This window comes from Equus asinus, chromosome 14 (genome assembly GCF_041296235.1).
Source record: "Equus asinus isolate D_3611 breed Donkey chromosome 14, EquAss-T2T_v2, whole genome shotgun sequence".
Lineage (NCBI taxonomy): Eukaryota > Metazoa > Chordata > Mammalia > Perissodactyla > Equidae > Equus > Equus asinus.
Window position 1 is genome coordinate 8,355,162 of NC_091803.1, and position 71,447 is coordinate 8,426,608.

Sequence of the window (71,447 nt, forward strand, 5' to 3'; positions counted from 1 at the left end):
GATTAATTTTAGATAAACTGTATTTTGCAAGGAAATTATCTATTTCATCTGGGTTTTGCAAACTTTTTGCATAGAAGTGTACTAAGTAATCTATTATGATTTTTCAAATTTCCTCCACATTAATAGTTACTTTCTCTTGTCACTTCTTTCATGTTTGTGTTTTCTCTCTTTTCTCCTTAGATCAGTTAGTAGTTTGTCTGTTTTGGGGTTTTTTGTTGTAAATAACCAGGATTTTTATTTTATGAATTTAGTCTTCCATTTTACTGTTTCCTGCCTCATTAATTTCTGCTTTTATCTTTATTTCCTGCCTTGTATTCTCTTTTCATTTACTGTGCTTTTTCTAGCTTTTTGAATTGGTAATTTGTGTATTTTTATTTTTTATTGATATATACTTTTAGACCTATAAATGTGTGCTCAAGAAGGAATCGTCTCTATTCTCATGTTGTAGTGTTCTATATATATACAAAAGATCTACTTTATGGATTATGTTCTTCAAATCTTTTATATCCTTGCTTATTTTTTGGTCCGCTTTGTCTCTCACATGAAAGTGGAATGTTAGACTCTCCTATTATTAATGTGTTTATATTTTCCCCTGCATATCCAGTAGTTTGTTTTATATAGGTGGTTGCTGTGGTATTTGTTGCATAGTTATTCATAATTGTTTTAACTCCATTAAGAAATGTGGCTTTTAGCATTATTAAAGTATTCTTGTCTCATTTAATGCTTTTTTAGTGTTGTCTACTTTTTTAAATATCAGAATCATAACCCCTCATTTCTTGGTGTTTACATTTCCCTGGCAAATCTTTATCCATTCCTGTGTTTTTCAGTCATTTCAATCACTGAATTTTAGATGTCGGATTTTTTTTTTACTGCATAGAATTGGATTTTGTTTTATGAGCCGGTTTGAACATATTTTTTAAGATGCGTACTTTTTACTCACATTTATTAATATAACTGACACGTGTTATCTGTTCCTTTATATTATCACATATTGTAAATATTACCTGTGTTGCATCACACCGATGTTGCTGGTCTATTCTGTGTGTCTGCTTTGCTTTTTCATAAATTATTTTGGTACTTAAGAATGTTTATTATATTTTTTACTAGTGGTTTCCTTTGCATTACTAATTTTGTTGTGGTTTAATCCCCTTTTTGCTTACTTGACCTTATACTAATTGGTGTGCCACTTTTAATGGTATCAGTGGATTCCTATCTCTTATGTATATGTCAGGCTCTCTATATACTATATCTAATATATACTTACAATATACTTTCTCATTCTCTCTTCCTTTTCCCTTCATATTTGTATTCTTTCTATTTTGTCAGGACATGTTATGTTTATATATTATTCAGCCATGCTTCTATCTGGGTCTTCATCTAGTTCTATAATTAAATATACAAAATGTTCACCATCAGTTGTTTTGCTAAGCTTTCCCAGTCTTCTCATTGTTGGATGATGCTCATTCTCTAAGAGTTGCTGAACAAGGGCTCATACATACAATATTTTGTAAATATGTAAAACTGCTTTTCTATCACTTTGATTCATGAATGTCAGCTTGACTGGATATAAAATCCTTGGTTTGTACTTCTTAAGTTTCTTGAAAATTTTGCTCCACTGCTGTCTTGTTTCGTGTATTGTTTTTCATAAGTCTATTGGCAGGATAATTCTTTTACCTTTGTAAGTTATTTCATCTTTTTGCTTGGAGACCCTAAGGATTTCTTCTTTATTTTTAAAGTCTAATAGTTTTACTAGGAAATGTCTCAGAGTTGATTTTTCCAGATCAATTTCCTTGGTACCATGTGGGTTCTTTCAATGTAAGAGTTAGAATTTATTGTATATATATGGCTTAAGATATTATTTATGTTGTATTATTTTTTTCTTCTTAAGAGACTTCAGTTATATGCATGTTGGACCTCCTTTGCCCATCTGCCATTTCAACCATGCTTACTCTGACTCTTTTTATTTCTATCTTTATCTCATTTTAATTATCTTATCTGTTTTCATGCTTTTATTCTATTTCTGTCTTCAGTTCAATTACCTCTTGTCATTTCTTCTTTTGTTTTTAATTTTTGTGTGTGTGTTACTTTTCTAAGTGTTTTTTACTGATTCGAGGTATGTTTTCATATCCCAAATGTTGAGGATATTTAATTCAGTCTGGAATATTGTTTATAGTTTCCTCTAGCTTTATGGTTGGCTTGTGGAGAAGAATTTTCTATCAGAAAAGTTTTTCTTCTTTTTGTCGCAGTAGTATCATATGGATGTAGTCTGCTTACTTAAATTCTGTACTTAGTGGTCAGAGTTCCTGCTTCAAGAATGCTCTCTTCTGTCAGGTTTGTCCTCTTTTATGCAGTTTCTTTTCCAGATAGTACTGTTGCGGGTGTGTCTGAGGAAATTGGTACGTCTTGTTTTTCTTTAATTCCTGAAGGATTCTTTCATTTCCCCCCTTATTACCTTCTTTACCTTCACTGCTATGCCACTTCTCTATATATCTGAGCCTCCCCAAGAAGTGATTCTCTAAGGCTGCCACCTCTAATCCCAGTCACTTCAAGATCCTTCACTGTAGCTGGTGCTACCAACTGCCTATTCCTGATCTCCATTATGTTCTCCGTTTTGACACTTCACGTTGGAATTTCTTTTTATGGGGTGATTATAGCTCTGCTTCGTTTAAGTCTTCTGTGCCTCCACTTTTTTTTAATAAGGTGAAATTACGTAACATAAACTAATCATTTCAAAGTCAATTCAGTGGCATTTAGTGCATTCACAACGTTGTTTGTTGTTCACATATCTAGCAATTTATTGCCAAATCCAAGGTCATAAAGATTTACTCCTATGTTTTCTTCTAAGAAATGTATAGCTTTAGGTCTTACATTTAGGTTGCTGGTCCATTTTGAGATAACTTTTGTATATGGTGTGAGGTGTGGATCCAACTTCATTCTATTGCCTGTGGCTATCCAGCTGTCCCAGCACCACTTGTTGAAGAGACTGTTCTTTCCCCATTGAATGGTCGTGGCACCCTTGTTGAAAATCAATTGACCATAAATGTGAGGGTTTACTTCTAGGTTCTCTATTTAATTCCATTGGTCTATGTGTCTATCCTTATGCCAGTATCACATTGTTTTGATTACTATACCTCTGTGTAAGTTTTGAAATTGGAAAGCATGTGTCTTTCAACTTTGTTCTTTTTCAATATTGTTTTAGCTATTTGGGGCCCTTGCAATTCCATAAACATTTTAGGATCAATTTTTCCATTTCTGCGAAAAAGGCCGTTAGAATTTTGATAGGAATTGCATTCCATCTATGGATCACTGGGCAATATTGTCATCTTAACAATGTTAAGTCTTCCAATCCATGAACAAAAGATGTCATTGTATTTATTTAGGTGTTTAATTTCTGTCGGCAGTGGTTTCTTTTTGATTTTATTTATTTATTTATTTGCTGAGGAAGATCTGCCCTGAGCTAACACCTGTTGGCAATCCTTTTTTTTTTTTGCTTGAGGAAGATTAACCCTGAGCTAACATCTATGCCAATCTTCCTCTATTTTTTTTTTTTTTTTGTATATGGGACACCTCCACAGCATGGTTGGTGAGTGGAGTAGGTCCATGCCCAGGATCCAAACCCATGACCCCAGGCTGCCGAAGCAGAGCACATGGAACTTTAACCACCTGGCAACAGGGCCAGGCCGGGCCCGGCTGGGCCCCAGCAGTGTTTTGTAGTATTTAGCATAGAAGTCTTTCACCTCCTTGGTTAAATTTATTCTTAGGTACTTTATTCTTCTTGATGCTATTGTAAATGAAATTTTTAAAAATTTTCCTTCTCAGATTGTTCATTGCTGGTGTATACAAACAGAAATTATCTTTGTGCGTTGAACATGTGCCCTGCAACACTGCTGAACTTGTTTATTAGCTCTAGTAGTTTTTTTGTCACTTCTTTGGGATTTTCTATATATAAGATCATGATATCTGTGACTAAAAGTAGTTTTAAGTCTTCTTTTCCAATTTGGATGCTTTTTATTTATTTGTCTAATTGCTATGGCTGAAACTTCAGTACACTGTTGAAAACCAGAGGTGAAAAACAGAGGCATCCTTGGCTTCTTCCTGGTTTCAGGGTAAAAGGTTTTATTCTTTTCACTATTGAATATGATGTTAGCAATGGGTTTTTCATAAATGCTCTTTATCATGTTGAGGAAGTTTCATTCTTTTCCTAATTTTGTGAGTATTTTTATCCTGAAAGATTGTTGGATTTTGTTGAATGCATTTTCTGTGTCAATTGGGATAATTCTATTAATGTGATTTATTACATTAATTAATTTTTTAAAAATTTTGGACCACCCTTCCATTCCTGAGATAAAACCCACTTGCTCATGGTTTATGATCCTTTTAATATGCTACTGGATTTGGTTTACTAGTATTTTCTTGAGGCTTTTTGCATCTGTAAGGGATATTGGTATCTAGCTTTGTTTTCATGCGCCTGTTTGTCTGGCTTTGATATCAGAGTAATACTCACCTCAAAGAATACGTTGCAAAGTGTTCTCTCTTCTTCTGTTTTTGTTGTTGTTGTTGTTGTTGTTGTTGTTGTCAGACTGTGAGAAGTATTGATGTTAATTCTTCTTTAAATTTTTGGTATAATTGACCAGTGAAGCCATCAGGTCCTGGACTTCTCTTCGAGTTTTTTGATAACTGATTCAAACTTTTTACTTGTTATATGTCTGTTCAAAATTTCTATTCCTTCTTGAGTCAATTTTTGTAGTTCATGAGTTTTGAAGAATTTGTCCATTTCATCTAGGTTATCTAATTTGTTGGAGTACAATTTTTCATAGTCTTCTCTTATAATTCTTTTTATTTCTGTAAGGTCAATTGTAATGTCCCCACTTTCACTTATGATATCTATTTGCATATTCTCTAGTTTTTTCTTAGACCATCTAGCTAAAGGTTTGTCAGTTTTGTTGATCCTTTCAAAAATAGATAATTTGGTTTAGTTTATTTTCTCTATTGTTTTTCTGTTCCACTCATTTCTCCATTTTCACATTTATTATTTCCTTTTTTCTGCTAAGTTTGGGTTTCGTTTACTTTTCTTTTTCTAGTTCCTTAAACTATAAAGTTAGGTTATTGGAGATCTTTCTTCTTTCTTTATGGAGGAATTTATAGCTATGGTTTTCTCTATGAGTGTTGTTTTCTTTGCATCCCCTAAGTTTGCTACGTTTTCATTTTCTTTCCATCTCAAAGTATTTTCTAATTTTCCTTGTGATGACTTCTTTGACTCATTAATTTTATTTATTTGTTTGCTGAGTAAGATTCACCCTGAGCTAACGTCTGTGCCAATCTTCCTCTATTTTTTAGTATGTGGGCCGCGAGCACAGCATGGCTGCTAGCAGAATGGTGTAGGTCTGCACCCAGCAACTGAACCTGGGCCACCGAAGCAGAGTGTGCCAAACTTAACCACTAGGCCTCTGGGGCTGGCCCCTCATTAGTTTTTAAAGAGTGTGTTGTTTAATTTCCACGTATTTGTTAATTTTTGAGTTTCCTATTATTGATTTCTACCCTCATTCCATTTTGGTTGGAGAAGATACTTTGTATGATTTTAATTCAAAAAAACTTCATGAGACTGCTTTATGGCCTAACATGTGATCTATCCTGGAGAATATTCCATGTGCTCTTGAGAAGAACGTGTATTCTGCTGTTGTTGGGTGGAATTTTCTATATGAGTTTGTTAGGTCTAGTTGGTTTTATAGTATTGTTCAAGTCCTCTGTTTCCTTATTGATCTTCCGTCTGGTTGTTGTATCATGTTACTGAGTGTAGGGTATTGAAATCTCCAACTATCATTGTAGAACTGTTAATTTCTCCCTCCAGTTCTGTCAATGTTTGCTCCTTATATTTTGAGGTTCAGTTGTTTGATGTATATACAGTCACGTGTTGCTTAACAACAGGGATATGTTCTGAGAAATAGATCGTTGGACGATTTCATTGTTGTGCATCAGAATGTACTTTCACAAACCTAGATGGTATTTTTTATGGTAATTTTTTTTAATCCATTCTGCCAATTTCTGTCTTTTGATTGGAGAATTTAATCCATTTACATTCGAAGTGATTACTGATAAGGAAGGATGTCTGCCATTTTGCTTTGTTTTCTGTACGTCTTATACCTTCTTTGTTCCTCATTTCCTCCTTTACTGCCTTCTTTTGTGTTTAACCAATTTTTTGTTGGTATATAATAATGATTCTCTTCTCAATTCCTTTTGTGTATGTATTTTAGGTATTTTCTTAGTGGTTACCTTGAATGTTACATTTAACATCCTAAATTTATAAATCTAGTTTGAACTGACACTAGCGTAGCTTCAATAGCATACAAAAAGTCAGCTCCTGTATAGTTCCATCTCCCTCAAGTTGTTATAGTCACAAATTATATCTTTATATGTATTGTACAGTCTGTGTATTGTATTCCCAATAACACAGATGTATAATTGTTTTATACATTTGTCTTTTAAGTCACATAGGAAATAAAGAGGAGTTGCAAACTAAAAGTACAAGAATACTGGCTTTTATATTTACCTATGGAGTTAGCTTTTCTGGAATTCTTTGTTTCTTGGTATAGCTTTGGTTACTTTCTCCGTGTCCTTTCATTTCAGCCTGAAAGACTCTCTTTAGTGAATTTTATAGGGCAGGTCTACAAGCAATAAAGTCCCTCAGCTTTTGTTTATCTGGGAATGTCTTAATTTCTCCTTCATTGTTGAAAGATAATTTTGCTAGATATAGAATTCTTGACTCACAAGTTTTTTCCCCTCTTTTAGCACTTTAAAAATTCGATCCTACTCCCTCTGGCCTCCATCCTTTCTGATGAGAAATCTGATGTTAATCTTATTGAGTATCCCTGTATATGATGAGTCACTTCTCTCACTCCTTTCATGATTCTGTCTTTTTCAACAATTTGATTTATGATGTCTTTCTTGGAGTTCATTGAACTTCTTGGAGGCATAGACTCATCTTTCATCAAATTTGGGAAGTTGTTGGCTTCATTTCTTCAAATATTCTTCCCGCCTCTTTCTCTCACCTCTCCTTCTGGGATTCCCATTATGAGTATGTTGTTAAGCTTGATGGTATCTCACAGGTCCCTCAAGGTCTATTCATTTTTCCTTTGTCCTTTTTTCCTTCTGCTCATGAGACTGGATAATTTCAACTGATCTCTCTTCAAGCTCACTGATTCTTCTGCCCACTCAAATATGCTAATAAAACCCTCTAGCGAGTTTTTCATTTCAGTCATTATACTTTTCAGTTCCAGAATTTTTGTTTAATTCATTTTTACAGTTTGTATCTTTACTGATATTCTCTATGTATTCATACATTGTTCTCCTGGTTTCCTTTAGTTCTTTGTTGATGATTTCCTTTAGTTCTTTCAGCATATTTAACAAAGTTGATTTAAAGTCTCCGTCTGGTATTCAATGTCTGTGCTTCCTCAGGGACAGTTTCTGTTAATTTCCTCTATGAATGGGCCATACTTTTTCTTGTTTCTTTACATGCTTCATAGTTTTTTTACATGAAGCTTTACATGTCTCATAATTTTTTTGGTTGAAAACTGGATATTTTGGATATTATATGTAGTAACTCTAGACATCTGATTCTTTTCCCTTCTCAGGATTTTTTTTTCTTGATGTGAGTTGAAGCTGTTTGTTTAGTGACTTCTAAACTATTTTTGTGAAATCCATATTCTTTGTCATGTGTGGTCTCTGAAGTTATTGTTCCTCTAGTTTGTGTTCAGCTGGTGTTTTGACAGAGATCTTCTTGAGTGCCAGGAATACAAAAAGGGAGAAGGAGAGGGAGGGGAAAAAAAAAGTAACAGAACTCTCCCAATCTTTGCAGGTTAGCTCTGTGCTGGGACAATCCTTTAAGACTTGGCCAGGCTGTCTGCAACTCTTCCTGTCTGAGGTGGGAAGAGATCAGTCAGAGGTGAAAGCTTAGTGTGTGCTCAGGACTTTTCTGAGGGTGCATCCTCCCCTGTGCGTGCTCTTGGTTTTCTCAATTCCTCAGTATACACAGGTGCTTTTGAATGGCCTGATTTCCTGAAGAAACTCTCTCCCCAGCTTTTCCTTCCAGACTTTGTGCTCTATTGTATGCCTCAAACTGTATCCTTTTTCCACAGGTAGCCATGATTTGTTTGACCCCCTTATAGTATTTGCAAGGAATGTCCACCATTTTTCACCCTGAGTGAGTTCCATGTTAGAGGAAACAAAGGCAATCACCTTGTGTCAGTCCTTTAGGCAACCCCCAGATGATACAGAACACAGTTCTTTGAAAATGAGATCTGCTCTGCTCCCTCCAGAACCAGGGAGCAGGGCCCCAAAGTAGGAATGTGGGCTGCCGTCTTCAAGACTGCCACTGAGCTAGGGAAGAGAGTATTGTATTGCAAGGACAATAAAAACGCCACAGAGCTCTCCTACAATTTTTCATTTGCCTGTTTCTTGGTTTGGTGTTCACTTGCTTGCTTTAAACCTTTGCCTGCTTTCTGGAGTTCTGATGAAGTTGATTCTGGAGTCACTTTAAAGGTTTTGCTTGATCTTTCAATGTTTCTGTGAAGGGAAAGGCCCTCAGATGTACCTAGTCCACCATTTTGGCTGAGGTCACTCACTTTCCTCACATTTGTTGACAGGGCATCTTAAGCCTCATCTCCTGACTGCATTCAGAGGATTGCAGTGGTGGGCAGGTGGCTAGAGCACGGTTGGAATTTGGTTCATTTTGCCATTTACAGATAATTTGAAGGCCACGGTATTCTGTTTCCTAGTGGTGCTGAAGGCATAGGTTGTCTACACTTTTATTTGCACTTCTTGTTGGGTTTATGTTTTGGAGGAGGTGAGTAGGGAAATTTGAAACCAGAGGGGAAGGGGAGCAGCATGCCATTGTTCTCTAAACCTGGCTGGAAATCTTCTAAAAGGATGCCTTTTTCTTAGTGCTTCTGTCTAATCCATCAGCAGGTCTTGTCACCCTTCTGGACTTTGCCCCCTCCTTGCCTTCTCTCCAGCCACCTCCTTAGTCAAAGCCACTACCAGTTCTCTGCCTCGCTTGTTGCCCTTCCCTCTTCCCTGATCTGTTCCCACTCCTGCCTCTTTTCCTCCATTCTTCGCACAGTAGCCAGAGAGAATTCTTTAAAGTAGACCTTGCTGTTCTCCTCCTTAAAATGTTCCAGCGGCTTCCTGTCACACTGTCTTGAATCAGTTTCACTGGACACAGAGCCCAATTTGGGAATCCCTGTGCAGGTCACTTGTCGAGGAAGAACTCCATGGCAGGCAGCTGGGAAGCTGTATAGAGATGTCCTCAGAGTCGTTCCACCAGCTGCTAAGGGAGTTAGGGTATTTATCTCCCACTGCTGAGGCTGCCCCTCAGGGGATTCACTCTGCATCCTTTCTGGCCTGTCCCTGTGTGCTGCTGAGCAGAGCCCTGAGGTCAGAGATAGTGCTCACAAAAGCATCTGGTAAGGTTTGCATTAAGAAGCCTTTGGTGTGTATGGAACGTGAGTGCTGAGGGCACATGGGTGAGGCCCCTGTGCTGCCTGCGTCTCCTTGAGAACAGGGACAATGTGTTCTTTACCTCTGTGTCCCCTGTGCCTGCCATACAACCCTGAGGTGCTTTGCTGAGCTGCCTGACCCACCCGCAGTCTCAGTCTCTTCCACAGCCAGTTAACACAGCCATTCTTCCCTCTGCTCTCTGGAACAGGCGATTTCCTAAGTAGTGTCGTCCTCTTTTCTCCATATTTCCTCTGATTATTGGAAATTCCTCATGTCCAAACAGTTTGACTCCTGGGCCCATTAAGAGGCCAGCAGCATTGGAATGGGGCCTACAGGGCCGTGCCGGACAGATGCCACCTTGTCTTTTCACAAAGTGGTGTCTATGCAAACTGGGGGTGTCATAGCTGAGCTCCCCTCCGGGCCCCTTGCCCTCTCCTTGCCTCCCAGCACTCCTGCAGCCAGCAGGGACGGGGTGGGGGAGCCAGGCTGAGCTGATCATTTTTGACAATCAGTTGTTAACATAATTTTGACGTTAAGCCTCCCCCCAGCTCTGGGGTGGCTCTGACTGTGTCCAGGCTCCAGCTTGGGGAGCCATGGGGAGCCTCTCAGCCCCGGATCTGGCCTGGCTGGGAGGCGGCCTGGGAAGGGACCTGTGTTTCTCGAGCCCGCGCCCTCGGGGCCTGGGGGGTGGGGCCCAAGCAGATGTCTGGGTTTGGTGGCCAGGGCCTGGAGCCGGATGCTGAGAACGAGGCCTGCAACTCATTTCCCCATTAAACATTCTGAGAACATCTACACTGCTTTCCAAGGCTTCTCCCTCACTAATTGCTTTGATTATTGTGTGAAGTTAAGAACTGGCACATTTCCGTGATGTTGTGGTGAAGGTGAAAAGATCGTTCTTAATTAGATTAAAAACATTTTTTTCTTCCTCTGTAATTTCGCCTTGAAAATCAAGGCCACTTTTTTGTTTTCTTCATCCGAAGACCTCCAGAAACTTTCCTCCCCACCTCTCCAGAGGTTTCTTGGGAATGTCCTGTGAGCTCAACTCTTGGAGAAGACAGTGCTTAACCCAGATTCCATTGTATATTAACATTTCCTGGGGCTGCTCTTGCTGCCGGGAACCGTCCCCTGGAACTGTGTCTTGGGAGACCTGGACAGTGACTTCCTGGAGCATGGAGACCCCGGAGGGTCACCCGATTTGTGTGGGTGGCTGTGTTGCTCCCTTTCCGTTTCCTGCACTTACTCAGGGTTGATCCTGTCCTGGCTCTGTCACTGCTTGTCCTCCTCAGCGCCCCCGCTATTTGGACCCAACCCTTGGGCCCACAGAACCATTTCTGTTCCCTCTCTGATTTGCGTTTTCTGAACCCTGTAAGCCCCAATGTGAGGGGCAGCACTGGGGCTGAGGGTCCTTAGTGCCCTCATCTCTGGCAGTGTGGATTGGTCAGGATTCCCAAGGTCACCACGGACCATCACATCACTGTTGCTTGTGCTCGTGTCAAGTCTACTCTGCAGGCTATTGACTGGCTGAGATCCAGCATGTTTTGCAGCTTGCTTCAAACATCCTCTTACCCCAAGGTGTGGAGAGGGGGTTGGCATCACAGCAGAAAGCAGGCCACCAGCTTTAGGGAGCCGCTCCCCAAGAGCTCCCTGGCTGGTTGCAGAGATAACTTCTTTCCCATCAGCTTTCGTCCTCTGCCCTGTGCTCCCCAAAGCGCAGGGAGGGAAATTCGAGTAGTTCAGCTCTTGTGTAACCCTGCCGCCCCAGACCCATTCCCTCAGGCTCACGCCTCACCCCCAAGTTTGTCACACACATTCCTAAAGACTCTCTCGGTGACAAATGATGGAACCCCAACTCAAACTAGCTGAAGCAAAAAGGAGACTTTTTTTTTTAGCTCACACATCTGGACCCAGCTGTTTCAGGCACAGCAGGACTCCAGGCTGGGATGACCTTGCTTGCTTGCTCTCACTCTCCCCCAACCCGCCTTGTTCTCTCTTTTGCTCCCCTCCCCCTCTCCCTCTCCCTCTTGGCCCCTGGGATGGCTTTGTCCTCAGAAAGCCACTTTCCAATGGAGGCAAGATGGCTGCCAGCTCTGCAAACCCAACAGAAAGAGGCCCTCTCTTTGCCCATCATTCCTGCCAGAGCCTGAGGCCAGGCTCACACTGGCCCCAAGCAGGGTATGAGCCGTCCTCAGACCTGCCTCTGATGTCCAAGGCCTGGGCCACAGGCCCCCTCTGGGAACGGCCAGTGGGTACCTGAACCCTGCAGCCTGGGATGGGGGAAGGCTGTACCCTCTCAGGAAGATTTGAGAAACTGTTCCCAGAAGCCAAGCCTGGCTGCTGGACAGGCAAAAACAACAGGTGTCCACTCAAACAAGGTATTTTCCTGAGCAGAACTGGGTGCCAGCTGTGACCATACATTTTCACTCCACTCTTTGCCCTGCTCCTGGCAGCTGTTGTGGGAATGGCTTTTACACTTTCTGTCTGTGTCTCTTACTTCTCGCCTCTGAGTGGAGACACAGGTGGCAGTGTGGCCATGCTGGCTTGGGGACTGTGAGCCGGGCATGGGCAGCTGGCATAGGCCTGGGGCTGCGGCTCAGCAATGTCACGCAGGGCCTGGCTGCAGCTGTCCGGATGCCCTGGGGAGGGGGTTCTCATTCACGGTGCAGGATCTGCAGGGCTTTGGCAAGTCTGCCAAGAGCTGGGTGGATTTCTTGGGCGGGGAGGGGGGCAGCCAGGGAAGGGGCTCTGACTTGGGAAGGACATGGGAAGCTTCTGTTTATCCCTGTGGGGTGTGAGCTGGCTCAGGCAACGTGCCTGTGCCAGGCCCTGGAGGGACATGGGGGAGGTGGAAGGCGAGGCCCCCGTGCTGAGGATCTGGCATAGACCTGAGGGCAGGCACACATAATAAGCCCCGCGCCCATCCAGGGGAGGGGGCAATCTGCCGAGCCTTGGAAAGCTTTGTGGAGGACTTGGGTTACACCTGGGAGATTAGACAGGATTTTAATCAGTCACGAGGCAGGGTGGGCCGGGTGAAGTTACCAGGGAGGGCCCAGAAACCGGAGAGACTCTCCCAGGGCAAAGGGCAGAGGGCAAGGGGGGGTGGGGGCCTTACAGCAAGTTTGACTTAGTGCTGGAGTCCTGGCCTAGTCTGTGTGACCAGGGGCATGATTTATAGCCTTTCTGAACCTTAGTTTGCTCATCCAGAAATGGGGATCAAAGCTGCCACTCCAAAGGGCTGCTGTGAAAATGAAATGAGGTCACAGTTGAAGCAGAAGGTGGAGAAGTGGGATTTCCCTTCCTGCATTTCAGGGCAGCCAAGTGTGTCCCAGTGCTGGGGATGAGCTGGCCTTGCTGTGAGAGCGAGGGACTGGAATGGGCAGGGGGCAGGGGCTGGATAAGGAACCAAAGTAAGTGAGACCAGGCGCTCCTGGGAGTGGAAGGCCTTGAGGACGTTTGTGGCGAGAGACGGCTCTCTGCAGCCACATGGACTGCTGCAGGCTGGCCGGAGGGATGCAGGATGCTCCGACAGACTCTGGTAACTCCAGGACAAGACGTGCAGGGCCATGGGATGGAGAGTGAGGCACAGATATGGGAGACTGCCACAAATTATTGTTTCCTGACTTGGAAAGGGAACATCCAAGATAGAAAATAGGGAAATGATAAGGAAAGAAAAGAAAATCACCCCCGGTCTCTTCACCCAAAGACAAACACAGTTAATATTTTGATCTATTTCCTTCTAGTCATTTTTCTGTGCGTGTATTTTTCTAAAGAAAATTAAAATCACCCTATCGAGCAGGGCCTCTGGCTGGAATGGAAGATGCTGTGCTGTTTGGTTCCTGCTCTCTGGAGAGAGGGTGAGACTTGGCAGCCAGTGTCGCCAGCTGTGGTAGTCACCACGCCAGAGGCTGTGTTCGCCATCCCAGACCTCCCATTTTCCTAGAAAACAAAATTGTTTTGTTCTGCCCTGAACACTTAGGCCCAGATTCTGGCCTTGACAAGGCAAAGGCAGCCAAGGAATTAAAGCATCGAAAACTGGGACTGTCTTATGAAAGTGTGACTTCACTGTCACCAGGACATAGTGCTCTTTTTTCCCCGAGGTCTGGCACTCCGGATGGCTCACCTGGCGTGGCTCTGCTGCCCTCCTTGGGGCCCAGTGTCCAGATGAGCTGCCCTGTCGAGTCCACCATGGGCTCGGCCTGCCATGCAGCTGGGAGGCCAGGGCTGTTGATTGTCTTTTCACATCTTTGTGAAACACCAACCTCAGGCTCCTTGGTGGGTGTGACAAGTTGGGTCTCTTGAGACACAGCATTTACCCCAAAGCCCTTGCCTGAAGGAAGCAGTGTACCACTGTGTTGGCCAAGGATCTAAATCCCCACCCAGCAGTCCCTGCAGCTTCCTGCAGGTCCCTGACCAGGCTGTGACTGCAGGTGAGCGAAGGGAGGGGCTTTGTAGCCCTGCTCACCACCTGCCCGTGGTGGGGGAGGCAGACCCCCACCCTCCAACACAGAAGCTGGGCAGAGCAGCGCCTTTCCTGTTAATTTGGAAAAACAAACCTGCGGAGCCCCTCTCTTCACCCTTTGCTGTGGGGCCCCATGTGCTGTTCCCAGGATTAAACCAAACAGCACACATTCTTCTCTGGCAGGTGCAGGCCCCACCCGCTCTGGGCAGCCAACCGATATGCACATTTTAATTTCCTAAAAGGCCAGGCTGAGCCTTTCTCAGGGGTCAGGTGGCTCACCCTTGGCTCATGGGCTTTAGAGATGGCACTTGTCATCTCGGGTGTTTGGAAAGCAGCCCTGCTTTCCAGTCACCACTCCACCATTCCTTCCTTCTGTATACAAGTGATGCAGACATAAAAATATGTATTTGTGTTCTTTTTCCTTTCCTTTTTCTTGAAAGAACATTTGAATCCTGGACGAAGTCTTAGCTCTGTCACTTGACAACTGTATAATATAACCCAGGGTACTTGAATCTCTGCCCCGAATCTCTAAAATGGGGACAGTAAATGCTCCCGCCAGGTCCCAGACCTGTGAGCCTTTGAATGTGCATGCATTCTTCAAGGCTTACCGGCTACTTTCCTGTGCTTTCTGAGAATGTCACGGGCAGAGAGCCCTTCATTCCGAGCCCTTCTCCCGGGTGTGACTAAGTAATGTCTATGCGGTTTCCTGCTGGAAGTCTGCCCCTCGCCCCGATGGGCTGTGAGCTCCCTGAGTTTATTTACATCTCTCTGATTACTAGTCAGGCACAACACCTTTCCACGTAGTCATCGGCCATTTGGATTCCTCTTTTGTAATGTGCCTGTTTGTCTGTTGTCCGTTTTTCACCAAGTTGTTTATATTCTTCTTATTGATTTGTATGAGTTCTTTATATTTTGTGGATACTATTCTTCTGTGGTTGTCTTTTCACTCTTTAAGGTGTCATTTGATGATTAGCTCTTAATTTTAACGTAGTCAAATTAAGCAGTCTTTTCCTTTATGGTTATTGCTTAAGTTTTAGAAAATCCTTCCAAACCCTGAGGTCACAAAGGCATTCTTTTAGATTCAAGCATAAAGGCTTTATAGTTTTGCTTCTCTTCATTAGTCTTCAGTTGCGTGGAACGTCAAGAGTGAATTTTTGGTGTACGGTGTGAGGTAAGGGTCCAATGTACTGTCTTTCCCATGTGGACAGCCAACTGACCCTGAACATCCTCTTCCCACCATCTGCAGGCCCCTTCTGATACACAGCAAGCATCCAAATGTGTGTGGGCTATTTCTGGACATTCAATCCTATCCCCTTGGTGTGTGTGTCTCTCTCTGCATCAGCACCACAACGTCTGAATGACCAATGCTTCGTAACAAGTACTGATGGCTGGGAGAGTGAGTTCTTCCACCTTGTTGTTCTTCAAGAATATTGTTGATTCTTGGCTTTCTGCACTTCCAGATCAATTTTAGAATCAGCTTGTCCAAGGTTCCAATACAGAAACCTTGGGATTTTTATTAAGATTTGGGGACAATCTTTTCAATATTCAGTTTTCTAGTCAATGGAACAAAAGCATATTTCTCTATCTATTTATGTATTCTTAAATGTCTCTCATTAAGATTTTATCATTTCTCCTTAGACTTCTTGTATCTTCTTAATTACATACTAAGGATTTTTTTGTACTATTGTACACAGGTTTTTTTCACTTTTTACTTAAAAATAACTTTTTGACTTACAAAAGAGGCAAAAATAGTACAGAGAGTCCCCATATACCTTTCACCAGCTTCCCCTAACATTAGCATCTTATTTAACCATGGTACAATTATCAAAACTAAGAAATTAACATTGCGTCAATACTATTAGATAAGCTACAGTTTAATTAACTTATCTGGATTTCCCCAATTTAACTGCTAATATCCTTTTTCTCTTCTAGGATCCATCATCACATTTAGTCAGCAGGTCTCCTTAGTTTCCTCTGATCTGACAGCTTCTCAGTCTTTCCTTGTTTTTCATGACCTTGACACTTTTGAGGAATACTAGTCAGGTGTCAATGTCTCTCGATTTGGGCTTGTCTGATATTTTCTCAGGATTAGATTGGGGTTATGGGTTTGGGGGAAGAATGCCACAGAAGTGAGGTGCTTTTCTCACTGCATTGGATCAGGGTACATGACATCAACATGGTTCGTCACTGGTGATGTTAACCTTGACACGCTTGGTTAAGGCGATGTCAGCTAGGTTCCGCCACCATCAAGTTACTTTTTTCCTTTCCATGGTCTAGTCGTAAGAAGCAAGTCACTGTGTCCAGCCGACATTCAAGGGGAGGAGAGTTATAGTCTACCTCCAGCAAGAGAGAGTATCAAAGAATTGGTGTACCTATGTTAAAACCAACATAGCAATGAATAAATATTTGAGGGGAGAAACTTTGAAATTACCTGTTAAAGTTTCACCTACTAATTTTAGCACTGATCCAGGGATCTTGCCTGCAGCAAATATCATTGTGCTGTCCTAATGGTGGTTTTCTATTTTTCTCCTTCTTTCTACAATTATTATTTGGAATTCTTCTGTAAGGAAGATTTGTCCTGCTCCTCCAATTATTTATTTGTTAACCTGAATCAGTATGGACTCAGGAATATTTCTTTTTCCAATGCTATTATTATTTATTTTGTTGCTCACATTATCCTAGCTTTGGCCATTGGATTGAGAATGGTATTTAGAAGCCAGGATCTGGGCACTGGGTGTGCCCATTGCTCCAGGGTTGTCACTACTTCTAGGGCCTGTCAGTGGACAGAGCTAGGACATATATGTACGTACATAACCTGAGTATACACACATATCTATATTTATTTCTGTGTCTACATTAAGCTAAATATGAATTCATATGATGTTTCTGATCACAGAGTTTATTCATACCCCCCGACTTGCTCTGTTACTTGTTTTCTGTAGCAGTGAGAAACCTGGCTCCCATTATCTATGATTTATTTGTTTAACCCGCATGAACATGTAGTACCCCTATGAGAAACAAACCTACCAACTACAATAGTGGGTTTATGATAGTTTGTTAACTTTAGCCATACCGTGTCTGGTCAAAAGATTGTTACTGAGGCTTTGTAGGCCAGCTCCTTCTTCCCCTCCCCTTTCAGCACTGTCACACATTCATTAACCCAGAATTCACTCATCAGTCTACTCTCCATCCTAGGATCCTCCAACGGTCTCTTGATTTTTTTTTTAGTTTGTCCACAGTAAAATTCGCTCCTGGAGATGTACAGTTCTATGAGTTTTGACAAATCCCTGAGGTCACGTATCCACCACCACAGCATTATACAGAGACGTTCCATAGCTCTGAAAGTTCCCTCATGCAACCCTTTTGAAGTCAAGTACTCCCCCTCCCCTAAACACTAGCAGCCATTGACCTGTTTTATGTCCCTGTAGTTTTGCATTTTCTAGAATGTCATATAATATGTAGCCTTTTGCATCTGGCTTCTTTCACTGCTTAGCAAAATGCATTTGAGATTCATCCATATTGTTGCATGACTCCTTAGTTCATTTCTTTTCACTGCTGGATGGTATTCCATTGTATAGATGTACCACAGTTTGTTTATCCACTCACCTATTGAAGTACATCTTGGTTGTTTTCAGGTTTTGGGAATTTGAGTGAAGTTGCTATACGTATTTATGTACAGATTTTTGTGAACATAAATTTTCAGTTCACTTGGGTAAATATATGGGAGGGACCACTGGGTCACATGGTAAGTGTATGTTTAAATTTATGAGAAACTGCCACTCTTTCCCCACATGGCTGCACATTTTGCACTCCCACCAGCAAACATGTGAGAGTTCCAGTTGCTCTGCCTCCTTGTGTTTGATGTTATCAGGCTTCAACGTTTTTTTCTTTTGTTTTTTTTTTAATGTAAGCTGAGAAGTAAGGCTCTAACTTTATTTTTTCCAAATATCTAAAATCGACGCCACTTTTTAATTTTAGCCATTCTATATGGGTGTAGTGGTAGCTCATTGTGGATTTCAATAGAATTTCTCTAATAATTGATGTTGATTGAATTGAGCATCTTTTCATGTGCTTATTTGTAATCCCTTCTTAAAATTGGGTCGTTGGCTTTCTTGTTGTCAAGTTGCAAGAGTTCCTTATATATTCTGGATTCAAGTCCTTGACCAGAGAGGTGCCGTATAAACATTCTCTCCAACTCAGAGGCTTGTCTTTTCATTCCCTCAGCAGTGTCTTTTGTAGAACAAATGCTTTTAATTTTGATAAAGTCCAATTTTTCAATTTTTTTCCCCTTAAGGACTGAGCCTTTGGTGTCGTACATCAAAACTCATTGCCAAATCCAAGGTCCAGAGATTTTCTTCTATGTTTTCTTCGAAATTTTATAGTTTGTTTTACTTTAGTTTTTTTAGTAAGATTGTATACAATACCTTTTACACTTTCATCTTCTGATTGTTGATGATCTCCCACAATATTAGGCAGAAATGGTAAATGTTTTAAAATTTACACACACACATTCACAAATTTATATTACAACTAAATTTAAGAGAAAGTTGTATTACTTTGGGATGAGAAAACCTTCCTTTTTAAAAATGCAAAAAAATAGGTGTCAGTTTAAAAACAGAAAACATTTCTATGATAGAAACAACCAAATAATTAAGGTTAAAATAACAAAGATAGCCTGGGGAGGAGATCTGGGCCTCATGTGACACAGGGTTAACATCTCTAATATATAAAAAATTCCTACAAACCGACAAGCAAAAATGAGCAAATGATATGAACAGACAATTCCGTAGGAGGAAATCCAAACAGCCTCTGAGCCATAAAAGGCGTTCAGCGCAGAAGGAAAAACAGCATCCCAGTCTTCATCCACGCTTGGCGGGCCCTGCAAAGGCTGCCAACAGCTGGTTAGGTCATGGATGTGGGGAAGCTGGCACATTCACACGCTGCTGGTGGAATCTGAATTGCTACATTCTTGGGAAAACAATCCAGCAACATCTATTAAAATTACCAGGGAAGCACTCGCTCACCTGCCGCAGTGTCAGGTTTTCATAAAGATGGGTGGTGCGTCATCTTAAAGCAGTGGCTTAAAGCTAATGGAGCCTGAGTGTCCATCAAACATGGAATGGTTGAGAGAACTGTGGGAGTTCTAAACTACGGACTTCTACACAACTATTAAAATAAGACTTAGGTCCATGTCTGTATACCTGTAGAAACATGAGATGAGCATGTTGTAGAGTGACAGGAACAAAGTGACAAGAACAGAGCCATCACATGTGCATAAAAGCAAGTCCTACCTGGTGTCAGCTGCTATGATGAGCAGAGAGGGATGAGCTAGGAATCCAGGTGACAGTTAACACTGGTGACCGCAGAGGAGGAAGGCCTTCGTAAATCTTTGAGTTGTTTCACTTTTTACAAGTACTTAATACTTTTACAATAAAAATTTTATATGAAAAAAAAGTTCAGATTGATAATCAGGGGACTGAAACATATTCTTAGTCACCCCTGAGCACCAGAGTCAGATTGCTGAGGGTGGGCCCAGGAATCTGAATGTTACAGCAGCTGTTGGGGTGGTTCCTGTGCCTCCCTTGGGGTGTGGGTGGTGGATGTGGCATCGTGGCCTGAGTGAGGGGCCAGGAGCTCTGTGGCTGTCCCACCCTCCCGGGCTTGTGATTCCTTGTAGGCAGTAGTCCTACCACCCTGGGTCTTCACTGGGGCGTCGCAAACCCTCTGTCCACATGAGTGATGGCCTGGTGGTGGGAATCAGTTTCTCTTAACAGACTTATGCTGGTCAGTAGCTTTATTCTTGACCTGAAATGTCAAGTGTGAACCTGGAGAGACACCTGGACACCTGAGCTCAGCCCAGGCACAGTCCTCACTCTGAGGAGGCATCACTGGCCCTCAACTGCTCTTCAGCCATTGAGGCCTCAGGCACGTGGGGGTCATCTTAGCCTGCCCAGATCCTCGGCACTGAGGCTTCGTGCACCATCTCTACTCCTCACCTGGCCCTGCGAGTGGGCATCTTGTCCATCTGTGGGGAGGGTCATGGTATACAGGTCTGTCCCATGGCCAGGTTGGCAGGTTGGGGTGGGCATCTGAGTCCAGCTCTAGCCAGCCCTGAGCCCCTTTGCCATCAAGCCTTCCAGACGCCTAACATGGCCACAACTTTCCCCGCAGTGAAGAAGAGCCCCACGCTGCTAGAAGTGAGCATGGCCCATTTCATGAGAACCAACAGCTTTGCTGAGGACCTGGACCTGGAAGGGGAGACGCTGCTGGCTCCCATCACCCATGTGTCACAGTGAGTGCCCACTTGCCCGTGGATGATGGGCAGAGGGGTATAGGGCTCAAAGGGCTCAATGCTGGGACTTGGGTCTACTCACCCAGCACCCACCACTTGCTGCCTGCCCTCAGCAACCTGGGCCTACCAGCCACCATGGGCTGGCCCCAGTGCCTGGGCACCAGGCGAGGAGGGGAGCAGGGGCATTTCCCGCCGAGTCTGGGAACATGATCCTCTTGTTTTGACTTATGGAAAACCAGACTGAACATTTTCCACTTGTTTTCATGCTTCGTGCATCTGAGAAGATTGTTTTTCTCTCCCCTAGCCCCCTTCCACGCCCCCCAAAAAGAGACGACTTTGTTTTTCAGCACTTCCCCGTGGAACCCTGGCCCAAGCCACGGGGCAGATGCCGAGTGCTGTCTGCCAGTTGCCGCTGCTGTCCTCAGGGGCTCCTTCAGGTGGAGGAAATGGCTGATTTTCCCCGCCTTCCAGTTGGCCTTCCCTGGAGGCACAGCTGGCCTGGGATGCATGCCCGTCCTCCCCCGCCGTCACGGCATCGCCAGGCCAATCCCCGGGGCCCGGCCGTGGTGTGATTCCCCTGTGACATGTGACTCGGTACTCCCTGCCAGGGCACCCAGCGGTGATAGCCTGTGGCGGGGTCAGCAGGGCATTCGGGCCCATTCTGGCTGCCACCCCATTGGGGATCCCCTGAGAAGTCTTTCTGTTCCAGGATGTGTAAGCGGCACTCTCAGCCCTTCCCAGGGGCACTTGCCGGCACTCTTTCCTTCTCTCTACAGACAGCTCCCTAAAGGGTGTCAGGCTCTCCAGGCTTTCTAGGGGTCTTGAGGTTGTCCTGAACCATGTGTGCCTGTGTCAGAATGAGGCCCTAGGCCTGCTGCCGTTGCTGCCAGCCGGGTGTGGCTTTTGCCTGGTAGGTAACTGAGGAAGTTGGGACCCGAATTACAGGGTCTCCTGGCTGCTCATGTGACCTGAGGACTGGTAGAGTCAGGTAGCAGAATGAGAGAAGGATAGGGTTGTCTCGAGGTGATATTCTGACCAGACAGGACCCGCTCGCCATCTTTCCAGGTCCCCCAGGCTCACAGAGAGGTTGGCAGCACCCCGTGGTTGGCAGGGCGTACATAAGAAGTGTTCACAGGTCTTGGTGGGAGCCAACCGGATCACTGGGAAGCAGGGGTGACTTGTCCTCGTGGACTCAGCACCAGAGCAGGCTTCTGAGTTACCCCAAGGAATGGGGCTCTGAACTCTGGGTCCGTCCTGGAGATGACCTGCCAGGCTCACTTGATAAATGGGCAGTGCAGAGGTGTGAGCAGCAGCGGGTTGTGCAGGTACGTGTCAGCACCTGAAGGCAGAACGCCAGCTTACCACTTTGGCTGAGGCCTGTACAGAGTCCAGGGCATGAAGAGACCCCAAAGTGGTAAAAGTTGGAGTTTTGTAGCTGGTATTGTGTGCAACACAGGTGGCAGTGCCTGCTCAGAGCAAGGGCACTCAAGAGCCCGCTGAGAACTACAACCCTCGTGTGGTTGGACACCACCCAGGCCTCAGCCTGCCCCTTCTTGTCTTCCTGGCCTCTCTCCTGTCAGAGCTCATTTTCTGTCATTCTCTCAGCCGTGGCCCAGCCCCCAGATTGTAGATACAAAGAGTTGCACCCTGGGAGGACAGGGTTGTCACCCACCACCCATCCAGCCGGGCAGTCAGGACTCATCAGCTCCCTGGGCTCTGAGGCCCAGGGTGAGGGTGGTGAAAGACTGGAGTCTGAGATGGCCCACCGCTGCTTTGGGCAGTCACCCCTTTTGAGGTGAGGGCTGTCCACGCTGGCACACACCAAGCTTCTTGGGGCCAGAGGCTACCCATCTGCCCAGGGAGCCCCAGGAGGCAACACAAGCCAGTGTAGCTGCATCGTCAGGGGCGCTTGGCCACTTCTTGTCCTCCTCCTACGAGACAGAGGCCATCAGACCTGAAACACCCCAAGCTCTCTGCTTGCAGTGGGCCTGCTGCATCCTCATCCAGAGAGCCTGCTATGGGACTTCTTACGCCAGCATTCCGACACTTTGGCCCGTTGGTTGGAGGAAAGGAGTGTCTTCTGTCACCTCCAGCGCTGGCTGGGCCTAGGTAAGGCCAAAACACCAGTCTTCACCTGACTGGGTTCCCACCCTAGCCTGCGAACATCTTTCCCAGTGCAGACCCGTCCAGAAGCAGCGGATGTGAGCAAGGTAGGAAGGAGCCCAGGCGTGGTGCATGGATGAGGGCTCTTTGGTTGTGGCTGGGAGCAGGGAGACCGAGATTTCAGTTGAGGGGCCACCTGGAGGCACTGTGGTCTGGTCAGGGCAGAGTCAAGGCTGAGATGGCAGGGGATCTGTGAGCCTGCGTCCTCAGTAGTTGGGGTACTGTCCTTTGAGGAGCTCTGGTCGGAACGGTAGGATGCAGGCCAATGAAAGTGGTGTCAGGGCCTCAGAACCCAGCTGCCCCCAGGGCTACAGGCTGAGCAGAGGGCCCACCACCATGGCTGGAGGAGGAGGTAGCCCCGGTGGGCACCGTGTTTACTCAAGGCTGCACCGACCTTTGGGGCGGGAAGGCAGGCCAGGCCTTTGTGCCTACGCTGGGGCCGCATTCCTCTGCCTCCTGCACGGCCGACCTGGTGATTGATGCCCCTAATTAAACTCGGCTCCAGCTGCTCAGGGACGTGGCTCCCACGAGCAGCCCAGCTCTGTGGACCCCAAGAGAGGAAGAGAGGTGCACGCCCTGATGTGTGTGTGCAAGGGACAGGGATGTGCATGGGGGTCTTGCAGGGGGCAGAGTGGGTGGGAGGCAGTTACTGAAAAACAGATCCATTTTTCTTCAGCATTTTACTGATGTTAAATGTATTACCACGTTGGGCCAGTTCCAGAATTCAAATTAAAAGCATAAATAAAGACACATTTTGTTTCCATCTCAAGCTCTCCCCACCCGCAGGGCCCCAGGGAGGTGAGGTCACTGCAGCCTTGATTACGGGAAGGTCCCTGGGGCTGGGCGAAGCTCCTTTTTCCGGGGCCTGTTGGCCATTGGTGGAGTGAGGGGTGGGGGGCCCGGGGTCTGCAAGCAAGCCTGGTGCAAAACTAGGGAGCCGCCAGCGAGCAGGGGCCAGGGTGTAGTAGGCTGGGGACATGGTGGCTTCAGCCACGCCAGCTCTGTAGGCAAATCCCAGTGTCCCTGTGCAGTCCCAGGGCCCTCACCCAGCTCTGGCACATGCAGCTTCCCACACAGCTTTCAGGGAGATAGTCTTCTGGGTCCAGCAGGGCCAGAAGGGAGCCCGTCTGCCTCAAGCTCCCTGCGCTGTGTCCCCCCTACCCAGAGCCTTGCCACAGGGCTTCCAAGGGGCAAGTGTAAGGTAGAAACAGAGCATATAGAGTACAGTATGGGGGACCAAGGGAGCTCCCCACCAGGGGAGGAGAGCCCTGTACCCCAATAAGAGCTGAGATGAGTTCCGGGGATCCTGCTTCACCCACTGTCTTCTGCCCATGGAGAGTCACTGGCAGGATAGTGGTGGTGGGGTGGGGGGGGGCATCCACCCATTTGTGCATCCCTTGCCTTGAACATGGTGTCCCTATCTGGAACGCCCTTGTCACTCATTGCAGCCATCAGATTCCTACTCATCTTTCCGATGTCTGCTAAGGCATCCCTGCCTCAGCCAGGATGCCTGCGGGCGAGGCAGCCGCATCCTCCTCCAGCTCTAGAGGCCCTCGGTACCAGCTCCCTGAGCCTTCAATACGGCACCTGGGACCCTTTTTGGGGGTCTGTCTCCCTGCCTGGCCCTCAGCATCTAGGGAGCAGGGAGTGTGTGGCTCCTCTCCACCTCTCCCTCGCCAGCATCCCTAAAGCCCCAGGCCAAAAGGAGCTCTAAGACTGCTGCTCCTGCCCAAGGCAGACAGGATCCCCCCAGCCAAAGCCTGGCCAGTCCCTCCCAAGGGGGACATGAAGCAAGCTCGGCATGGGTGCTAGCACACAGGGCCTGGGATGGCAGGGTTAGAACTGGCCTCGGCATGAGGATCTGTGGTTCTGAGCTCTGGGCTGTTAGCGGAAGTGGCCTGGGTACCCTTCTCCCAGCAACCTTGGGAGATTGCAGCCATTTCCATGAAGTCCCCTCCCCAGCTGCAGAGTCAGCGAGGACTGGCTTGGAATTCACATCTGCCCCATCAGTTGCACACGGATGCCCAAAACAGATGGTGCAAGAGGCCAGGCCCTCCATGAGCACAGCAGCCTATGGTTTCCCAAAAGGGTCCCCCCAGAAGAGTTGGTCCCTGGTCCCCTCCATCTCTTCTGTCATGGCATCTTGGATGGGCGAGACTCAGCTCATGTTTATTAGCCACTCCCCATTCTGCTCTGCAGGCGGAGAGTGTAGGGCAGCACCCTGTCCACTGAGATGGGCCCGGGAAGGGCCAGGGGCCTTCCAGGAAAGGCAGGCATGGGAGGCAGGGCCGAGGCTAGGGCACTGCACGGCCCCCACCAGGTGACCGTGAGCACCTCCCCAGCAAGCATGTGCTTGCGGGCCTCCTGCAACATGACAGCCTGTAGATCCTTGAGCAAAACCAGCCCTGTGTGCCTTAATTAGAATTTCCATGTCTTCAACTTTCTCCTGGACCCTGCAGAATCTCACACCAAAACGTTCAAGTTTCTCTTTTCCAGCGAGGCCGCTGTGGCCTGGCTTTCATCCACATCACTACTAATGTCTCCTGAATTCTGCGTTTGTCAACGAGGCCAGGGCCAGCCCCATGCCTTCTGGAAATGGGGGCAAATGTCACAAAGCTCAGCCCCTCTCTTGGCTCCGCGGACCCAGGGCTAGCTCTTTTGATGAGACCAGCTTTGCCTAGGACATTTCAGACATACCCAGGGCCCACTGCAGCCCACCCTCCGGACCCAAGGAGGCACCAGGCACTGTACCCCTGCAAGAGCCTGAGCTCCTCACTTTGTTTCTCACCCTGCAAACCTTGGTGGGAAAGGATGGAGAGGCCATTCTGGGGCCAGTGTCCAGGGGGACAAGGGAGGGGGCTTGCCAGGAACAGATGAGACCAGTTTGTCTTTCCAGACCATTGTCCCGTCTTCTTTGGAGCTGCAGACCACCTCTGTCTGCACGAGGTGCCAAGGAAGCCCCATGGGAGCCCGCCCGGGAGGGCTATGCGAAGCTGCATGAGTCACAGGCTCCCTGTCAGAGCCTCACAGTCCCAGCCAGGCTCAAACCCATCTCTGAAATGCACGGGGGGAATAAATGTTCTCCTAATTAAAAGCGAGGCGGAGTGGCTCAGTGGGAAAGAGACGGGACTGGGAATCGGATGCCCTCAATCTGGCTCCCAGCCTGCACTGGCCCAGCTGCGAACCAGCCCCCAGAGGCCCCCTAACCTTGGGGAGCCTCACTTCCTCCATCTGAGCATGTGAGGAGGATGCGGCTGGCCTCGTGGGGCCACTGCTCCAGGGAGTGGGCCTGCTGTCTAGGTAGAAGGCCCAGAGGAAAACTAGCAGGCTTCTTACTTCCTCAGAAGCCATCACAATAACCCCAGGCCCAGGCGTTGTTGGGACCCGGGCTCAGCCCTCTCCACGGTGCACACATCCTCAGTGAGAATGGCCTGGACCTGGCAACAGTGTTGGAGGATGTTAGGCAGAGGACAACGTCCATACACTAGAGGTGGCTGGAGGACAAAATGACTTCACAAATTGCACTGGTGTTGCTATGGAGACACTTCTGGTGGTTGGGGGGGTGGTCCCACACAGCTCCCGCGTGTGCTCTGCCTAAACCTAGAAGAGGAGACTGAGCCCTGAGGCAGCCTGGTCCGCAGGCCAGAGGCACAGGTCCCCTGAGCAGGGGTTAGGGAGAGTTGGGGGCCAGACCCAGCCCCTCTCCAGGCCCACACTGTCCGTCTCTCAAGTTAGGCTTAGAAAGGATTGTCCTCGTATATAGAGCTTTATGTTTTCAACTTCTTTGTTGAAGCATGAAGTACATACAAACACGTACACAGGTCTCAAGTGTACAGCTCAATGCATTTCACCCCCTAGGACTCATGCAACCAGCACCCAAGTGAGACAGCAGAGCCTCTCAGGAAGGCCTTGTGCTCCCGCTTCCTGTCAGTGATGCCCAGGGGTAACCACTGTCCTGGCTTCTAGCAGCAGGATTCAGCTTCGCCCGTTCTTGAACTTTCTATAGATGGACTTGCACAGGCACACACCTGCATGTCTGACTTCCTATGAGACTAGCGTATGGCTGAGGAGAGCAGTTCTCTCTCCCCTGCCAGCTGGCACTCCACCGTGTGAACGGCCTACACTTTGTTTATTCGTTCTACTGTCGGTGGCCACTTGGACAGTTTCCAGTGTGGGGTTGTTATCATCAGTGTGAGGAATATTCTGTACAGGCTTTTTGGTGAACAAATGGGCTGCATTTCTGGTGAGGATATGCCTAGGTGTGGACCTGCCGGGTCGCGGGATGGCCATGTTCACTTTTAGTTCCCAAAGTAGGCGGGCCCATTTTCCCTCCCACCAGCAGCATAGCGGATTCTGGCCTCCATGTCCTCAATGACACTTGGCATTTTCCATCATTTCTTTTTAGCCGTGCTGATGGCTGTCTAGTGGCATCAAATTATGATTTTAATTTGCAGTAACCTGATGGCTAAGACAGTTGAACCCTTTCCCATGTTATTATTATTTAGTTGGATGTTGTCCTTTGTAAAATGCCTACATCTTCTGCCTGTTTTATTTTGGGTTGTCTCTTCTTATTGATTTGTAGTTATTTCTATCTTTATATATCCTGGATATGAGTCATTTATCAGAAATACATAAGAGCAGGGGGGCCATGGTCATGAGATAGGGATGGACTTGGATGGAGCAATGCTCAGAAAAACTGGCTCCAGCTTGATTAAGCTTGGGCTGGCGGGTATGTGTGTGTGTGTGGGGGCAGCGTGAGACCGTCCCCAGGGGCTCAGAGGGCTTCACTTGAGATGCTCTCCCCAGTGATCCCCACAGTCCGTGGCAGTACCTGGGAGCCTGCCTGTCTCCAGCACCAGGAAGTAGACTTCATCAGACCACCTGGCCTGGGTTTGGGCTGGGAAAATATCCCTGTAGGTGTCAGGAGATGGATAGACTGGGAAATGGGAGCCCCAAGACCAGAGACAAGAGAACCTTACCCAGAGGACACGCTAGCTGTGGGCAGCGCCAGGGCCAGGCCCCAGGCTCCTGACTTTAAATCCTGTGCTCTTTTGCTGTCTCAGCAGGGCCTGTCTTCTCTAGCAGGCCAATGCTCTCCCCTGCACCAGGCCCAGACCGCCCCTTCATCAGGTCTGGGCCAAGTGACCCGAATCCTGGTGGCTTACTGGGACACTTCCCTGAGCACCATGCCCAGTCACCGAACTGCTAGGAGAGCAGCACAGGTACCTCCTCGAGGCCCTGGGCCTGGCCACACCCTGCTCCTTATCATGCTGCTTCTCCCACATGCAGGCCCTCCCCAGGGACAGGGAATAACAGTGTTCCCCAGTTGAGTCCTATGCAGGCAATGCCTGGAAGGAAAGGCTGATGGAATTGAGGCATTGCATGAACACCAAAACATGGGGTCAGGACTGGCCAGAAGGGGCAGTGAAGTTGGCCTATTGTCACAGCAGGACCTCATGGTACTCAGTCAGGAGACCCCAGTGAGCAAGACCAGGGCAGGGGGACTACCAATCCCAACCCAAGCAGGAGGGTCAGAGTAGCCCTGAGCAGGGCCAGAAGCCAAACTGGAGACCCCAGGCCCAGGCTGCAAAGCCACAACCTTCTCCCTGGGCAGAAATGCAGGCCACCAGGAGCCACCACTTTTGAAAACAGTCTCATGAACAAACAAAAGGAACCATCTGACAGTGGGGTGTAGCTTGGCCTTTGTTTAGCAGTGGCTACTCTGCCTGGGCCCTGAGCCCTGGCAGATGCATCCTAGCTTGGTGCCAGGGCTCCCTGATTGCTGAGCACCTGAAATGCCATAAATGCTCCTACCCAGCACAGTCCTCATTGACCTGATGCCCTGCAGAAGGAGCATTCTCTCTGCCTGTCACTACCTGGCCACACAGGTGCAAGGACCCAATGACTTGGGCCAAAGAGAAGCTAAGCGTGACCAGCCTATCCACCGTGCGTGGCTGATCACGAACTTCTCTCATTTACCAGGTTGGTGTTGGCCCCTCTGCCTGTAAATGTTTAACTCCCAAGGATGCAGATCTCGGCTTGAAAGCCCGGGGGGTGGGGGCGGGGGGCAATCCTTCTTGCTAGTATGTGGGGACCTGCTGGTAGGGAACGCTGGTGGGGAACAGTAGTGTCAGTCTTTGCCACAGGCCCACCAGTGCTGCAGCAAGGAGAGTGAGGGTTGGATATGAAGAGGGACTTCCTACAGTGAGCTCAGTCCCAGGGTGTGCTGAACGGGGAGTGTAGTCTTCTCCCATGGGTGGGATACCCAGCCCTGCGGGCCCCTCAGTGGTTTCCGGCTGCTTCGGGCCTGGGGTGCGGCCTCTCATCTGTACTTGCTGGCTGCCCCCCCGAGGGCCTGGCCTAGGTCTCGCCGCTGATGGGGAGGGGGGTGTGGAAGCTGGTTTGCTGGGGCCACCCAGTGTGGGCTCAGGAAGGGAAGGAATGTGACCGAGGCTGGGTGTGGCTGAGGAGAGCGCAGCCAGTGGTGGGTTTTTCTTGGGGCCCAGATAGACGTGAGCAGAGATGGAGGCCCCTCTCTCTCAGCCCCCACCACACACACTAGGACCTTTCTTCAGCATGCGGCTGTGGAGCTGGAGGCCAAGGACACCCTCTGGAAATCTGAATTCCATTCGCTCTTGGCAGAGAGCAGCTTCCTGCTTGAGGAAGGTGTGCGTGTGTGTGTGCGCGTGCACACCCGGCACGGGGGCTGGCAGAGGGAGAGGCATGTGGGTGGAGGGGTGTTTGACGAGATGTGTAAGGTGACCCCAGTGTTTCCCGGCACTGGATGGCACTTGCAAAGCCCATCCGGAGGAGTTAAGACAAATACCTAGAGTGAATGAATCGGAAACGTGTGGGCTGCGTTGCCTTTGAAATAGGCTCTGGCTTAACACAGTCCTGGCAAAACATGCCTTTGAATTTGAAAGCCAGAACTCTTTGCAAAATAATTCAAAAAGTTTGTTGAACCTTAAACCTTTCCTGATGATTCCTTCCTTCTGAAGTTAACTCGTTAAAGTTGCTCCAATCCTAGCCTGTTGCCAGACCAGCTTCCTGGAAACCCTCGCCAACTGCTGGCCTTTGGAAAGGCTTGTCACCCTAATAGCTGTAAAAAAAAACGCTCACTGGGCACCTTGGCTACAGGGTCTGAAAAGTCCTTTGTGTTAGCTCCAGCTGCAGAGTTTTTCCAGGCCTCGCTTCTGGGGCTGACTAGAGCTGTTTCTCTTCGTTTCCTCTTACAGTGGCGGGTGCTCGGCCGGCTTCTTCCCACCCAGCTTCTCTGCCAGCGGCGTGGCCAGGCCTCCCCATGCCCAGGTGGGGGACGGGGATGCCCAGGGCAGAGCCCCTGGAGAGGCTGGGTGTGGCATGTCCCAAGTCCCACCAGCCTCATCTTCCCCTCCTTTCCCTCTCCATGGAGCTGGTGCTCCACTGGGGAGGGATCAGGGCCCCCTCCTAGGTCAACATTGTGTCACTTCCCCAGAATACCCAGGGCCCAGCCAGCTCCCAAAGCAGTGCTGTTTCAGAAGCGAAGATAACCTGCCCTCCCCCGAGCGGAGCTTTGACGATGTAAAGCGCGCAGGAAAACCGGGCTCTGAGGTAGAGTTTGCAAAAAGGGTTTAGAACGTGAATATGCATTAGAAAACAGTTAAATTAATAGCAACATGAGGCAAATCAACTGAAAAATATATTAAGTGCTGTCATTGTTGCACTAATCAAAATCAAAGATTATTTGAAAGTGGAAAAATGTTACCTAAAAACTTAAATATTTAATGAGACACAGCAGTGAGAACATGCTGTACCAGTACATTTCATTAAAAATCACTCCTCTAGAAATTCTGCAGTGACAAAACATACGTAACGTTTCATTTCCTAGGAGAGCCTTGTTGATCGCAGATGGGTGGAGGGCACCCCTTCTCATTGGGAGGAGGGGCTCCCTGGGAGCCTGCCCAGAGCCTGCTCTCACTCCCGCTTTGCCTCTCCCTGTCAAAAACTTCTTTGTGCCGGAGCAGCCCCTGCTCCTTGGAGTGACATGAACCAGAGCCCACACCACCATGCGGCGGGAGCCGCCTCTCACCGGCCGCCCCGGCCCCGCGTGGAGGGCCGCTCATTCACAGCCCGGCAGAACATCTGCATGCTCTGCAGCACACTGTTCTCTACATATTAGAATGTGCTTTAAAACAATAATAGTAAGGTAGCCTTTACATGCACACAGTAAAACAAACTCAGAGTACAAAAGGGAATATGGGGAAAATCAGACTGTCCCACCCCAACCCCTCATTCCAAAATCTCCTTCCCAGAAGGTTATCACTGTTAACGGTTGCCTATTATATTTTCCAGAGTGTTTTATATGAACAAATATGTCTGTGTGTATACTTATATATACTCCTTTTCACACAAGTGGTAACATATTGTATATATTTATCTGCAGTTTGCCTTTTTGGACTTAATAAATAGGTATGCCATACTTCTTTTTGAGCTGCCCAGACAATATTGATTCATTATAGGGCAGTACATCTGAGAGGCATTTTTATTTCACGGTGTTTTGTGCGCACACCCATATGGATGTGTACATGCATTAACAGGTGACAGCAAGGCACGCTGTAGCTGAAGTGTTGCTTTCTTGTGGTCGAGCTTCCAGGATACTTGAAGGAACATGGTCTCTGCTCTCAGCCCACTGGGCTGGGCTTGCCCCGAATGGGATGGTGCTTGTGTAGCTCTAGTCTTTCTGGCGTTGGTTCCATGTCTGGTGAACACAGGGCCCTAGGCCACCTGAAAGAGGCATGGATGTGGTGGGGCAGGAGGGTAAGAAGACTAAGGAATGTCATGCTGGGTGTTAATCAGTGAGCTTTCCATCAGCTGATGCAGGGATGGGCAGCTCATTAGGGCCTGATTAAGCCCCTGAGCATTCCAAGGGCAACACTGCATCTGGCAGGAGGTGCCCAACAGTTACATGCACAGTGGCCTGGAGGCATATGATGTGGGCAGGAAGCAACCCCAGGGCATTTGAAGAGAATGGAGCCCTGGCCAGTGTACTGTGCTGGGACCTGTCTCGCAGGCGTCATGCTGTAAGGAAACCTTTCAGCTTTCACTGAGTGAGCCCTCTCATTTCTTGGTAAGCACGCGGCCCCAATATGCAGCGTTTAAAGGGAAGATGCCTGTGTGTTCTGGAGATGGATCTATATTAAGACATCTAGCGCGTCTCCTTTTTATTAACAGCTGCAGAGCATTCCATTGTGTCATAATGTATGGAACAAGTCCCCTATGGACGGATGTATAGGGCAGCTAAAGACAGCCATTAACCATTCAAATATTCACTAATGAACTGCCCATTTATGAAATTAGTCCCTCTGAAACATCCCTCCCCACTGAACACTATTGTTTCTCCCCACCCGTCTTGTCCCTGCTCCATCTCTGTTGACTGACTCTCTTTCCAGGCAGTCTCTTATCAAACAAGGACAATATAAAGTAAATCACTTATAAAGAAGAATTGTAAATCTTGCCAGGATACGAGATTTCATGAAGTTAAGGGAAGTGAAATTGAAGAATCTCTCTAACAGAGATTAGGAGATTAGGCAGAGTTAAAGCAGTTAGCAATTGAAGAGAGAATCAGGGCTGATGCCTAGAGAAGCATTTCAAAGGAGAGAAAATGAAAAAATAAGGATTAAGGGTGGCCCCTTGGCAAAGCCACAAAGCCCTAATCTTCTACAAAAATGGTCTTCTCTGTGAAAGTGCTGCCAAAGTCCATTAGGAAGAAAAGATGACCATATCATGTTATACAAACATCATACCAGAACCTCAATTCCTTTTTTTCCTAAAAAGAGTAGATACCTGCAGTCTAACAACTTAGCATATATAGGATAATCTTATTTTCATTAACTATTATTGTTATTTTTCAAAGTAACTTCCTAATCAAATCTGTTTTCCATGAAATTTTTTTCTCCATTGTAAGCGGAATTACTTTCAGGAGGTCCATTTTTCCCCGTTAAAAATATTTGTACATGTTTTGATAGATACTCCAAATAAAGTGCCCATTTATCCTACTATGAAAATTGCACAAATGTGCCCATTTCCCCATACCCTCACCAACAAGTGAGTAATTACAGTTTTTATCTTCATTAATTTGGTAGATGAGAAATGGTATACTGGAGTTTTAATTTACATTTCTTTTATTAGAAATGAGGTTTTTATCTTTTCAAATAATTATAAAAGCATTTGGTTTTTGCGAACCATCTCTCTATACCCTTATTTATTTTTTTTGCTGAGGAAGATTCACCCTGAGCTACCATCCATGCCAATCTTCCTCTATTTTTTAGTATGGGGGCCACCAGCACAGCATGGCCACTAACAGAGCAGTGTATGTCCACGCCTGGGAACCGAACCCAGGCCGCTGAAGCAGAGCATGCCAAACTTAACCACTAGGCCACCAGGGCTGGTCCCCTATGCCCTTACTTTTTTAATACTTCTTATTACTGATTTATAGGAACTTTGTCATATGTGTTGAAAATATTTTATCTCAATTTTTCTTTTGTCTTTTAGCTTCTATAGTTTTCTGCTGGCAGGATTTTAAAATTTTGATGTAGTCGATTTTGGCAGTCTTTTGTGATTTGGGGTCCTAGTCTTAAATTTTGAAAAGAACGTCTTCATTTTGAGATTGTTTTAATAAATCCTCTCACATTTTCTTCTGTCATTTTTATTTCAGTTTTTACATGTAAGTAGTTAATCTGGATTTTGGCATAAGGAGTCATTAAATCCAATTTGTTTTCTATATGTCTAACTAGTTTTCCCCACACTATTTATTTGAGTACATCATCTTCTCTCCACTGATTTATACTGCTACCTTTATCATATTTCAAACTCTCATGTAATCTGAGTCCATTCTGAGACTGTCTTCTGGATGGCTGATGGGCCTGGTGATAGGCCAGACTCAGTTATTTGACTTAGGAACTTTATGACGTACTCATCAGTGCGGCAGGGCATCCCTCATCTCTATTACTAAAGAGCCAGTAAGAGGAAGCTGCAGTTCACACAGTGCAGCCAACTAGAGAATCCATGGCATGGCCTCGGAGCAAAACACTCTTCAGATGTAGGCACAGGATTAGCTCTTGAGTTGGACGGGAAGACGGAGTGTTGGGCACCAAGTCCTCATCTCAGCAGCTGATGTCACGGAACAGGCGTGCTTGCTTCTTCTGGGGCTCACTCACATGGCAGAGTCCAGACAGGGGATGCACAGGGGCTGTGGGTCTGACCCAGGGGCCACTTCCTACACATGTGTGATCTCACACTTTCAGGGCATCTCAGGAAAACTCAATTCAGTAACTCAATAGAGAACAAGAGAGTAAATAAGCCTAATGCAAGAAGGAAAAAACTACAATAAGAAACAAAATCTATAACATTTAGCCAGCCCCTGCCCCACGCCAACCACCAAAAAGGAAAAGAGGAGATGACCAAGTGTTATAGCTGGAGTGCGATTAGAACCAGTGCAGGTCGAAATGGTTTCACGTCACGACTTGGACAGCACTGACTCAGTTTCCTTGTCTAGTCTGGGCTACCTGTACCAATGCAGCTTTTCCAGCCTCGTCTACGTGAAGCCAGCCAGGAGAAATGCTGTCCCCTGTCCCCCTGCTCGGTGCTCTCCTTTACTGACTTATAAACAAAAAGTCATGGTTAAGAGCAGATTCTGGAACCACGGCCCAAGTTCAAATTCAGACTGCACTGCTCCTACCTGCTGGACCTTGAGTGAGTCGTTTAACCTCAGTCTCAGTTTCCCCATCTGTAAAATGGGGAAGATAAGAAAGAGTGCCTTCAACAGAGGGTTGCTGGGAGGATTAAGTGAATTACTGATGAGAAGCACAAAGAACAGCGCTGACATATGTAAGGTTATATGGTGTTGGTTGCATGCATGTATATACCTCACAATGAGTCGTTCAGTTCATCTTTATCACAGGTGCCTGACAAGGCCGATGGGGAGGGCAGTTGGAATGAGTAGAATCAGCTTCAGAAAAAAACGCAGTGCACCCTCACACGACCATTTAGGACAATGGGTAATCTTTAAAATCCACTGCCTTTCTGGAGCACAGAGGGGGCCAGGCTGCCACCAAAGAACTCCGGATGTCTTTCCAGAATTTTATAGGACATGCATACGTGCTCAATATTTTCACATAAACTTCAGAATCAGTTTGCCTGATTAAGAAAAAAACGTGTGTGTGTGTAACTATCCATAGTCTGTTGGTATTCTCTATTGAAGCTGCAATCAATTTAGATTAACTTAGAATTATCCTTTTTACAAAAGTAGTTTTTCTAGCCACAAATAGGGGAGGTTTATCCATGTGTTCAAATCAGTTATAATGTCCCTCAATATCTTTTAGCTCTTTGTTCGTATAGATTTTGTACATTTTTAAATGCATTATTGGGTAATTTTAGGATTTTTTAAATTTTGGGATCATGATTTTTTTAGTTAAACTTTTTATTTTGAGATAATTGTAGATTCATATGCAGTTGTAAGAAATAATAGAGAGATCCCATGTAGCCTTTACCCAGCTTCCCCCAACGGTAACATCTTGCAAACTATAGGACAAGATCAAGGCCAGGACACAAACACTGATACAGTAGGGCTTCTGTCACCCCAGGGGTCCCTGATGTCTCCCTTTTATAGCTGTACTCTCACTTCCCTCCCACTCCACCCTGTCCTTAGCCCCTGGCAACCACTAATCTGTTCTGCATTTTTTTAAATTTCTCATTACAAGAATGCTCTGTAAGTGGAATGGTACAGTATGGGACCTTTTGAAACTGGCTCTTTTCACTTGACGTGATTCCCTGGAGATCCATCAGGTTGTCACATGCATCACTGCATACTTGGTATGACCCTATTTAGGTTTGTATTTTTAAAGCTGATGGACCCTAGTCACTAATATTTTCTTTAGGATTTTTTGCGATGACTATCATAGATGAAATAGATGTGTGTGCTTGTATTATGCTAGCCTTGTCAGATGGAATTTTGGCTCCATAAAGACTTTGGAAGATTTGTTAAGGGTGTGATTATTTTAAAATAGATGCTCAAAGCAAAAAAAACCCTCCTGTGAAAAAGTTATTTTTTTGGTTTTTAGTTTTCTCTTTTTTTCAACACTTTATTGAGGTATGCCTGACATACAAAATCTATACATAATTAACGTATACAATGTCATGAGTTTGGAGATAAGTATACACCCATGAGACCATCACTACCGTCTAGGACACAAACATATCCATCACCTCTAAAGTTTTTTCCCCTCCTCTTTATCATTTATATTATTTATTATTATTTTACAAGAATACTGAACATAAGATCTACCCTCTTAGCAACTTTTGAAGTAGACAATGCAGCACTGCTAACTCCAGGCCCCGTGTGGGACAGTAGCTCTCCAGGACTCATTCATCCTACAGAACTGAAACTCTGTGCCTTTGACTAATTCTTCCCTGCTGCCCCCTCCCCCAGTCCCTGGCAACCACCATTCAACTCTCTGCTTCTATGACTTTGACTCTTTTAGATTCCTCATATAAGTGGTATCACACAGTATTTGTCGTTCAGGGTCTGGCTTATTTCACCGTCGTCCACATTCATCCATGTTGTCACAAATGGCAGGATTTCCTTCTTGTGAAAAAATGCTTGACAACAATTCTATTTTGGAATGCCAACATGATTCAGGAAAAAAGTCATTTTTACATCATGTATGTTTGAGGGAAGGCCGGATAGAAGGAAGCAAGTTAGCTCCCTCTGGGACAGATGCAGGGGTTCAGGGAACCCCCAGGAAGGGCTTGGGAGTATCCTGTGGGGGGCTGGGAGGAGGGCATGCCTGCCTCAAATGCCCTAGAGAGGACTTCGCTTTCTCCAAGTATCTTCCTGTCTCCCCACCAACCCACCCAGTTCCATCTCTCTCTCTCTCCGACTCTGTGACCCCTACTCATCTTGCGGCTCCCTGCTCACCCCAATGTAGAGGACAACTCTTGGGACTGGGGTGTTTGCAGACAAAGAATGGGGATCCCCATGAGAGTTCTAGGGGAGGGGTGAAGTCAGTTGACCTTCATGGCCTCAGGCTCCCTTAATGGGAAACAGGGTTTAGGAAAGCCCCCTACTCGTCCATGCTGGGCCAGCCCATGAAGCCCGGAAGGAGCTTGCCTTTGACTTCTCCGGCAGTTTCCAGCTCCACACACACATGCAGGCACACGCACCCTGAGCTAACCAGGGCAAAGGGCAGCTCCATGGAACTCCCATGGGCTCCCCCAGGGCTGATGTGTGGGGTCCAGGCTCTGGAACTGAAGGGACCTAGAAGAGTCAATGTAGTGCCCTGAAGGCAGGTGGAAGACAGGGTGCCCCTCACCTCGTGTATCTGTTCTCCCACACAGGAGGTAGAAGTGAGCACACCATGCACTGTGCAGGCCCAGGGCACCAGGAGGAGCTGGGCAGGGGCAGTTCTGGTCTCATCGTCGCGCTCCCTAGGTATCCAGGTCTTCTGAAGGAGGCCTGGCACTTTTGTTTAGGTAAGGAGAAAACTCCCCAGCCCTGCACACACCTTGGACTAAAGCATAATCTTAAAATAATAATAGTACTTGTACTTCCTCTTAGCCAGGCACTGTGCCAAGTGCTTTAGAAACATCATCTCACTAATCCTCACATCACAGCAGCTTTTGATATAAGAATATTATCGCTCCCGTTTTATATATAATCAATCTGAGGCTTGAGAGGTTAAGTCTGGGGCCCAGGATCACAAAGCTAGTAGGTCTGATGAAGTCACTGAGGTATCATTTTACACAAGCCAAACTCTCTTCTGACCCTCTCCCCTTTCGAGGCCGGGGCTGATTTTTCTGTGGGTCTCAGCTGAAATGTCCCCTCTTTAGAGTGGTTGATTTGTAAGCCTCAGACTGGGCCACAGAGAACCCCGTACATCCCTTCCCATTCTTAATGGACAACTGTGTGTGTATTTGTGAAGGGTTTAGTGGCTGTCTCCTGCAGTCACGCAAGGCCAGTGAAGGCAGGAGTGGGCCTTTTTTGTTCTCTGTTGTTATCTTCAGTGCTTAATCCGTGTGGAGCCCATCATGGCTGCTCTGTGAATGTTTTGTGAATAAATAAGTGAATGAATAAGTGAGTGGTGATTTGTGCTCAGGCCAGTCAGGTTCAGGGCCCCAGCTGTGGTCTGTCCTCCCACGAGGGCCTGCTGGGGCCCCAGCAGCCCATGTTGGGTCTCGGAGTGGTGATGAGGCTTCAGAGCTCTTCTTGGAGCTCATTTACCCCTGCTCCTCCTCCAGGGCTCATGTCCCCACCCTACAGGCCATGGCAGTTGGAGACCAGAGTCTACCAAGGGTCTCTAATCACAAAGAACCTCTCCCCCTGGAGCCCACTCCCTTCTGTTGCCCTTCTAGAAATGCAAGGAAATCAAATGCCATGACTTTGATGATCCTTCCGGGGCCTCGTCTGTAGGGGCCATTTCAGCTTTTGTAGATAAAAAAACCACAGCTTAGGGGCGGCAGATGTTCCCAATATAAAATGGTGGCGCCTGCAGAGGTGCTTGCGTCTATGCGCGCCAAAGCTAGGAGTCTCTCTGCCACTAGGCCATGTTCAGATGCCTTCCTTGCCTGGTTGCACTAGTTCTGCCTCCCGAGAGAGGAAGTCTGCTCCCGTTTCTTAACAGCAAGTCTCCCATTAGCCTGAGAACCAGGGGCCTTTAGATCTTCCTGTTCCCAGGAGAAATCCTATCAGCTCAGGAGGCATGGGGACAGGCCAGCACCTGATTAAAGCCTCTGAATGAGGGCTCACGCACTGTGGGTGATGGAGCTGGAGGTGAGGGACAGAGCGAGGGTCCTGGTCTTCCACACCCTGTCGGCCTGAGTATGGCGGGCGAGAGTGTTTTAGTTTGTAAGATTGGACATGTAGAAGCCAGGTTTTCCAGGCCATGTGCTAGGCCACTCTGCCTGTCACTACTGCCTACAAAGGTTGGTCCTGGGGCTCTGGCTGGTCGAAAAAAGTAGGAATCGCATATGATTCCATCAAAGATGGTTTTCCTATTAAAACATGACTTGTTAAACACATAGGGCTTAGTTCAGAGTAAACAATTCAAACTGCTGAGGAGATGCAGAGATTTATAACAGAGAGCAAGACTTAAAGAAGTAAAAGCCCCTTATGCTGAGACCATGAACATTCCCTGAAACGCCAGCTCGGTGCAAACACTACTTGCTCCAACCCGCTCCTTCATCTCGGCTTCTGGGGGCCTCCCTCCCTTTCAGGTCTCAGTGCTTCCAGTTTGGAAGGCCCCGGGGCCTGGCCTGGGCCTGGAGCCCTCCCTATTCCTTCCTGGCTTGAACTCCAGGTCGGCCCAGATGACCTGGGCCTCTGGGGCTGCTGCTCTTGCTCCACGCCCAAAACCTCAGCCTCCACCTCGCACACCAGCCTTGTTAGATTCCTCTCCCTGGCCCCATACTCACTGCTGCCTCTCTCTTCCAAATCACAAACACAAAAGATGGCCAAAGGTACGCTGTCTACGACGTTTTTTCCTAGTCAGACAAAACCTGATGGCAGCCTTTTGTTTCTTTCCATTGAGAAGCATTTCCCTGGCAACCACTCTCTCCTTATTCAACACCAGCTAACTGCATCCTGCCCCTTTATCAAGACGTTGTTTAGAGCAAAGAACTCATTAACTGGTACAGCAACTTGGGAATCCTTTCACACCGGCTCTCAAGAGGCCCTTCCTCTGACAATGGGGCACACCATCATGCTCAGGAGGAAAAGCGTTGGTGGGGGCTTGGTCAGGCTCTGCCAGGAGACAGGCAGCTGTCCATTAGCCACTGTGCCCAATACCTTCTCTGATTGGATTATAACTTAACAAAAGGGGAACTCATGTGGCCAGAGTGGCCTGCCCCATTTCTATCCCTGCAGTCTCTCCTTTGAGGTGGCCCAGGCGTGGGTATTAGGGCCTGGAGCCTGCTGCTGGCACAACACAAGCTCCAGGGGGCCATGTGGGCTCAGTCCCCACTGATCCCTCAGCTTCCCAGCAGCATTCTCTTTCATTTGAAAACATGCTCCTTTGGTAAACAGACTATGTTCCAGAACTTTCCAGCCAACCTCCCTTCTCTTCCTCCTTTTCCACTGTTTGGTGTTGGAAAAGCAATAGATTTGCTTTCTCAGTGTCCCTGAAGTGCCTTTCTGGCAGAGAAGAATGTCCCTTGTCTATGGCACCAGAGTTGAAGCTAAGCTTTCCTAGGAGAACGGGCTCACCAACCTGGCTGGGAGCCGGTGGCCGACTAAGAACTTGCTTTGGCTGAGGGACCTGGGAGGAGCCACTCGGCTAGGTCTTCCCATTTAGAAAGGGTAAGAGGGGGTTCTGCTTTCCACTTTCCCTTCACCGGTTGCTCCAGCCACAGGCAGGTGCTAGGGGTCTCCCCTGCTAGGGCAAGCCAGTGACCAGCCCCTCCAGAGAGCACCCCGAGATGTAGGTTAAGTCTTACAAAGATTTTCTCTGTATTTGAAAGCAGGTTTGTGTTCCCAATCCATACAGTGCATTATGTCTGTACCAGGTGACTGAAGAGGGAGCAAAACAGCTTCCATTTTTAAAGTTCTGTGCCTTTCATTCACAACCATCCCTGCCTCACATGTACTCATATTTCCCAGATTTAAAATTTGTGCCTCTTGGGACAACCTATGACAATTACAGATTATGGAGGGGGATCCTATTGGCACAGAGGGTCTGACAGTCAAATAATTAGACAGGGAAGGGGCTGCCTGGAGAGAGTCCCCATCTGGACAGAATGCTCCCCTACGTGGGGACGGCTAGCACGGCTCAAGAGCACACCTTCAGTTCTCTTACCAATGCTTCTCAAAGCCCCACAGCATACATGCCATAACATGGCACACCCATAACCATGTGTCTCACACTTCAGCAGGCCAGCCATGTCATGTGGGGGTCCACCCATATCACTGGTGCTGGACAGGTATCAATGGGTTTCCTTTCATGGAACTGCACGCTGAACGGAAAACCCTCAGGGTCCCCAGAAGCCCAGTGTGCCTCTTGTCTGACGGGCCACACCAGTGGCTTGCTCACACCTAGGCATGGGACCCTGGCCCCACTGTGCATTGGGAGCACCTACACAGATAACTAGAGCTCACATCTGTGAGGCAGGTTGGCATCACCCTGTGTGAGGTCTGGGGGACAAGCCCACGCAGGCACTAGAGGCCAGAGGCTTCCCACTCAGGCACTGGCATTTCAGAGGCCCCAGAGAGGCTTTGGGCCTTCAAGTCTCAGCTTTGGGGCTTGTGGGGGTGGGCCCCTGCCACTGATGCTCTGACTCAGTCTGCCCAAAAGGTCCTGCAGTTGCCCCTTCCCGGGACTAGGACTCCAGAGCAGAGCAGGCTGGGGTTGTTTCCCAGGCTGCTTCCTGACTCACCAGGGGCTTGGACATTGCCTGGGCTAGGGGAGACCGTGTGTCTCTGTGGACGAGCTGGCCCGAATCCTGGCCCACTCTCCCATCAGCCTGCTGGGTGCCATGGGCAGGGCCTGCACACTCTGGACCTCACTCCGCTCCCAGGAGAGTCAGGGCAGGGCTCACTCTAACCCCCTCTGGCTCCCTCCCATCTGGACAGGGGAGCAGAGAAGGATGCTGGGCCAGCCCTAAGCAAGTCTGAGCCTAGGACAAAGTGTGGGCCTTCATTCTGTCTTACCCCCTCACTTCTGGGGTTTTCTATGCCTTCCTGAGAACACAGCTGTGCCCGCCCATCCTGCCCACCCCCAGCTGGCTCTAGCCTGGCTCTGTGACTCTCAGGCCCTGTGATGCACGGAACAAACATCCTCACTCCAGTAAACACCGCTGGTCTAGGAAGCCAGACCCCAGACCACACCACACCATGCCATGCCTGGCCAGGGGAGGAACACACTCACTTGGGCTTATCAGTGTGGTGCGGGCACCCCAACGCCTGACCAGGAGACTCAGACCCCTATGCCTAGAGCCCCTGCCTGCCAAGTTTCCATGATTGTTTTGAAACAATTTCCACTAACAGACACTTCCACCCGTCCCCAGTGTACAGTCTCATCTGCAGCCCTGGAACAACAACTCCCAGCCCTGGGCAGCTCGTTCCTGCAAAGACAGCTGCTGTAACCGGATCGGGAGCCCGGCTGCCAGCACTTTCCACATGAGCACGTTTGCGCTTAGGCTGAGCTCTGGACTGTATAGATAGAGCATGGCTGCTGGAGCAAACACGGGTCCCGCCTGGATGGCGGGTTCAAGACTGCAATGTCCTACCCAGCCCTGTTTTCAGCCAGGGACCCAGGCTTCCAACTATAAAACTGCATCCCCTCTGGAGCAAGCACCCCTCTGCCCACCCCCACAGAACCACCAAAGGGACTCAGGTACAGTTCCCTCTGGCCAGATGGCCCTGGTATGTGTCAGCCCAGTGACCAGCCCAGAAGTCAACCCAGGTCCAGGAGGGCCTTTGTGACACAGGGCACACCTGGTTCATCCTCCTAGTGAACAAAGGCAAGGACAGGGCCAGGCCAAGCTTGCTGAGATGGGAGCAAGAGCTCAGGGGCAAAGACCTGACAGTCTTAGCTCTTGAGGGACAGGACACAGACACCCTGAATGGGGCATAACAATTAGCTCTGAGCCCACAAACTACACTGGAGAGGTCTGAGACAGCTTGTCCACCAAACACAGGGGCTGTGAGAGTACTGGATTCCCAGGTCCGATGGCCTCGGGTTGAGGGCTGGGACAGCCTGGCCTGACTGCAGTTGCCTTCCGTGCTGCACCTACAGAAGGCTCTGGTAGGCAGATACACACCCATAGGCCCAGCTGTCCACACAGTGTCCCTGCCTGCACTGGGGCTGCTGCAGCATATTCAGGAGGGCCATCCTGGGAACCTGGGACTTCGGACTGTTTGTCTCTATGTGGTCCTCTCTGATACTTTACACAGCCTACTTGATGGCACTGGCCCCCTTGACCCTTGTCAAGGAGGTGTGGCTGGCAGGGGAGGGGCAGTTTCTCTTCTCCATTCTTCTCAGGCCCTCTACAAAAATGTGTGGCCTTCCCTCGCATGCCAGGTCCCTGAGATCAGGGTACAGTATTCTGATGCACCTGGACCAGTAGCCAGCAAGTTGTGGGGAGACCGAGGCTGGGGCCTCCTGGCGTCCCTGGCCACACTCCCAAGTCACCCAGCCCAGCCCCCTGCCCTGCTCCAGCAGGCTCCAACCCAAACTCTGGTTCCTGAGGAGCCTCAAAGACAGGAGTTGGGGTGTCCTGCGGAAATCCTGGTGGGATGGAAAATCCCCAGCAGTTAGGCCCCAGGCTGAGCTGTGACACTGCACTTCTGCCTGTCTGCTGGGGGTCAGCCCCACCCCACTGCTTCCTGCTTCCCTTTGATGTCTCCTGTGTAAAGGAGGAGTCAGTGCCCCTCCAGGTATGGGCACACACGTTAGCTAGCTTGCTGGGCTGCGACGAGGAGTCTGCTTCTGGGGCCGGGGTATGCTGGGGTCAGGCAGGGGACCCGACCAAGCGGGGAGGAGGCTGGGTGGAAAAACCCCAGCCTCGGCAGAGAGATCCCAAAAGAGGGGAAGGGAGGGTCTGCCCCAAGCCCACTGAGGGTGTGTCCAATCATGCAGGGCTCTCCAGCCCGGGCTGTCTGATCTGGGAGGAAGGTACCACGGCGAGTCTCTGTCTAGGTGAGGAAACTGAGGCCTCTGGACAATCCAAGTGTGTCACTCACACGGCTTCCTGGGGACCTTCCTGTCATGTCTGGGGAACTTCCCAAGAGGTTTCAATAGTAGCCACCGTTCGCTGGACCTCTGTGAGGCACTGGGCCCTGGCCTCCACTTGTGCCCTCACCAATTCGCAGGAGGATGCCGAGCTTGGCTTCCAGCTCACTGATGAGCAAGCCGAGGCTCCGGTGGCTGGGTGGAGGTCATACAGCTGGTTCTGGTGGCCCCAGTGCCACTGTTCTACACACTCACTGCTGACAGGGCAGGCGCTGTCCCAGATACTTGGCCTGAGCTGGCCCTTTAACCAGCCAGATAACCCTAGGAGGTACCTGGTGGTTTTAATTTCAGTTCATAGATGAGGAAAATGAGGCATAGAGAGATTAGGTGACCTGCCATACAACACACACCTCACCTGCGCCAGAGTTGGGATCCAATTTGGGTAGCCTGGAGCTGCTGTTTGGCACCACTGTGCTGTCCTGCCACACCACATCTACATATTCTGCCACCTCCAAAAGCCCACTGGACCCAGCCCCCTGGAGAGATGACCAAGGTAGGCCAAAGGTCACACGGTGAGGTCGTAAGCTGAGCTGGGGGAGGTGGCTCTGCTCTCTGCCCCCACACCTGTGGGGGTCTCTCTGGAGGACCTCTGAGAAAATGGCAAGGGATGACCAGGAAAGCTAGGACTGCAGGGCCCAGGATAGGAACCCTGGAGCCCTGGGATGCAAGGGTACCTTCTGCAGGGTTTTGAGGAGCAGTTACCCCTCCCCCCCGTAGTGGCTTGTCTCCCTGGGAATAGGGTGGTCTGACCCCCACCTGCTTGCACAGGAAGGCCTTTGAGACCCTGAGGAGAGAAGCTGTGAGATGCAGGTGGCTGGGGAGGCTGCCCACCCCTCCCCTTTTAATGTTCAAACAGCTCAGCCTGCTGACTTTGATGCAGGGGGTTAGGCAGAGTAGCTTTGAAGTCAGCCCTTGGGGGACGTTCCTATCAGCCTCTGCACAGATAATCTCCCACCCGGCCCTGGGACTCAATGTCACTCTTGGGATGCCCCCTCTTAGAGCTTGAGGACTTTTTTAGTGGCCTTGGGAAAAGGGGCCTGAGAGAGTGGAAAAAGCCCCCACTGTGGGAAAAGGGGAGAGTTGGGGAGGGGCGGCCCTGCCTGCCAGGACAGAAGCCCCCAGAGACCCCTGCCCTCTGCTCCCCCCCAGGCACTGGTGTTCCTGGGAGAGCTAGGGGTGGAAGGTGTCTGGAGAACCCTCCTCCCTCTTCAGTCCAGAAGGCACCTTCGCCCCAGGCAGCCAGTGTGCCCACTGAACATTCCACCTCATAGCCCCAGGTTTGCTCCGTTGCCTCGTCTGCCAGCCTGGGAGCTCACAGAGGGGCACCCCCATCTGTGGCCCCCATGTCCCAGCACTAGGCCTGCACAGGAGGGACGGAATGAATGATGAATGAATGAATGAAATGGAAATCTGTCAGTGGGGGTCTTCTGGATTCTCAAACATCCAGACATTTCTGGAATAAAACGAACCAGCAAGTGGCCTGCAGCCCTGGCAGCAGAAGTGGGAGGGGCAGTGGGGTGAGTGGCCTGCTGCAGAGGCCAGGGCCAGGTGAGTGGCTGTGGGAGCAGCTGCCCTTTGCACCTGGGCTGGGTACAGGCCCACTTTCTATGGGAAGGAAGCTGGGGGGTGACATTTGGATTCCGAGCAGCCCATGCAGGAAAGGAAGCAATGCCTTAACGGCATGGTATTTGGCCCTCCCAGGTGCTCAGCCATGGCCTCCGGCATCTCTCTGGGCACACACCCCTGCAAGTGCAGGGAAGGCCTCTTGGACACCCAGGCTACTTTCCCCAATGACAATGACAGTGATGGGCCTCAGCTGCTTGGGAGACCTTTACCCTTGCACAGGCTGAGAAGGCATATGAGCCTTCTCTGGCCTGGTTCTCCAGCAAAGTTGAAAGATGACTGATTCTGTCTTCCACAGTTAGGACAGGGGGCCCAATAAAGGCCCGTAGCCCTCCCTAGCCACGAGAGGACATGGAGGGCTGGTCTCCCAGACAGCAGCTTAAACTGCCCAGTAGCCTCAGGCAAGTCACTTCGTGTGGCCAAGCTGCCCTTTGCTGCATCTGCGCATGCAGGGAGTGCCTCCATCCCTGTTGGGTTGTTACGAAGATTAAATAAAGTCCATTGTGATGAAGCTCAGGTGCTGCGCAGTTAAGGAGCTCTACTGTTGCCAGTGTGACAGTTTTGCATGTGACGTGCCTGTACTAAAAGGGCTGTCTCCCTCCCTGTCTCAGGGCCGGGAATGGGGCAGCGTGAGAGCAGAGGCCAGGTCCTGGGACCTCAGGAACAGCCACTGGGCCTGGTGGGGGTCTCAGCTTCCATCAAGAAGAAGGTGCCACAGGGGCCAAGGGTTGGGCAAGAAGTCACAAGAAGAGGGGACAGAACCCCAGGCCATGTCAGGGAGCAGGGCACGAGCTGGGCATGGGTGTGTGTTTTAGTGCATGTGGGTGCAGGGGGCCAGCTGTTAGAATTTCGGAGGGGTTTTCATCCCATCCCGGTGGTTGAGGATGGGATGTGTGCCCTAGAGCCCTCAGGTGGGCGTGACCTGACAGGGGAGTCAGATGGAGACCATGGACCTCAGGCTGTGGGAATGCTCTCCTCATCTGCTAGCTCCCAGGCTGCTGCCCTCCCACTGCTGGGAGCTGGTCTGTGCGGACACGGGAGTCTGAGGTATTGCTCCCATCAGGGTTTCACCTGGGTGTAGGTCCCAGCTCCTTTAAGCCAATCTCCAAGGTTCATTTGGAAGTCATGGCCATGTGTTAACGTCCACCAGGGTTGGATGGAGAGCAGAGACTTTGGGGTGAAGTGTCGGCTTAGGCATCAGAACAAGCTGGATGAGGGAGGAAATGGGGAGCCTTTGTTCTAGATGCACGTGTATTCCTGGCAACACCAGGAGTGGGGGCTGTGCAGAGTCCCTCTCAGGGCCTTCTGGGAGGGGCGTTCAGAGCTCAGCTGTGTTTAAAAATTAGCAAGCGGAGGAGTTAGAGGCTCTGCAGTTAACCCCTTTTGAGCCTTTGAAGCCTGTTTGAACTGTTAATCAGGAAGGCTGAGCTGGAGGGCTGCTGCCACCCTCCTGAACGCCCATCCTGAGCTGGATCTCTGGGTCTGGGCATTGAAGCTGAGAAACTGCTGTCTGCGTGGGGTCTGCTGAAGCTCCCTTCCCCTCCTTGACTAATGTTGACGGCCTCTTTGTTTTCTCATCTCAGCCTATTCAAGGCCATTTTTCAGCTTGCTGGCTTTGCATTAAGATTGGGGGGTTTTCCACCCTTCCGAGGTTATGAAATAGCTCAGCAAGGACAAGGCCTCCCCGCGGGAGTCGACCCGGCTTCCTCCTGCACGTGCTGCAGGGAGAGCCTCTTTGCTGCCACAATTCCAAGGGCAAAATGAGAGAGGAGGAAGAATTATTTGTGGAAGGGGCCTCTCCCTGTCTGTCCTAGGGAAAAGTGACCAGCAGAGAGCCACACTGGCTGGAGGCACATCTCAACAGGGCCGTTTTCAGCCAGTGGCTGTCCACTGCCAACAATCAGAGGACCAAGAACACTAGTTCCAGTCTGGCCTCCGTAGGGGCCGTGACCATTAGGCAGGTGGCTGTCCCTCCTTCCTGGTCTCCCAGCTTTCCTGCCGCCTCTCTGGCTTTGTCCTTGGTCTCCTTTGCAAGCTCTCCCTCCTGGCCTGGCTGTTAACAAAGGAGCTCCTTAGGACTTGTCGGGGCTGGCTTCTCTTCTCTCTCCAAACCACTTCCCTGAGATGCTCCCCAGTCCCAGTGGCTTCTGGCATCGTCTGTGAGTCCCTGACTCCCATATGTCTCTCTACCCTGGCCTTCCACCTTCCAGACCCACATTCCGGTCGCCTGCCCCACAGGTCCCTTCTATAGCCTCTGTTATTCCACACTCCATACCACTTAAGCGCACTTCTTCTCCAACAACAAAGGTCTCTGCCACCCACCCTTGCAGCCATGCAAGCTGGAAATCACAGAATCATTCCCAACACTTCCCCCTCCTAGCTGCCCACATCAGCCCATCACCACGCCAGGTTGACTTCACCCCTCACTATTTCTGGAAGTTTTCTGCCTCCTGCCGTTCCCTTCGCCACTCCCTGGTATGCCACCATCTCTGGGCACTGCAGTTGCCTCTGTCCCCTTCCAGTCCATTCTCTGCTCAGCAGAGGGAGATCCTTTCAGAATGGGGATCCAACTGGGTCACTCCCTACGTGGGACCTTTCAGTGGCTCTCAGTGCTCTCAAGGCCAAAGTTCTCAGTGGCAGTATGGCCTGTCTAGTCTGGCCTCTGCCTGCAGCTCTCCTCTTCCTCTTCACTCTCACAGTTCACATGCCTCGCCTCTTTCTGCACCTGTCAGAAAGGTGTCTCCTGCCTCCTACCACCTTCCCCAAGGGAGCCTCTGGAACCTCAAACTAATTTCTGGTTGAGTCCCTATTCCAAGTGGTTCCTGTTACGGGCCTCCTCTGTGTTCCTGCCTGCACAGCACTCTCCTCTGGGTGCAGTAGAAGACACTCTCGCACACTGAGTAGTCTCTCCCCTCTGGACTACAAGCTCCACAAGGGCAGGGGCCAGTAGGTTCCCGCTCCTGCCAAATCCCTACTGTCTAGGCCATTGTCTGGCGCCTGGTGAGGTTTCAACAAAGATTTGTTCAATGGCCGAATCTGTAAAATGGTGCAATGATCGCTGCCCTGCCTCTCAGGCATAATTCACTGCCTGGAAAAGTGCTGCGCAGATGGCAGAACTGCCTCCAAGTCAGCTATGCCACGGCCTGTATCACTAGTGGGCGTGCGGCACACGTGTTCTCGCTGCAGTCTCCCAGAACCTCCAGAAGCATGCTGAATGAAGAAACAGGAGCTCCCTTGTGAAGGGAGGGGAGAGAAAAGGTTCCACTCAGCCCCTTGGGAAATGGCTCTCCACTCTATGAAAGTAATCTGCTCCAGTGACTACTTCCTGTCACACCATTGGATGCTCCTCACTTCTGCCCTCTTGGACGCACTCACACTCAGGCAGATACGGTCTGGCTCTTTGCTCCAGTCAGGGCCTCTTCTAGGAGGGTCATATGTCAATAGCCAGGGTCACCTGTGTGGCCACTGGACTGAACTGCTCAGGTACACACTTGTCACAACTCCCCTGAGCACCCAAGGGCACAGCTGTCTCTCCCACCCCAATCTTGAAACCAGGCCAGAACCTTGATGGGGGCCCAGTGTGCCCAGACAGCAGCCTGAGTAGCTGGGCCTGGGCTCTAGCCTGTAACAGTCTTGTGTGCTGGGCACTGGCCCCCCAGGGAGTCCCCATTCTGTGACACTAATTGCAGCAATTAGCTGGAGAAAGGCCTATTAGATCAGTTTCTTCTACTGGCTGAGGCCAGGCCAATAGGGAGGGTGAGCCTAAGCCCAAGGCTTTTCGGAGGGGCAAGGATTCTTCCATAAATGAGGCCACATTTAAATTGCAAACAAGGGCCTCACCCAGTAGTCAGAAAGCCTCCTGGAGAAAGGCTTTACTTCCCTAGATGGAGCAGCTGGGGGAATGGGTGCATGTTGGGTGGCTTCTTGGACCTTCTTGGCTGATCTCATTGGAACCCTGGGTTGACCAGCCTCCCATCAGTGACCCAGTCCTGCTTAAGCAGGCCAGCATGGAGGAACTTGGCAAAGGCTGAAGGGGGCACAGGAGAAGGAAGGACAGTATTAGAGGCCACCCCTTCCCCCAAATCAGGCCTGCTCTGAGGCCCCCTCGGATGACTAGAGCATAATGCAAACCTTACGGATCTGCTGTCCACCTAGAACCACTCCCGCATCAGTGTGCACTAAGTGGAGAAGGTGAGAGGGCCCACCTAGCCTCTACCTAGGCTACTTCTAATTCAGACAAGCCATAGGTGCCCATTCTGGAAATGGCTTAGGAACTGCAGCTGAAAGACTGTTCTGACTAAAGCCCCAGATGGCAGCCCTCAAGCCTTGGGTCTTGAGACACCCCCAACCTTGAGTTATACCGCTGGTGACGGCAGGGGTGGCTCCACTTGGCCAGGCCTGGGTTGGGTCTCTCACTGAGAGGATGAGGCTAGAGGTTCTGGGTATGGTAGGATGTAGGCCAGGGCTTGCTTCATTTAAAGGGATAGAACAGAGACCATCCCAGACTCTGGAGCTGGTCTCAGGCAGTGGCCCTCACCTGGGATGCCCACCAGAGGACATGTGGCAATGTCTGGAGACATTTTTTATTATCACAACTGTGGGGTTGCTACTGGTATCTGCTGGGTAGAGGCCAGGCAGACTGTTAAACATCCTACAACGCAAAGGACAGCCTCCTACAACAAAGAATGGTCTGGGCCAAATGTCACCAGTACAGCAGTCGAGAACACACGGTCTGGGGAGCGAGGATCCTGACGTGCTGCTTACTTTCTCAGTGCACGCTTTCCTGGCCTGGCCCTTCCTTCATTCAACAAATCAATGAAGCCATTCAAGAGAAATGCATGACGCACTCCCCATGTGCAGACCCCTGTAGAGGAGACAGACGCGCTCTCATGGGGCCTCCCTTCCGGTGGAGGAGACAGGCAGGCAACAAATAAGGAGATGCCTAAGAAACTAGAAAATACAATGGCATAGCCTGTGCTTTTAGAGACTTGAAACATAGTGCTGACCTAGCAAGTGACTGAAGGGGCCTACTGAAATGGCAGGGCAGAGGTCTCCCTGACCAGCAGCATTTCAGGTGAGACCTGGAGGATGAGAAGGAATTGTCAGGAGAAGATCACAGGGAATGGCCAATCAGGCAGAAGTGGCCAGTGCAAAGACCCTGAGGCACTTGGCTGATTTGAGAAATAGGCGAAAGCTGGCGTGACAGGAGTTCTGTAAGGGAGAAGGACAGCAAGCAAGGCAGATCTTGTAAAACCTGATAGCATTCAAAATTTATTTCCCAGAAACAGAAGCCACTAGAAGGCATATGGCAGGGGAGTGATGGAACGTTCATTCATTCATTCTTGCCCTTTGGGACTCTACTGCATAGCACACAGGGTTGACCACAGCCCTAAGTTCATGAAACACAGTCACCCTGTAAGGGTCACCACGGGAGGCATCACTCTGTTCCTCTGTGCTTTTCCATTTAATCCCCATTTTCCACCCTGCTCCCCTCCCACAATAGACAGCTGCTCCGATGTAATTTATTTATATCATCGTGTGTATGTGCCGTGGTAATGCATGGAGTATCTTCTAGCATGTCTGGGTGGTGTGTAATTTTAATTTTAATACAGAGTCGTGTACTGAGGCCCTCATTCTATTTGGCATTTGTGTCACTCGGTCCTGTGTTTGCACATGTCTCCATTTTGTGAAGTGTACATCTAGTCCTTACTCCTAACCACAGTGCCGGGTTCCAACTCCCCACCCCCACAAGCAGGCTGCACTAAGCGTACACATACACAGCCCCTCGTTGTTCTGGTGAGAACTGCTCTAGCTCTTTACCCAGGAGGGAAACTGCTGGGTTGCAGGTAGTAAATATTTTATTTGAGGAAGAAGTGCTGGACGGCTCTCCAGAATGCCTGTGCCTGTCTACATTCCCACCTGCAGCACACAGGGAGACTTGTTTCCTGCGTTTCTGCCAACACTTGGCGTTATCCTACTTTCTAATTCTTCTTGTATGAAGCTTTCATTTACATTTCTCTGACTACAAATGAGCTTGAGTATCTTTTCATGTATTTGGTAACTCTCCTCCAAACTGCCGATCATTTGCTCACTTTTCTGTTGGGTTTCTTCTCTTTTCCTTATTGATTTGTAGGACTTCCTAGTCTATTTTAGCTTTTGTCCCTTATCAGTTTTAGTTGTTTCATCTATCTTGTAATCTGTCATCTGTAACCCAGGCAAAGTAACACGAATGAGAGTGAAAAAGGCAAATCATGTCTTAGTGAAAATAGTTTTGACCTTGGCGATGATGGATTTATTTAACAGAAATAGTTAATTTGAATGTATTCAAGTTCATAAATTTTAGTCTTAAAGTTTGTGTTTTCTGGGTCCTGTTTAAGACCTCAAGGCCACCCTGGGCCATGAAATTATTCTTCATAGTTTTCTCCTATTAAGCAAACGTCAGGTACATTTTACTTTTAAATCTTTAGTCCATTTGGAGCCTACTTTTCTAGGGGTCAGGTAGGAATCCACATTCATATTTCTCCATTAAGGGATAATTTTCCCAATACCATCTTCTAAATAGTCCCCACAGACATATGGTGCCACTTTTATCTCATGCCACCTTCCTCTAGATGCAAGGCTGCCTCTGAAGTCTCTTCTGGGCATCTGTCCTCCACTGTTTCAATTACTGAGGCTCAGAGTGTGCCCCAGGATCTGCTGGTACAAGGCCTTCTCTGTTCTCTTTTTTCAAAGTTCATTTGGTGTTTGTAGATCTTTTTCTTTCACATACATTTTATTTTAGAATATGTTTGTCAAGTTTCTCAAAAGCTCCAACTGGAATTAAGCAGAGTTGTATTGAATTTACAGATTTGGAAAAACCTGACATCTTTCTAATGCTAAGCTGCCCCATCCAAGAGAATAGAATGTCTCTCCATATCAAAAGATCTTCCTTTAGGGGCCAGCCGGTGGCGCAGCAGTTAAGTGTGCACGTTCCGCTTTGGCGGCCCGGGGTCCGGCAGTTTGGATTCCGGGTGCTGACATGGCACTGCTAGGCAAGCCATGCTGTGGTAGGTGTCCCACATATAAAGTAGAAGATGGGCACGGATGTTAGCTCAGGGCCAGTCTTCCTTGGCAAAAAGAGGAGGATTGGCGGTGGATGTTAGCTCAGGGCTAATCTTCCTCAAAAAATAAATAAATAAAAATAAAACTTAAAAAAAAAATCTTCCTTTATATCCTTCAATAGAATTTTAAATTTTTCTCCATAAAAGTCTTCTTTGTTAATTCCTAGACCTGATATAAATTTTCCTGCTATTCTGATTGCTACGTTAACTTCTATTATACTTTTTAGTAACTACTTGCATAAAGAAATATTTGAGGGGGTGGGGGTACGTTGATCTTATATCCAAAAACTTTACTGAAGTCTCTTTTTAGTTCTGAAAGTTTAACTTTTTTTTCATGTAGCTCAGCAGTTTTCAAAGTGTGGTCCAAGAACCCCAGAGACCCTTTCACACAAGGTCAAAACCATTTTCATAATAATACTCAGATATTATTTGCATTTTCTGCTTTCACTCTCATAAAATTGAAGAGTTTTCCAGAGGCAGCATGACCCCACTGGAATATGTGCTTGTATAGTCCTGTTTTAAACATTTCTCAGTTTTAACTTCTAAGAAGGCAACTATCAACAGATATATACCCATATTAACAAAAGCTCTTGGGGGACCTCCATAATGTTTAAGAGAACAAAGTGTCCAGAGACCAAACGTTTAAGGACCCTGATGCAGACAATCTTGTGACCGGCAGTTTCCTCTCTCTCTTCAGCCCTCATTTATACTCCATTTCCTTTTCTTATGTTAGGGGATGGCCAGTATGGTATCCTAGGCTTACTCCTCATCTTAAAGGGATGGATACACTTTTGGTTTGTTTGCCGAAAACTGAAGTTTTGGAATATAACTTGTGTCAAGTTAGGGAAGTCCCCTTCTAGTCCTGGCTGGCTAAGTGGTGTCCCCCCCCTAAAATCATACATGGGCATTAAACTTTATCATATAATTTTCCTGCCTCTACTGAGAGAACCATATGGTTTTTCTCCTCTAGTCTCTTAATGCGGTGAATTACACACATAGTTTCTGATATTGGATCATCTTTGCATTCCTAGGAGAAATCCCACTTGTTTAAGACTTGTTAATATACTGTTGGATTTGGCTAGCTAACGTTGTACAGGGACTTCTGCATCTATGTTCATAAGGGAAATAGTTCATAATTTTCCTGTGCTCTCCTTATTTGAATTTGGACATGCTCCGATTCGGAATTTTAAAAGATCCGTCTAACTGGAGCATAAATCCTGAATCGGGCCCACTTTGCTCTTTAGCATGTTTGGAAACATTAAAATAGAACCGTAATCAAGCAACCCAATCCTTAAATTTTTCTCCTAGTGAGTATCTGGAAAACAGGTGCAGAAATGGATCATTTGAGACACCATAGCAATCCGGTTAATCCGCCTGCCTGCTTTCCTTCAACAACTATTGCCTGAGCAAGGCTGGGTATCAGGCTCTTGCTGGGTGCCGCAGAGAACAAAACAGGAAAGTCCCTCCTGGGAGCTCTTCCTCCAGCACTGGCAGGGCAGCAAGAAAAAGGACTGGTAAATGTACCTCAAATGTGAATATTATTGTTATTAGCAAGTTTTGAAACTTTGTGACAATCTAGGACAGAAGTGTCCTGTGTGGATGAATTAATCCCTTTCGCGCCCAAGACAGTCCTGTGAGCAGGCACTCAGGCGCCCTTCACAGCGCAGGCCGTCTGACCTGAGGGACGCTGCGGGCGGACGGAGCTGGGGGTGTCTGAACCACGGCTGACCCCGGCTACTGCCCAGGCTGAGCCTCCGACCGTCAGCTCCGATCCCGGAAACGGCCAAGGCTTCCATTCCCTCCTCCCACCCCCGCCTGGACTCGCGATCCCGGCCTCCGACTCAGGGCTGACCTCTCAGTCTCCACCCCGACGAGAAACCTCGACTTCCATTCCTGACTCTGATCCCTGGCTCGGATCTCTAACCCCAGCTCCGATCTCCAACTCGAAACCACAACTGGGACCCCGACTCAGAACCAAGACTAGGGATCTGACCCCCAACCCCAACTCCTAACCCGGACCTCCGACCCCAGACTCGGATCCCAGAGGCAGAACCCGGAGGCGGACTCCAGAGGCAAAAATCCAACCCCGGCCTTGGATCCCCGACTCTGAATTCCAGTCTTAACTCGGACAGACCCTGACATGGATCCTGGACTCAGAACCCGCAGGAGGCCCAGACCCGGACCTCCGACCCCGCACTCGGATCCCCGACGCAGGACGCCGAAGGATGCCAAACGCGGGATCCGACCCCGGACTCGGATCCCCAACGCGGAACGCCCAAGGAAGCCAAACGCGGGATCCGACGCTGGACTCGGATCCCAGACGCGGAACGCCCAAAGAAACCAAACGCGGGATCCGACCCTCACCCCATCAGGCCGCCTGGTCCTCCGATCGTGGACGCAGAACCTCCAGGAGGGGTCCGACCCCAACTGGAACTCCAGACCCCGACTCCGAACCACGGAGGCGACCGCGCCCGGAACTCCAATCCCCAGCACGGAACCACGACGTGGCCTGCGATCGCGGACCTGGACCCTGGCCTGACTCTCCCGGAGGCACCAAGCGGGGTGCGCGGGCCAGGCCGGACCCCAGGGGGCTTGAGCCGCTGATCGCGGCGACCCCACCGCCCGACGAGGAGCTCACCTCGGCGCGCCGACGATCGCCCTTCTCGCGCTGCCCGGTCGGCGGGAGCCGGGAGCGCTGAGGGGCTGTGAGGGCTGCGGACTGAGGAGAGCTCAGCGGAGACAGGAGCGCCGGCTGAGATCTCGGCGGTAACCGGAGCGCCGGCTGAGGAGAGCGCGGCGGTGACCGGAGCGCCGGCTAAGATCACGGCGGAGACCGGAGCGCCGGCTGAGGAGAGCGCGGCGGTAACCGGAGCGCCGGCTGAGGAGAGCGCGGCGGTGACCGGAGCGCCGGCTGAGATCTCGGCGGAGACCGGAGCGCCGACTGGGGACAGCGCGGCAAAGAGTCTGCTGAGGTCTCGGCGGAGAGCGGAGCGCCCGCTGAGGAGAGCGTGGCGGAGTCAAAAACGCTCAGAGCTGCGAGACAACGAGCGCCAGTCCTGGGCTCGGAGACGCTCTGCGGAGGGACTGCGGGCCTCCGGGGCCGCTTTTGAGGTGGCGGCTGCCCTGCCGCTGATTGGCTGGGCCCGCGAGGGCGGTCTTGCCGCGTACGGCCTTGCGGATTGGCTGGGTGAGGGAGGGTGGCGTGCCGCACTCTGCCATTGGCTGAGACGGGCAGGAGCCGATGTCCCCCAGGCTCGGATTGGCCGGACGAGTCCAGTACCACGTGCCGCGCCCCGCCTCTCCGCGGGGCCCCGAGGCGCGCCACCCCCACAGTGGTGGGAGAGTCCTGCGCTGTCCCGGGCGGGTCCTCGCGTCTGCGCCGGGCTGATCGGGCCGCTCATCCGTGCGAAGCCATGGGCCCCGAGGTGACCCTGTGGGATGTTTGCCGCACTCGGCACGCGGCCCCGCCAACACCCTCCCTCTGGTCCGCGCGGCTGGACAGGCGCAGCTGGACAGTGTGTGGAGGAGGCGCCAGGACCGCCCGGTCATCCGTGGGGGCAGGGCCGCGGGGAACAGGGAGTCAGCCTCCGGCCCTGACGCGGCGGCTCCGCGGGCCCAGCCGCCATCCACACCGGCGTGCGCTGGAGTGCTGGTCAGGACGCCTGTCCTCGGGCCCTTGCTCGACCGGGCTCAGCCGTTCGTCTGGGCAGCCCGGACCTTCCATCACAAGCCGGCAGGGGACCGTGGACCTCTCGGCGTGTCCTGGGGAGTGGCGTTGCCCCCGCCAGGGCCGACTTCAAACTCGGAGGAACGAGCAGACCAGCCGTGGGGGTCTCCCCGGGGGCAGAGGCGGCTGTCCTTTGTGCACCAGCCTGGAGGAGAGAGGGAAAATGGTGTCTTCTTATGGGGCATCAGCAGCTTCCTTCCGATCGGTGGTCTCCCCTCTCTGCCCAGCCCGCCGGAAGGCCAGGCAGCAGGCCTGGGTCAGCGCATGTGATCCAGAGGGTCGTCCTGCGCGCGCGCGCACACACACACACACACACACATACACACACCTGGCCAGGTGTTTTTTGGCATCTGCCTGTCCTAGTACCATCACATGGGCCCCATGCTCAGGGGCGCGCTACGGTGAGGGTTTAATACTCTGCTGTCAGCGTCTGAAAATTCTTAATAATTGTATTTATGAACTTGTGTTTTGTAAATGAAGTTCAATGGGACAACGGTTGTGCTCAGGGGACTTGGAGTCTAGGCTCCCTGGTGGTCCTGCCACCTCCCTGCCTCCTCGGCACAGGTCCTCAGCTGCCCACTCTCCTGGCCCCTCTACCTGCCCAGACTCCCTCTCGCCACTCCCACGGGGTCAAGAATGGCAGGGAGGGACTGGAGTCCTGGCCCACACTCTGCAACACTGGGACCCCCACCTAAAAGATGGGGGTAACTGACGCTCCCAGCCTCGTGGAGCTGTTGAGACAAGAATGAGAGAGAACATATTGGAAGATAGTGCTGGAACATGAGGTGAAATGCAGCCTCAGGCACTGCCCTGGTTCTTGCTGCTGTGAGCAAGTGGGAGCGGCTCAGACCCCCGCCTCCCATGGCCTCCCGCATCCTTCCCTGGACACCCTCTAGGCATGTCCTTTTCACCTTCCCAAGGACGTCAGGCGAGCAGGAGCTCCAGGTCATCAGAGCCATTTCACAGATTTCAACAAAGCAGAAATCCTTGCCTTTGTGGGGTTTATGTTCCTATAGAACAGGCAGGCAAGAAATGTCCAAAGTGTTCTGGACTTTCTTCTCTGTCAGAAGCTGTAGATCCCTAGGTTGTTTTTGTTCGCTGCACCATATGCCTGACCACAGCTGGCTCCTCTAGTCCTTACTCCTAAATACAAGCTTTTCCCCAAACTTTTGATTTTGGTTTTGGTGGTGTTTTTAATCCAAGAATGTTGAGCATGGGATAAAAAGCCATCCAAAGCGAGTCCACTTACAATGGTGTCCACCTTCTGGGTAAAGAGTGACGAAGGGAGTCAATTGGGATGTCATCTTGAAAACTGATTTTTAAAATCGTGAAAATCGAGTTGCTTTGATCTCATATTTAACATTTGGGTTCTAATTTTGTACCTGCATGGGGGCACATTTTTCAAGTGGCCAATTCACTCGTGCATGTTTTCATGTGATGGCGCTGGCTCCACCAAACTCTCTAACCTCAGACCCTGAGATCCTGGACACATGCTGGCTTTCCCCTAACAGACTCCCCCACAGTGAAACCACATGGGCACCATATCTTTGCGACTTGTGTGACCATCTCCTTGGGGCTGTGCTTCGAGCCAGGCAAAGGAGCCTGCTGCTGCCGCTTTTGACACAGTGGTCGGGAAGGATGGTTCTGAGTCACATGCAGGCTGAGTCCTCACCCCTCACCCCCTCACAGCACATGGGGCACCGTCAATCAGTTAGCGCTGCCTGCCAGCCCGGCGCACCTGTTGTGTTCTGGCCCCTCCTCTTCTCTAGTCCTTTGGGGGAGACAGAGAGGAAAACAGTCCGAGACTGAGAGGGGATTGTTGTCTCGTCGGGAGACAAGAGACACGTGGGAATTGGCTGAGGAAGCATGTGAGGCTGGGAGGACTCCAGGCCAGCCTGGGGCCAACCAGGGGCTGCCAGGCAGGCTGGGAGGGGGAGCCTGGAGCGGGCCTTGGGCACAATGGCAGAAATCAGGGAGGGGGTGCAAGCATGGCCAGCTCCTGTCTGGGTTGTGCTGGGGTCCCTCCCTAGCCCAGGCCAGCCTAAGGGTTCTCTGGTCCTAGAAACCCCAGGATGTGGTGCCTAGCCATTGTCACCTTCTTGGGCTCGGGACTGGGGGACGGGTGTGGGGCACCTGGTGGCCTCTACCCTGGCTCCCCATGTGACAGAGAGCGTTAGGTTTATCTCATCTGTGAGTGGTGGGAGCTGACCTAATGTTCCTCATGCTCCCTCCAGAACTAGTATTCGGGGCTCCAAAGGTTTCCTTGCAGGCCTCTGCACCCGAGTGCACGCACGCACACACGCACACACAGCTGAAGAGAATTAGGCTCAAAACGTCCACTCGGCTTTTCTCTTGATTCCAAGGTATTTAGAATGGGGGTGGGGGATTAGGGGAGGAAGTTGCTGAGCTAATTCTCCTGTGTTTGCCAGCACAGAAGTGCAGATGGGGCCCAGAGCCCCTCCGTGTCCTGGGGGAAACACCAGCCCTCCTCCGCACGGGGCAAGGCAGGAGGAAAGGACGGGGTGGGAGCCCCTCACTGGAGTGACTGACGTGGTAGGCCCTGGCTGAGGGGTTCTCTGTGCCATGGTTCGCCCCTCACCGCTCCTCCACCCTCAGAGTCTAAGGGTGGAACCAGCTTCAGGCTCGGTCAAGTTCCCAGAAATCTGCTTCCCTTGGAAGCAGAGAGGCCCAGGGCCACATGGCTGCCTCAGCACCGTCTTCCCAGGGAGGCCCTTGCTGCACGCTGGTCTCTGAGGTGGACAGGAATGTGGAGGGGGATGGGGAGCCCAGGGTATCCCTGAATGACCCGTGCATTTGCCAAGAAACCCACTCTTGCAGTCAACACCCACTGTCTCCTTTTCCCCAGGTCCCCCTCTGCAGCTTTTTGCACACGCGCTCACACTCACCACTGCAGCCGTCCTGGGTGAGGTCTCTGTGACCCCCAAGACCCTCCGTCCAGTGGCTGTTCTGCTGGTCTCAGGTCTCTGCTGACCCTGCTGCCCACATCCTCATTTCGAAATCTTCCTCCTCCTGTGGCCGGTGTGCCTCGTCTACCTGCGTTCCATCTGGGCCTCCCCTCTGTCCCCAAGGCCTCGGGTACTTTGACCTGTGAACGACTCCCCCCTGTTGCTTGACCCCTGACATGTGTGTACTCACCTTGTCTTAAACCCATGTCTCTCTTGTGCCCACAGGTAGCATACCCTCTCGTCCCCACCTGAAGCTCTTGTCCCCCGAATCTCCCTGCCTTGTGTTCCCCACTTCTGAGCTTGGCACCCCTCAATGAGGATGGGCAGGCTCTGGGTCATTCTGGGCTTTGCAGGCCATGGAAGGGATGAAGCACACTGGGGTGTCTCTAGGAGGTTTTGGGGAGAGTGGTGGTGAGAATCAGATCGTCTTCTAGAAAGGTCACTCTGGCTGCTGAATGGAGAGAGAGCTGGCGGGGGCAGGGGAGGCAAGGGGCACAGGAGTGCTGGGAGAAGGCTCACCATCACCCAGTGAGAGAGGCAGGAAGCTTGGAGGAAGGTGGCAGCCAAGGAGGTCTGAGAAGCGGCCAGGCCAGGGCTCCTGCAGGAGGCAGCTTTGGTGGGACTCCACGGCTGAGGGCAAGGAGGAGCTTTACATAGCCCCTGGGACAGGTTTGGAGGGAAGGTTAAAAGTCAGGTGAACAAGCCAGATCTTCAGAAACCCTTGTACGTATGGTCAGCCCCCACCCTTCTGCCCAGCTGCGGTGACATTGCCTTTGCAGTGACAATGGCTCTGGGGCATTGTCACTCCATGAGCAAGGCCTGTCTGTGTTTCCCTTTCCTGTCTTAGCTGCCCAGGGCCTGGGGCAGGGCACAGGCTCAGGGTGACCAAGTGTGACAGATGTGGGTCCTGTGCCCCCCAGGTGGCCCCAGTTCCAGGACAATGTTGGGCCCCCACAGCACCCCTCTCTAAGAGCAACATGGGAAGGGAATTGTGGGGGTATGCCATTAGACAATGATGCCATGTTAGGGTCCGACCTAGCCTTTCATCACCAGCAGACTTGCCTTCCTGCGTTTGAGGTCAGCAAAAACATGAGGCCAGATGGGTGGGGAGTCTCGAGTGCAGGCGGTCCCGATGAGTGGCAGCGTGGGGTGTGGGCCACTTCCCATCCAGAGGGCAGCTGTGCTGTGTGTGTATATGTTTGGGCATTGCACAGTCAAGCCAACCCCCGTCCTCCCAGAGCCCCGCTTCGATGCGGGTTAACTCAGCAGCTGGCCCCTGAGCACCTGCTTGGGGCCTGGTTAGGTGCCAGGCGTGGCGGGTGGGAAAGTGAAGTGACCTGGGCCCTGCCAGACCTATCGCCTGAACAGCCTTTTCTGCCACTACCTTCCAGAGGCAATTTCTTCCCACGATGTATCCTGTCCCAGGGCATGTCTGCCCCCGACTTCCTGCCCAGGCCCACCATTTCCACAGCCATCACTCAGCAGGACACAGTCTCCCCAGCCCTCCAGGTTGGGTGGGTCCAGGCTTTCAAGGACAGTGCCAGGGCCAACCTGGAAAGATTATCTCTCGAGTTCTGGCAAGCGTGTTAACAGGAAGCCCATCCGTGTTGCTCTGGTGGCTATAGGTTGTTTTTAAACATTGAAGGGTCCTCAGTTGGTACTTGTGGTATGGACAGATATTTGCAGAAAGCCCGTATGGCCTTGGCTCTGTGCTTGTAGAGGGTGAGGTGAATGAAATGACACCCACCAGGCCTCTGGAGAGCAGTGGGTACCAAATGATCGGCTGTGAGGAGCCTCAGAGAACTGAATGAGAATGTTCTAATTGAGCCAGGCAGGCTGAGAGGATGGATGTAATTTGGATGAAAAAGACAGGACTGAGAAGAAAGAGCAGTGTGACTGGGAGGTCTTTGAGACTCCTCCCTTCAGGACATGGAGCTTCATTAGCTCCCCTTGATTTAAGCCTAAACAGCGAATTGCTTCTGACAAGTAGAATATGGTAGAAGTGACAGAGTGTGACTTCCAAAACTAGATCATAAAAGGCATTACAGCTTCCTCCTTGCTCTCTCTCACTGGGAGTGCCAGCGCTGGAAGAAGTCGGCCACCATGTTGTGAGGACACTCGAACAGCTCTGTGGCAAGGACCACTCAGTGAGGAACCAAGGCCTCCAGCCAACAGCCTCATGAGTGAGCCATCTTGGAAGAGGGTCCTCCGGCCCCAGTCAAGCCAGCAGATGACCGCAGCCCTGGAAACATCCTGACTTCAGCCTCCCCAGAGACCCTGACCCAGAACCACCCAGCTGCTCCTGGATTCCTGACTCTTAGAAACTGTGTGAGATGATACTCACTGCTTTAAGCTGTGAAGTTGTAGGGTCGTTTGTTACTCGGCATTGGCTAGCTGATACAGCCACCCTTGCCAGGTTCAGCAAAGAGGGCTCAGCCTACCTGTCTGCCTTCTCCAGTAGCTATGGCATCTGGGCCCTGGGAGCAAAGGTGCTGTGACCTGATAGCAACATCTGCCTCAGGCGTGCAAGTCATGTCTGCTCTCTCAGAATTTGTGTTCTGTCTTCCAGGTCAGAGGGTCTTAACCTGGGGTGCCTATGAGACCCACTCCCCGGTGCAGGTCCCATTCCCAGAGATGAGCAATTTCAACTTAGTAGGTCATCTTTGGGCAACAGAAAGCTATCGGAGTTTGAACAGGGGGTGACTTTGTGCCTCTCTTGAGGCCAGTGACCAGGGACCCCACCTCTGCAGGCAGCCTTCAGCATCCCCGGGCACTGGGGAGACCAGGTTGTTAGGGTGCCTTCTCATGCGTCTCTGAGTGGGTCCCCACTGGTCTGTCTCCAAGCCTACCTTGGAGGGAACTCCATGCTATAGTGGCAACTCTCCCTTCCCTCCTCCTTTCCCAGAGCCCTGCCCTCAGGGATCTTGCAGTTGGACCTGTATGTAAGTCCTTTTGCTTCCTAACAGTGTAACTTCTTCTTCTTCAGTTGTGGCCTATGGCCTATGGGCCCAAGGGTAGACCCTGAACTTCTTCGTACCTGCCCCACACCGATGGTTCTCACGTGACCAGAGCCCCGGAGAGGGGGCCTCGAAGCCAGCTCTGTCTCCAGTGTGTGTTCTGTGCACAGGAAACATCGATGAGTCCTTGCATCAGTCAGCCACAATGAAAAGGGAGTAGGCACATCGGGTTGCTGGTGGGATGCCCCGTATGGGTGGGAAGTGGCACCAAAGTCCCTTCCCATTTTTCTGCCCTCCCTGGGTCTTTGGGAAAGGCCAGCGCTTTCCTGCAGGATTGTTTCTGCTCTGTGAGCATCTCTTAAAACAAAAGGCTGAAGTCACGGGTATTGACAAGATCCTTTAGACCTCTGGAGGCCAGTTATATGCCTGCCTGGGCACAGACCCCATCTAGGGACCGAGCCCCTGCCTCACCGGGCAACCCCTGCCTCCAAGGCCTCATGCGCCAGCTGGTGTTTGGGGCTGTCCACATGCACATCCAACTCGAAGCCCGTGCGAGGCTGTCAGTGCCGCCTGGACGTAGGAGAGCAATGCATGGGTGCGGCCCGGCCCCTCCGAGTGGGGAGGCTTGGTCTGTTCAACCTAACCAACAGCTGCTGATGGCCACTGTATCAGATCCAGTCCTGAGGGTTTTACGACAATGACTCTTTTAATCCTATCACAGCTCACCACGGACATGGGGAAACTGAGGCACACTGAGGTCAAGGGGCATGCCAGGCATCACACAGGTAGCAAGTGCTGGAGCTGGGCTTTGCACCCAGGTGTCCTGGGACCAGGCTCTGTCTGTCTGTCTCTCCTTTCCTCCCTGCCCCACAGCCTCAGTGTGAAGGACACTGTCCCTGCTTGCACAGCGGCCACGCGGCCTGGTTGGGCAGTCCCGTCGTGGACACCGGGCCTGAGGTGGGGTGCCTTTGCCCACATTTGGCCTCCTGGGCACGGAACTTGCGTATACCGCCCCCTCCTCCCCAGAACTACCGTGTGTGCCAGGCAGGTGTGTCCAGTGGAGGAGGCAGGGTGGACAGCTGAGCCCCCAGAGGTACCAGGCTCCCTAAACTCCCCCCACGGATGGCCAGACTGGGGGCCCCAGGCACCCCTGCTGCTTAACTGTTCCGCTCAAACGTGACATTGTTTTTACGTCGGCCTCCTTGGAGAGGCCTCGGTGAATCTCTCCTCCAAAGGGAGAGGACTCCCCTGGCCCAAATTCCCTTTGGCAGCAACCACTTAACAGACTTGACCTGGACCCTTTTCTCTGCAGAATCCTTTCTTTTCTGGGGTCTTCAGCCTGACCACCCGCCACCAGCACAGCAGAAGAGAACCGGGCAAGGCGATGAATCTGGGTCTCATTTGGGCACTCAGTCCTGCTGGCGTTTCTAGCTTGCTCTGTGTCCCTCTTCTTTCCTTTTAACTTCCCTTTGGTGTACCCCAAATCCCCGAGGAGGGTGGGGTGGTGGAAATGGAGTCAGCACAGGCAGAGGTGCATCCCCCACAAGGGGGTTGGTACAGAGGCCTCCGGGGGTGCATAGTGTAGACGGTGGCCTGAAACCTTGCCCCAGGGTCTCAAGCTTGGGCCCTGCGCCCAGGTCTAAATGTGAGAAGTACGGGCTTCCCGCAGCCTCGGCTCTGAGGAGGCAGGAGATCTAGTCTGAAAGGCAGGGCTCAGCCTCCTTCACCCCGTTCTCTTCCCAGGCCCACAGCCCCCAGGACATGTCGATGGCAGCAAACGTTTTACAGATGTGACGTGCTCAGAGCCTGGCAGCAGGGGCGGCTCAGCTGCTGGAGAGCAGTGCTGGATTTACATCCACAGCAGAGCACCCGGTCACCTTTCTCTGCTTGGAGTGTAATCTTTTTTCGGAAGCCTTGCTGGAAAATCTGAATCTTGTGAGCCATCAGCTGTTTATAATCAGAGCAGCATATGTTTAAAAGAGCTGAGGGGCCTTATAAATTCCGTGTGCAAATTACCTTTGGGGCTGCCTGCTCCCCCGCCCCTCCCCACGGCTGCCATCGCTGGCGAGGGGCTCAGCGCGCTGCACAGAATTAGCTGTAACCCCGTTGTGGCATGGGGTCTGTTTAGCTTTAGTCATGTCAGCTTGGCCCTGGAGCGTGGGAGCCTCCATCTCTGCTGCACGGCTTCCAGGCCCCCTACCCCACCCCCCCAACACAGCTGCAGAAGACTTCTGGCTCCGCATCCCTGGGCCTTCACCATGAGAAATAGCCAACCTGGGAGCCGTGCAGCAAGAGCTGGGTGGGAGCCGGGCCCCTGGGGACTCTGGGGGCTTCCTGGGCCCCCACATTCAAGGGCAGGCCAGAGTTGGGGGCCTCTTTTGGGGCCTGCTGTGGTCCTGTGAGGTTGGTTGTTTGTTTTGTGTTTCTTGGTTTTTATTTTTGCTTTTGTAACAGCTTTATGCAGATATTCACATACCATACAAGTCACCCTTTTAAAGTGTACGACTCAGTGGTTTTTCATATGTTCAGAGTTGTGCAACCATCACCACTATCTAGTTCCAGGACATTTTCAGCACCCCTGGAAAAAGCCCTGCCTCCTTCCTGTCACCCCCCCTCCTCACTCCCCCTCCCACTCCTCAGCCTCAGGCAGCCACCGGTCTACTTTCTGTCTGCATGGATTTGCCTATCCTGTACATTTCATAGGAATGGAATCACACAATATGTGGAGTTTTGTGACTGGCTTCTTTCACTGTGTCATGTTTTCAAGGTTCATCCGTGTTGTAGTCTGTGTCTGTCCTTCATTCCTTTTTATGGCCAAATAATATTCCATTGTGTGGATAGCCTGTTTTTTATGTATCCGTTCATCCATTCATGGACATTTGGCCTAATTCCACTTTTCAGCTGTTATGAGTCATGTTGCCACAAACATTCAGCACAGGCTTTTTTGGGGACATACATTTTCACTTATCTTAGGTGTACACCAAAGAGTGGAATTGCTAGGTCATAAGGTAATTTGATGTTTAAGCTTGTAAGGAGCTGTTTTCCAAAGTGGCTGCACCATCTTACATTCCCACCAGTTCCGATGAGGTACTGGTGGTTTATGAGGGCTCTGATTTCTCCACATCCTCGTCAGCACTTGTTACTCTCTGTCATTTTCATTTTAGCCATTGTAGTGGATGTGAAATGTCTTGTTGTGGTTTTGATTTGTATTTCCCTGATGGCTAATGATGTTGAGCATCTTTTTATGTGTTTATGGGCTATTTGCATATCTTCCTTTATGAAATGCCTATTTAGGTCCTTTCCCAATTTTTGGGGGGTCATTTATGTTTTTATTGTTGAGTCATTAGAGTTCTTTATATATTCTAGATACAAGTCCCTTATCAGATATGTTTTCTCCCATTTTGGGGGTTGTCATTGCACTTTCTTGTTAGCATTCTTTGACTCACAAAATTTTTGATTTTGATGAAGTCCAATTTATTTATTTTTTGTTGTTGTTGCTTGTCTTTTTAATGTTGTAACTAAGTAATAATGTGCAACTCCAAAGTCACAATTTACTCCTGTGTTTTCTTCTGAGAGTTTTATAGTTTTAGCTCTTGCCTCTAGGTTTTTGATCCGTTTGAGTTAATTTTTGTATATGGTGTGAGGTAGGGGTCGAGCTTTATTCTTTGGCATGTAGATATTTAGTTATCTCAGTACCATTTGTTGAAAAGACCATTCTTTCCCCATTGAATGGTCGTGGCACCAATGTCAAAAACCAATGGACCATAAATACGAGAGTTTATTTCTAGACTCTCAGTTCTCTTCCATTGATCTGTATGTCTATCCTTATACCAGTGCCACACTGTCTTAATGACTACAGCTTTGTAGTAAGTTTTGAAATCAGGAAGCGTGAGCCCAAGAACTTTGTTCTGTTTCAAGATTGTTTTGACCGTTCTGGGTCCCTTGAATTTCCATATGAATTTTGGAATCAGCTTGTTGACTTCTGCAAAGAAGCCAGCTGAGATCCTGAGAGGGGTTGCACTGAATCTGTAGATCAACTTACGGAGTATTGGCTCCTCAGCAATGTTAAGTTGTCTGGTCCATGAACATGGAATATCTTTCCATTTATTTAGATCTCCTTTCATTTCTTTCAAGAGTGTGTTATAGTTTTCAGAGTATAACTTTTGCACTTGTTTGTTGCTCCTGTGGAGTTTTGTGCAACAGTGACCTTCCCACCCACTGGTCCTGCCCAGCCTCCAGACCCATCCTCCCCGGGTCCTCCCTCCTGCTCCAGCCCCCAAGGCCCCTCTCTCTGGGTTCCAGTGATTCTGCTTCACAGCCTCATCTTGTTGCAGTGCACACACTGGTGCCCTGGCCCAAGTCGTTGCACATCCTGCACCCTTGCCTGGAGCACATGCTCTCCTCCCCATTCCAGGAGCTTCTTCACGTCGCGGCAGGCTCCCTGAGCTACCATCACATCCCAGTGCTCTCAGGCCCCTTCTAGGCCTCTTCACATACCTTGGTCATCCTCTGCCAAATGTGAGTGCCACCGTCTCACCCACTCCGCACCTCAAGACTGGGCACAGGACATGGAAACCCCAGGAAGGTCTGTAGGAATAACTGAACTGTTTCCCAAGCCGGTAGTTTCACCTTGGGTCCCACCATTGATAAATAGTCCTCAAACACCAGGAGAGGCATCTGGGGCCTCATCAGCAGGGAAACAGGACTTTGGCAGCTTACAAAAGGAATTTGATTTTTCAAATTTCCTTTCAACTCAAGGGTCTCAAATCTGGTCTGCAGCCCTAGAGGGGAGGGTCCTGGCACTGCGTCTGAGGTGGGTACCTTTGAGGGGAGGCAGAGTTGGCTCATGGCAAGCTTGCCTGAAGCTGGTGGCAGGTGGTAGGTGGCTGGGGCTGCTCACCTGTGTTTGTCCCCTTGGGTAGGGCTGAACCTTGCTGTTTGGACCAAATTGGATCACTACCAGCTGTTATGCCCCACCATCACTGGGTCTCTCTCCCCATCTGTAAAAGGGGGACATGCTCCCTATATTCCCTGCCCCCCAGAAAGCCAGGGAAGGGACCAAGCCCAAGGAAGTGATGGCGTATGAGTCTTTGGGAAACTGGGGAGGGCCGTTGCGTGTGTGTCTCACTTAAGCCGTGAATACTGCTCACTCCCCTCATTCATCCTTGCACTCTGCACTTATTGGGCACCTTGTGTGTATCCCGCCAGAAAACCAGAGCCCTGGGCTCTGACCTGTGCCTTTTCTGCACATGACTTTCTCGCAGCCTCCTGGCATGGAGTGAGCACATTGTTTCCTGGAGAGTCTTCAGCTGGACCCGGGGAGGAGGCTAGGGGAGAAATGGAGGGACTCCTGACTCTGCCTCCCTGAGAGGCTGTTATCAGAGCACGGTCAGCTCCCTGGAAGACCCCCCGGTTGTAAATGGGGTCGGCGGTCCTGGTAGGGATGAGGCACCAGAGGCCCCACTGTGAGGGCACCCCCCCTCAACACAGGCGCACCCAGGAGGTGGCAGGCAAAAGACTCCCCATGATATTAACCACTTCGTGAAGCATTTGGTATTTGGGGGTTTTACGTTAGGGAGAGATTAATTAGCCTCTGAAATGAGTTCCCAGAGAGCAGCCAGGACCCTGCCTGAGATGCAGCTTCCATGGATTGAATGTGGGGAGCCCCTACTCCTCCTGGCACCCGGGGCCAGCCGGACCTGCATTCCGCTCCTCCTCCCGCCTTCTGGAAACATTCCCTGAATCACATTGTTCGCCGTGCTCTGTCGGGCCTTCTGGGCTCTTCCTCTCCTGCTCGCCATAAAAACACTCCAGTCATCTTTTCCACTGTGGTTTTTATTGTTTTATTTTATTATTCCAGCTATATTAAGTTGGGAAGAGCTACAGAAATGGTTTCTTCTCCCCTAGATTCCAGACCAAGTCGTAGCCATTGTAGATTTTGATTAATCACCTTCCCCCCCAGCCCCCCCACCCCCCGCCCTGTGCTTTACTTTCTCCAGCTTCATTCTCCTCGCTGTCAGTGGGGCTCTCAAGGACAGGCTGTTGTTGCTCCTGGAGCAGGTCTCCGTTTCCCCCACTCCCACCCATGAGAGAAAAAGTGAGCTCAGATTCTGGGTCAGCCCCGTTTCTGGAGGCCACGGCCACAGGCACTGCTGGCCTCTGGCTGGGCTGGGCTGCAGTGGAAGCCAAGTGCAGGGTGAAGGCCTGGGGAGGAATCTGGGTTCTTTTGGCTGCTGGTAAGATTATCCATTAAATCCATATTCCTCGCTGTAGAGTTCACGTATTCAGAGAATATCCCGTACTCTGGCCGTCTTACATTACTCCAATATTGCTTCCAGATGGGTAAACACCCACTCCGAGCCCGGCCCTGCAGATGCGACGGCCCAGCGTGCCGCTCCCCACCGCGTCTTTGTTCTCTGGGTCCCGCGCTGTCCCTGCTCCCTCAGGGCTCCGATGCGTCTGCACAGGGTGGGTGGGGGGCGCCAGGCCTGTGGCCCCTGGCCCCACGGGAGTGTCTGCAGAGAGAACAGCGTGGTGTTGGAGCATCTCCAGGCCTGAGCTGGGGGCTGAGGCCTCTTTCCTGTCTTTGGGGCCCGTTATGGGTGGGGCAGGGCCCTGGTCCCACCGGGCCCGGGGCTGGAAAAGTCCTGCTCGTCCACCCCCGCCCCAAGGATAAGTCAGGCAGGGAGAATTCTAGCATATTCTGCTCCTGACTGGTGGGGTAGGCCTCTTCTCCCTTGCAGCCCACTCCCCTTACACAGCCTGTACCCCAAAGTCACCCTAAGGCCTGCCCTCCCCAGCCCTGCAGGGCAGCCCGTGCACTCGGACCGTCCGCCTGTGGGCTTCCCCACGTGGCTCCTCGGGGAGCTCTGAGTGGGCTTTGGGTAGAGTCAGGGCAGCTGGACAGCCATTCTGTCATCAGTGGGGACAAAAGCCTGCTCTCTGCTTCTCCCGCTCATCCCCGTGTCCCAGGCCTGGGCACAGAGCTCTGACACTGTGCACACTTGGGATAGACAGAGGAACTTACGGTGGCAGCCAGCGTTAGGCAGACGGGTGTGGGGTAGAGGGTCTGCCAAGGCTTCACAGAGATGGATTCTCCGCAGAGGAGACAGCACGCCAGGCAGCAGGCACAGCACGGGCAAAGGTGGGGAGGTTGAAGGGGCCAGTGTGTCCGGGTTCTGGATGACACGAGGATCTTGAGGCTGGGCAGAGTCAGGTGGGAGAGGGCCTCGAAGGCCTCATAGTGTGGGGTGAGCACATCCTTCAAATGGTGGCATTCCTTCCTCAAGCATGGAAGTGATACAGACAGTTGTGCCTCTCCCAAAGAGTCCAGATTCTGGGACCCAATTTCTGATTCCTTCACAACACGCGTTCTCCAGATTGTCTGTGTCTTGGCTGGACACTCTGAAGGGGGAGCCCAGGGCTGGGCCCTGAAGGAGACTGGGCCGGGCGGGCACTGCTCACACAGAGCCCTGAGGCGTGCACCCTGAGGGCCGCCATTGTTGAGGTGGGTGGGAAATAGCAGGGTGGGTGTGCCAGCAGTAATGACGCTGGGTGGCACTTGGCAGGTGATAATGGCCGGCCCGCTGGGCCCAGCACTCACACATGTCCCAGGAAGCTCTCGGCAAGGGCACCCCACGGCGCCAGCCCGACTTACAGACCAGGAGCCCCAGCACAGAGACCTTCACCCCCTCCTCCCTGAGCCCCACAGCTGGAAAGCGGTCAGTGGGGTTTGGTCCTGTGCCTATCTTGGGGGAGTCTCTGCTCTCTGGAGAGCTCCAGGGAGCCCACGTCTTAAAGGCCTTATCCTGGGGGAGCCAGAAAGATGGGGAAGGGTGGGCTTTGCAGGTTACCAGAGCGGGATGGAGGGGACACCAGGGAGGCCTCGCCTGCAGCTGCCCAGGCAGAAGATGCTGCAGCCAGGCACAGGCAGGGTTTCTGCAATAGAAAGGAGGGCGGGTGAGGCAGGAGCTCCAGGACAGGGTGCCTGCTGTGTGTGAGGGCTCAGGGGAGGATGGCGGCCAGGGCCTCGGGTTCCAGCTGTAGGGTGGGATGGGGCCACCGCACCCTGAGAAAGACCCAGGCCCAAGCCTGCCTCCTGGGGTCTCATGGAGGAGACTCCCATCCCTCCCTGGCCCCTGCCAGCCTTCAGAGCACATGAAACCCCGGGCCCTCAGATCTAGGAAGACCTCTCTCAGGAGAGAGTGGGTGCTGGCCCAGGTGGTATGGGGAGCCCTCCTGGGGCACACTCATATCACACTCTGTCCCTCTGGCCACATTCAAGCTGGCCCTGCCTGTAAGGGCTGACAGGCTGGTGCAGCCCCCTGCTCCCCCGGAGCCCCTTGTCCACCTGGATGCCACCCAGCCTCCTGGGGTGGAGGAGCCACCACATGGGCCCAAATTCTAGTGATGGAGTGGACAGGGGGCAGCCAGGTTGGAAACCTCACTGATGTAAACCATAGAACCGTCCCCCTGAGTCTCCACTGAACCCCTCTGGCTGGCCCACTGTGACAGACAGTGGGGAGAAGTCTGCCACACCCTCAGAGACAAACTTCGTACTTGACTACCTGAGATAACACAGGGCTTTCCTGACAACCTCAGGCCTGCAGCTTTGGGATTAATTCCCTCCTTTAAAAGCAAATTTCAGAGGGTTTAAGCCACCTCAGGGCTACGCCCTGCCTTTGACCTCCTGTGCACTGGGAGTGATGGGACAATTCGTCATCAAAGCGCTGACCCCTCCTGTGGAGGTCAGGCCCCCTGTTTTTCACCCACCTCGTTTGTCTTAGTTGCTAGGCCCACGTTAATTGCTATTTGTATCACTTACAATTTTTCACATTTGGGGTGGTCGTAAATAACCCCAAAGAAGTGTGCACCCTCTCGGGGCCAGGCTCAAGCAGTTCTCTTGCTAGGGAAAGAAGCCAGGAAATAAATGTGAAGCTGAGGGCCCCCTCAGCTTCCTCCAACATACCCAGGGCTCATCTGGGGTCCCCCCTGGGGGGACAATTTCGGGTGGTGGAGCTATGTGGCTGGCCGGCAAGCCACAGTGGAAAAAGGCAGCCCAGTGGTCAGATACGTGGCCTCTGCAGTGCCAGGCACGTGGTGGCTATCTAGGAATCGCTGGATGTCCCTCCTCCATCGACACCCTTTTCTTTGGCCTCCAGGGTGGCCCCAGGCTTCCAGGTCACGTGGCTGCCCGCCCGGCGCCCAGGGGCTGGCCTGCCAAGTAGCGTCAGCACAAACGGCCTCAGTTCTGTGGAGCCTGGTGGATTTCCACTCCCTGCTTCCCAGAACATCTGATCTTGAAGCCTTCCCAGCGATGGCCAGGCCCTGGCTGGCCTGACATGTGGGACTCCCGCTAAGAAAGGAAGCTGTGAAAGGCTCAGGCAGCGTGGCGCTCCAGGGCGGAGGGACCAATGGCCTACATCAGACGGGGCAGGGCACTGGTGTTCTGGCGCCGAAGTGATGTTTCTGTTTCTGCATTTGGAGGGAGCCAGGGGCAGCCAGGCGCCCGAGAGAACTGGGTCAGGAATAGTGAGCAACTGACAGGGACCATACCCGGCCTAAGGCCAGGCGCGCAGTAGGAACTCAACGGACAGTGACTGAATGAGTTCACAGATCTTGGTGTCAGGGGCAGATGGTCAGTGGACCCTGGGCTAGTGAGGATGGCCAAAGTCCTGCTGAGTAACAAACAGCCCCACAGGTTTCATCCTCTCTCGTGCTGCTTGTCCGACATGGGACAGCCGGGGAGGCTGACAGGAGCCCAGGCTGCCATCACTGGCAATGCTGGTCCCCATGCCAGCGGGAAGAGAGCCTGGAAGGATGAGGGGAGGAGTTTGGGGTCCCTCCTCTACGTGGGAGAAAACCGTCTTGGTTTGGGGATCAGGAAGCAGCACACGCAGGTCTCTTCTTTAT